This window comes from Mizuhopecten yessoensis, unplaced genomic scaffold (assembly GCF_002113885.1).
Source record: "Mizuhopecten yessoensis strain PY_sf001 unplaced genomic scaffold, ASM211388v2 scaffold10891, whole genome shotgun sequence".
Classification (NCBI taxonomy): domain Eukaryota; kingdom Metazoa; phylum Mollusca; class Bivalvia; order Pectinida; family Pectinidae; genus Mizuhopecten; species Mizuhopecten yessoensis.
In genome coordinates, this window is record NW_018408773.1 from 166,584 (window position 1) to 225,856 (window position 59,273).

Consider the following 59,273-nt stretch of genomic DNA (forward strand, 5'->3'; position numbering starts at 1 on the left):
TTCCGTATTTATAACCAGTATTGCTGTTGTAGTGCTTACCTGGGCATTCTATTTTCTGGCGTCTCACCCTGAGGTACAGGAGAAGGCATTCCGGGAAATTAAAAAAGAACTGGGAAACAAGGAGGTGGATTAAACCAACATAGACGATCTCCCGTAAGTCTGTTTAGGATGTGGATAAACCAACATAGACGATCTCCCGTAAGTCTGTTTAGGATGTGGACTACACCAACATAAACGATATCCCGTAAGTCTGTTTAGGATGTGGACTACACCAACATAGACGATATCCCGTAAGTCTGTTTAGGATGTGGATAAACCAACATAGACGATCTCCCGTAGGTCTGTTTAGGATGTGGACTACACCAACATAGACGATATCTCGTAAGTCTGGTTAGGATGTGGACTACATTAACATAGACGATCTCCCGTAAGTCTGGTAAGGATGTGGACTAAATTAACATAGACGATCTCCCGTAAGTCTGATTAGGATGTCGACTACACCAACTTAGACGATCTCCCGTAAGTCTGGTTAGGACGTGGACTACATTAACATAGACGAACTCGTTAGTCTGGTTAGGATGTGGACTACATTAACATAGACGATCTCCCGTAAGTCTGGTTAGGATGTGGACTACATTAACATAGACCATCTACCGTAAGTCTGGTTAGGATGTGGACTACATAGACGAACTCCCGTAAGTCTGGTTAGGATGTGGATTACATTAATATAGACGATCTCCCGTAAGTCTGGTAAGGATGTGAACTACATTAACATAGACAATCTCCCGTAAGTCTGGTTAGGATGTGGACTACATTAACATAGACGAACTCCCGTAAGTCTGGTTATAATGTGGATTACATTAACATAGACGATCTCCCGTAAGTCTGGTTAGGATGTGGATTACATTAACATAGACGATCTCCCGTAAGTCTGGTTAGGATGTGAACTACATTAACATAGACGATCTCCCGTAAGTCTGGTTAGGATGTGGACTACATTAACATAGACGAACTCCCGTAAGTCTGGTTAGGATGTGGATTACATTAACATAGACGATCTCCCGTAAGTCTGGTTAGGATGTGAACTACATTAACATAGACGATCTCCCGTAAGTCTGGTTAGGATGTGGACTACATTAACATAGACGAACTCCCGTAAGTCTGGTTAGGATGTGGATTACATTAACATAGACGATCTCCCGTAAGTCTGGTTAGGATGTGAACTACATTAACATAGACGATCTCCCGTAAGTCTGGTTAGGATGTGGACTACATTAACATAGACGAACTCCCGTAAGTCTGGTTAGGATGTGGATTACATTAACATAGACGATCTCCCGTAAGTCTGGTTAGGATGTGAACTACATTAACATAGACGATCTCCCGTAAGTCTGGTTAGGGTGTGGACAACATTAACATAGACAATCTCCCGTAAGTCTGGTTAGGATGTGGACTACATTAAAATAGACGATCTCCCGTAAGTCTGGTTAGGATGTGGACTACATTAACATTGACGATCTCCCGTAAGTCTGGTTAGGATGTGGACTACATTAACATAGACGATCTCCCGTAAGTCTGGTTAGGATGTGGACTACATTAACATAGACGATCTCCCGTAAGTCTGGTTAGGATGTGGACTACATTAACATAGACGATCTCCCGTAAGTCTGGTTAGGATGTGGACTACATTAACATAGACGATCTCCCGTAAGTCTGGTTAGGATGTGGACTACATTAACATAGACGATCTCCCGTAAGTCTGGTTAGGATGTGGACTACATTAACATAGACGATCTCCCGTAAGTCTGGTTAGGATGTGGACTACATTAACATAGACGATCTCCCGTAAGTCTGGTTAGGATGTGGACTACATTAACATAGACGATCTCCCGTAAGTCTGGTTAGGATGTGGACTACATTAACATAGACGATCTCCCGTAAGTCTGGTTAGGATGTGGACTACATTAACATAGACGATCTCCCGTAAGTCTGGTTAGGATGTGGACTACATTAACATAGACGATCTCCCGTAAGTCTGGTTAGGATGTGGACTACATTAACATAGACGATCTCCCGTAAGTCTGGTTAGGATGTGGACTACATTAACATAGACGATCTCCCGTAAGTCTGGTTAGGATGTGGACTACATTAACATAGACGATCTCCCGTAAGTCTGGTTAGGATGTGGACTACATTAACATAGACGATCTCCCGTAAGTCTGGTTAGGATGTGGACTACATTAACATAGACGATCTCCCGTAAGTCTGGTTAGGATGTGGACTACATTAACATAGACGATCTCCCGTAAGTCTGGTTAGGATGTGGACTACATTAACATAGACGATCTCCCGTAAGTCTGGTTAGGATGTGGACTACATTAACATAGACGATCTCCCGTAAGTCTGGTTAGGATGTGGACTACATTAACATAGACGATCTCCCGTAAGTCTGGTTAGGATGTGGACTACATTAACATAGACGATCTCCCGTAAGTCTGGTTAGGATGTGGACTACATTAACATAGACGATCTCCCGTAAGTCTGGTTAGGATGTGGACTACATTAACATAGACGATCTCCCGTAAGTCTGGTTAGGATGTGGACTACATTAACATAGACGATCTCCCGTAAGTCTGGTTAGGATGTGGACTACATTAACATAGACGATCTCCCGTAAGTCTGGTTAGGATGTGGACTACATTAACATAGACGATCTCCCGTAAGTCTGGTTAGGATGTGGACTACATTAACATAGACGATCTCCCGTAAGTCTGGTTAGGATGTGGACTACATTAACATAGACGATCTCCCGTAAGTCTGGTTAGGATGTGGACTACATTAACATAGACGATCTCCCGTAAGTCTGGTTAGGATGTGGACTACATTAACATAGACGATCTCCCGTAAGTCTGGTTAGGATGTGGACTACATTAACATAGACGATCTCCCGTAAGTCTGGTTAGGATGTGGACTACATTAACATAGACGATCTCCCGTAAGTCTGGTTAGGATGTGGACTACATTAACATAGACGATCTCCCGTAAGTCTGGTTAGGATGTGGACTACATTAACATAGACGATCTCCCGTAAGTCTGGTTAGGATGTGGACTACATTAACATAGACGATCTCCCGTAAGTCTGGTTAGGATGTGGACTACATTAACATAGACGATCTCCCGTAAGTCTGGTTAGGATGTGGACTACATTAACATAGACGATCTCCCGTAAGTCTGGTTAGGATGTGGACTACATTAACATAGACGATCTCCCGTAAGTCTGGTTAGGATGTGGACTACATTAACATAGACGATCTCCCGTAAGTCTGGTTAGGATGTGGACTACATTAACATAGACGATCTCCCGTAAGTCTGGTTAGGATGTGGACTACATTAACATAGACGATCTCCCGTAAGTCTGGTTAGGATGTGGACTACATTAACATAGACGATCTCCCGTAAGTCTGGTTAGGATGTGGACTACATTAACATAGACGATCTCCCGTAAGTCTGGTTAGGATGTGGACTACATTAACATAGACGATCTCCCGTAAGTCTGGTTAGGATGTGGACTACATTAACATAGACCATCTCCCGTTAGTCTGGTTAGGATGTGGACTACATTAACATAGACCATCTCCCGTAAGTCTGGTTAGGATGTGGACTACATTAACAAAGATGATCTTCCGTAAGTCTGGTTAGGATATGGACTGCATAAACATAGACGATCTCCCGTAAGTCTGGTTAGGATATGGACTGCATAAACATAGACAGTCTCCTGTAAGTCTGGTAAGGATGTTGACTACATTAACATAGACGATCTCCCGTAAGTCTGGTTATGGTGTGTACTACATTAACATAGACAGTCTCCTGTAAGTTTTGTTTAAATGTTGACAACATAAATATGGAAAATTATCCGTTACTCTAGTTAGAATGTGGAGCATAGAAAATATAACGCATAGGGGATAAAATACACCATGTATGCTTATATTGACTGTCAAGAAAACTTGTGATGACATAATGATAAGAAAAATATACAATGTACTTAAATATACGTATTATTTATTGATGCCATTGCTTGTTTATAGCTATCACCTGGACAAACAAAAGAAACATATTAACCCTCTAAAATAACTACTAGCGGTAAATAAAGGTTACTAGGCACATAATTTGCTTCCTCGTTGGATCATTCTCTTCAGACAGATGCCATTAGAAACGATATCTAATAAGTGTATGAGGCATTTTCTAATTTAATGTTCAGGTATGTCCGCCAGATTGTGGACGAGACACTAAGATGTGCTGTTGTCGCCCCATTCGCCGCTCGGTTTCAAGATTTTGAATCGGAACTTGGCGGGCACAAGATTACAAAGAATGTAATGTATTGTCAACTGAAATGAAATGCTTAATGAATAACTGTTCTAGTATACTTATTATAATAAGTAAGAAGGTTCCATCTATGAAGTGCTTGAGATAACAAAGTACACAGTGTAATATTCCTAGCAAATACAATGTAATGTGCGAAATTAACACTGGATTAGCCTTATTAACTCTGCTATCTTCTTTCCTTGATAACGTTTCGGGAACGAAAGGTTAATAATTGAAGAAACACATATTTATAGAAAATTGGAAACATGTTCTTGTTACGCTAGCTGTCTATATAGATGAACAATAATATTTGAAGCGGATTCATTTTCAAAGATTGATCTATTTTAAAATTGTCATTTCTGTAAATATATAATGCAATTTTTTAATCCATGTAAATCAACGTCTTTTGACAGACGCCTGTGATCCATTCCTTAGGTGTGACAATGAAAGACGAGAAGTATTGGCCACTCCCAAATAAGTAAGTGACTGCGAATGACATTAGCTAAATGACATATTTTCAGTCAAATTTAAGACATGTCTATCTATGAACAAGTTTGGCGGTAGTCATCAGGATCTCGCAGGGAAGGATGCTATTTCTTTGTGTGATATGTATGATATTTTTGATGAAACTCAGTAGCGTCTTGTGGTTTTGTTGTCACTTCCTGAGTTCTCGATGCGAGGACGTGACATTACATAGATTCGACTTAGATTTATATGGCGGTTGTCATTGATGAAGCAGCTGAAGCTTACCCTTCCAGAACACATTCCTCCTTGTAGTTTTTCAGGGCTCACCTTAGCAATCCTTCCTTTTTCATATTTTGCCTTAGTTTGGTGGATTTTGAATTCAAATTGTGGTTTTGTTGACGCTTCGGTATTCTTTTGTTTTGTTTTGTTTTTTAATTGAACGTGTTTCGTTCGAAAAGAAGAAACTGATTGCTCTATTATTTGCCTGTTCACTTTGATTTTTTTCATAATCTTGACACAATTGGTTTCAGCAATGTCTGGATATAATGGAGCTTAATCATAAGTAATGTGTTCCTTTTACAGGTGCCAAGATACAGTATCAATATTGAAATAGACTCTTCGCAATCGTAAATTCAAGTTTTTGCAAATAAAAACCTTTATCAATAGTTCACAAAATCAATTACATGTGAAAATATAGTGATTAAGTGATAGCTGACATTTAGGTGGTAGTCAGGTTTTTTAAGAGGCGCCATTAATCTCCGCCAGTTATCTCAAGAACCCATGCTTCTTCAGGTTTTGATTTTCAACTTAGTTTAACTTGGTGTATTCTGAACGTAGGCATAGCTGCCTCTATACTCAGATAATAGTCCATATTTACTTAATCATCAATTATAAAAATGTTTTTGATGTGACATCAATCTAAAGATGCTGCGCATCTCCTTGCATCACTTTCCCAAACTCTATCAATGCAGTTTTCAAAATTATTAGATTTGGTGCTTGAATCACGTTCTGATGTAGGGAATTCCAGTTGCTAATAATTTCTTGAGTAAATGAGTATTTTCTAACGAGTGAATATCCTCAAGTCTTTTTATCTTGTTCCTCCTCTATTACGTCTATAGAATAACGACGGGAGTTTAAGACGACACAATCTTTCCTCATATGAAAAATCATTCATTCCTGGGATTTATTTGGGGGTTTTTTTCAGATTATTTTTTAGGTTAATGAAGTCAGAGGTACCATAGCTGTTAGTCATGAATTACAAAACATCTGTTTCCATGTTACAGTTCCTTACACAATTTTTACATTTTCAGGTTTGACCCAGACCGTTTTAGCCCTGAAAACAAGAAGACTCGACCTCCTCTCACCTTCCAGCCGTTTGGATTTGCAGGGAAACGTGTTTGTCCAGGTTATCGCTTTGCTTATGCAGAGGCAACAGTCTGCCTGGTGACCTTGTTGGGGAATTTCAAGGTCAAATTAGTGGATGACGAGGTGATCAACCCTGTCTACGGACTAATCACTCGTCCAGAGAAGGAAATATGGATCAAAATTGAAAAGCGATAATTTGTGTGCTAAATATTTCCTTTCAAGATAACATCTTTCAGTAGTGATGGTGACAAATAATGATACCAGGATTCAAATGAAAGTAGAGGAGTTTACCTGTCGTTAATGTGTGGGCTCGTGTGGCTCGTTGGAGTTGGACATTTTCTCGGTAACTTTATTCGATCTAAAAAAGTTAATTAAATCAAGTAAGACGAGCATGATCCCCAATCATCACACGTTGAGAATCGTTTCTGTCTGTAAAGTGTAGATACTATTCTTTCTTTCTCTTTAGCTATAAAATATGTCAATAGTCAGCCCATAGACATATTCTTATCATGAACAATATTGATTTGGGTGCCAGAGGTCAAAATCACTATTAGCTAAAAATAGAATTTTGCTTCATTGCGTTTATCCCGATAAGAACATTATAATGAATCATATTGTCATACAAATTTCAAACATGCTGTATGGACAGACCTATCATGTATACTCCCCTGATCTTTGGTGTATTTTTTAAATGGATGATTATACAATGTCTGCATTTCATACATAAATATTGTAAAACAGATAATACAGATTAGTGTTCTAGTTCCTTGATCTTCTGGTTCACTTACCCATTATCGACCAATAGCAAATCCGCTGGGGGAGGGGTGGATGCTGTGTAAGCTTGGTGGTTGTTTTGTGTAATTTTACTGTGATATTAAATTTTGAATGATTAGATATTATAATAAAGCTATCATATTGCCACAAAATGTGTTGCATGGTTTGTTTTGGCAAGGTCGATTCGTTGTGGAATCTTCACTGATGTTATTGGTTAATTTACACTTTATGCATCATTGCCAAGCACCTAACGGATGGTACTTAAGTATGGTAGATCTACATTGACGAACGCTTAACGGATAGAGCTAGTAAGTTATACATTAACGGATAGTTCTACATAGACGTACACTAAACGGGTAGAGATAATTAGTTATACATTAACAACTAGTTCTACATAGACGTACACTTAACGGGTAGAGATAGTTAGTTATACATTAACGGATAGTTCTACATAGACGTACACTTAACGGGTAGAGCTAGTTAGTTATACATTAACAACTAGTTCTACATAGACGAACACTTAACGGGTAGAGATAATTAGTTATACATTAACAACTAGTTCTACATAGACGACCACTTAACGGGTAGAGATAATTAGTCATACATTAACGGATAGTTCCACATAGACGAACACTAAACGGGTAGAGAGAGTTAGTTATACATTAACAACTAGTTCTACATAGACGAACACTAAACGGGTAGAGATAGTTATACATTAACAAATGGTTCTACATAGATTTTCGTTTAACGAGATAGTTAGTCCTACATTAACGGGTAGTTATACATAGACGAACACTTAACAGATAGAGCTAGTTAGTATAGATAACAAGTAGTTCTACATAGACGTTCACTTAACGGGTAGTTATACATTAACGGATAGTTCTACCCGTTAAGTGTACGTCTATGGAGAACTAGTTGTTAATGTATAACTAGTTCTACATAGACGAACACTTAACGGGTAGAGCTAGTTTGTTATAGATAACAAGAAGTTCTACATAGACGTACACTAAACGGGTAGAGATAGTTAGTTATAGATAACACGTAGTTCTACATAGACGTTCACTTAACGGGTAGAGATAGATAGTTATGCATTAACGGATAGATTTACATAGACGTACACTTAACGGGTAGCGCTAGTTAGTTATACATTAACAACTAGTTCTACATAGACGACCACTTAACGGGTAGAGATAATTAGTCATACATTAACGGATAGTTCCACATAGACGAACACTAAACGGGTAGAGATAGTGAGTTATACATTAACAACTAGTTCTACATAGACGACCACTTAACGGGTAGAGATAATTAGTTATGCATTAACGGATAGTTCTACATAGACGAACACTTAACGAGATAGTTAGTCCTACATTAACGGGTAGTTATACATAGACGAACACTTAACAGATAGAGCTAGTTAGTATAGATAACAAGTAGTTCTACATAGACGAACACTTAACGGGTAGAGCTAGTTTGTTATAGATAACAAGTAGTTCTGCATAGACGAACACTTAACGGGTAGAGCTAGTTTGTTATAGATAACAAGTAGTTCTGCATAGACGTTAACTTAACGGGTAGAGATAATTAGTTATGCATTAACGGATAGTTCTACATAGACGTACACTAAACGGGGAGAGATAATTAGTTATACATTAACAAATAGTTCTACATAGAAGAACTCTTAACGGGTAGAGCTAGTTAGTTGTAGATAACAAGTAGTTCTGCATAGACGAACACTTAACGGGTAGAGATAGGTAGTTATAGATAACAAGTAGTTCTACATAGACGTACACTAAACGGGCAGAGATAGTTAGTTATACATTAACAAATAGTTCTACATAGACGAACACCTAACGGGTAGAGATAGTTAGTTATAGATAAAACGTAGTTCTACATAGACGTTCACTTAACGGGTAGTTATACATTAACGGATAGTTCTAAATAGACGGACACTTAACGGGTAGAGGTAGTTAGTTATACATTAACAAATAGTTCTACATAGACGAACTCTTAACGGGTAGAGCGAGTTAGTTATAGATAACAAGTAGTTCTGCATAGACGTTAACTTAATGGGTAGAGCTAGTTAGTTATAGATAACAATAGTTCTGCATAGAGTTACCCTTAACGGGTAGAGCTAGTTAGTTATCCATTAACAACTAGTTCTACATAGACGTTCACTTAACGGGTAGAGATAGTTAGTTATGCATTAACGGATAGTTCTACATAGACGGACACTTAACGGGGAGAGATAGTTAGTTATACATTAACAAATAGTTCTACATAGCCGAACACTAAACGGGTAGAGATAGTTATACATTAACAAATGGTTCTACATAGACGTCCACTTAACGGGTAGAGATAGTTAGTTATGCATTAACGGATAGTTCTACATAGACGAACACTTAACGGGTACAGATAATTAGTTATACATTAACGGATAGCTCTACATAGACGGACACTTAACGGGGAGAGATAATTAGTTATACATTAACAAATAGTTCTACATAGACGGACACTTAACGGGGAGAGATAATTAGTTATACATTAACAAATAGTTCTGCATAGACGAACTCTTAACGGGTAGAGCTAGTTAGTTATCCATTAACAACTAGTTCTACATAGACGTACACTTACCGGGTAGAGATAGTTAGTTATACATTGACAACTAGTTCTACATAGACGTACACTTACCGGGTAGAGATAGTTAGTTATACATTAACGGCTAGATCTACATAGACATACACTTAACGGGTAGAGCTAGTTAGTTATAGATAACAAGTAGTTCTGCATAGACGTTAACTTAATGGGTAGAGCTAGTTAGTTATAGATAACAATAGTTCTGCATAGAGTTACACTTAACGGGTAGAGCTAGTTAGTTATAGATAACAAGTAGTTCTACATAGACGTACACTAAACGGGTAGAGATAGTTAGTTATACATAACAAGTAGTTCTACATAGACGAACATTTAACGGGAAGAGCTATATTGTTATAGATAACAAGTAGTTCTACATAGACGTACACTAAACGGGTAGAGATAGTTAGGTATAGATAACAAGTAGTTCTACATAGACGTACACTAAACGGGTAGAGATAGTTAGTTATAGATAACAAGTAGTTCTACATAGACGAACATTTAACGGGTAGAGCTATATTGTTATAGATAACAAGTAGTTCTACATAGACGTACACTAAACGGGTAGAGATAGTTAGTTATAGATAACAAGTAGTTCTACATAGACGTTCACTTAACGGGTAGAGATAGTTAGTTATACATTAACAAATAGTTCTACATAGACGAACTCTTAACGGGTAGAGCTAGTTAGTTATAGAAAACAAGTAGTTCTGCATAGACGTTAACTTAACGGGTAGAGCTAGTTAGTTATAGATAACAATAGTTCTGCATAGAGTTACACTTAATGGGTAGAGCTAGTTAGTTATAGATAACAAGTAGTTCTACATAGACATACTCTTAACGGGTAGAGCTAGTTAGTTATAGATAACAATAGTTCTGCATAGAGTTACACTTAATGGGTAGAGCTAGTTAGTTATAGATAACAAGTAGTTCTACATAGACATACTCTTAACGGGTAGAGCTAGTTAGTTATAGAAAACAAGTAGTTCTGCATAGCCGTTAACTTAACGGGTAGAGCTAGTTAGTTATAGATAACAATAGTTCTGCATAGAGTTACACTTAACGGGTAGAGCTAGTTAGTTATAGATAACAAGTAGTTCTACACAGATATACACTAAACGGGTAGAGATAGTTAGTTATACATTAACAAATAGTTCTACATAGACGTTCACTTAACGGGTAAGGCTAGTTAGTTATAGATAACAAGTAGTTCTACACAGATATACACTTAACGGGTAGAGATAGTTAGTTATAGATAACAAGTAGTTCTACATAGACGTACACTTAACATATAGAGATATTTAGTTATAGATAACAAGTAGTTCTGCATAGACGTGCACTTAACGGGTAGAGCTAGTTAGGTATAGATAACATGTAGTTCTACATAGACGTACACCTAAAAGATAGAGATAGTTAGTTATAGATAACACGTAGTTTTACATAGACGTGCACTTAACGGTTAGAGTTAGTTAGTAATAGATAACAAGTAGTTCAACATAGACGTGCACTTAACCGGTAGCGTTGGTTTGTTATAGATAACAAGTAGTTCTGCATAGACGAACACTTAACGGGTAGAGATAGTTAGTTATAGATAACAAGTAGTTCTACATAGACGAACTCTTAACGGGTAAAGCTAGTTAGTTATAGATTATAAGTAGTTCTACATAGACGAACTGTTAACGGGTAGAGCTAGTTAGGTATAGATAACATGTAGTTCTACATAGACGAACTCTTAACGAGTAGAGCTAGTTAGTTATAGATAACAAGTAGTTCTGCATAGACGTTCACTTAACGGGTAGAGCTAGTTAGTTATAGATTATAAGTAGTTCTACATAGACGAACACTTAACGAGATAGTTAGTCCTACATTTACGGGTAGTAATTTATTCAGTCAGTTATTGGTATGGATTGTTATCCATTGTTGATTGTTTTTTCACTCAATAAAATACTTGATCTATACATGTATTATGTTTTGTTTCATTTTTGGTATTATATAATGTGTACCTTATCCCTTTACATCTTCAGTAAGCGTCTTTGCAATTAACCCTAGAGTACCTATGAAGGTAAATTTCAACAATAAAACGTCTTAAACCTAGCCCAAGATGAACTTCATGTACGGAACAAGTTCTCTACAGCAAATGGGGTTAGCTACCAAAGGATCTAAGAACACCTTTATAACGAACCCGTTATCTTGCTAACAGAATGATGTATATAGGTATATTTTTAGTATATATGTATTACTTTTTAACAAGAAGTGCATATTTTCACTTAAGTTATTTTGACATTGTTTCGAGGCCAGGACATGACATATACATTATTCAGCCACAACGACATGGCAAAGAGACGAACATTTCCGATGGTTTTAGGCAGACCATCAGTCTATTTTCAATCAAGTTCTGCTAGTTACTCACTAATTGTTGGTAATTTTATATCATAATACACAACGGAACCAGAGTTTGATAACATACCTTGATTCAGGTTTCACCCAAATTCTCTTCAAATCGTGTCTAAAAGACGAAATTCGGCGAAATATTGAGTGTATCCTTGAGCCTGAGTCGCTGGAGATATATGTATTCAAATGTACTTATAACCGTCATGTAAAACCATCATTATAGTTGCAAATACGGGTAAATTAAAGAGGATGTTTAGATAAGGCAATACAGATGTCTCAGCTGGTGGCCCTCTCGTATCAATTGATCCATTAAGGGGCGGAATGGGTAAACATATTATCCGCCACTCTGACTGTAGAATTAAAGTTCTTTACGCCGAAATGTGTCCGTATATTCTGATAGCCGAAATTACACATTGTAGCTTAGTGGTCATCTACAGTCTACACAGAAATTATACGTTGTCAAAAGCTCGCTAAATAAGTGTTTAAGTACTGATTATGTTTAAAACAACCATAGCAATTATTATCCATCCAAACTGATGAATCTCATTCCGCATGAATTATATTATTGTTAACAGTTCTGTTCAGAAAAAAACTGACCTAGATACATTTTAAATACAGTTATGAAAGTGGTAGAAAAAGACAAGGGATTAAACAGGCAAACAATCCACATTTCGCAAAATTTCATCTTTCAGGCACGATTTGAAGAATTGCTGTACCCCTATGAGGTGTTGACAATTCATCAACATTATCATATAAACTAGCGTACATGGGTGAACATTGCTACATTACAGTATATAGGTATTAGCTATTACCAAGCAACGATATCAACAAATTATAAATAAAATACCCGTACATTGTACAATATCATGATAATTATAATCTTCAAATGTTTTCTGTTCTATATATAATCCCCAGGTAAGTACTATAACAGCAATATTGATTATAACCGTTGAGTAAATTTGTCACAACTGTAATATATAGAATCCCCAGGTAAGTACTACAACAGAAATATTGGTTATAAACAATGAGTGCCTCTGTCACAACTGTAATATATATAATCCCCAGGTAAGCACTACAACAGCAATATTGATTATAAACGTTGAGTAAATTTGTCACAACTGTAATATATAGAATCCCCAGGTAAGAACAATGAGTACCTCTGTAACACCTGTAATATATAGAATCCCCAGGTAAGTACTACAACAGCAATATTGATTATCAAAAATGAGTAACTCTGTCACAACTGTAATATATAGAATCCCCAGGTAAGTACTACAACAGAAATATTGGTTATAAGCAATGAGTATATCGACAATGATAGTAAACTTTATCTCTAAAGTCAAGTCAAGAAAAAATATAAAGAAGAACTTTTTTTATCGTTACTATCGTTTTAGTTAGAATTACTCCAAAGCGCTTATCAACATATGGATAGTAGTATTAGTTATAATTGATCCACGAATGGCTAAAATCACCATTATACATTCAGCAAGAATATAATCATCTGAATGTGCACATAAATGAACAAATAGAGGGTGGTATGTACATGACGTCTGTGCAAAAAGCCTATAATGCAGACGTAAAGAGGTGGGTCTTTATATCCTTCTTGAATTTGGCCAGGGTATTTGACTTTCTAATAGCATATGGTAATTAAGCTATTCCACAACGTGGCCGATCCACGGTTTTTGACATGCGCCCTGAACTCAGCAAATTGGGATTAACTTACCTTTGGGACAGTGTTAGCAATGATAGAAATACCTATACAATCATTTTGAGCAAAGACATTTCGATGTTTACCGGCAAATATTAACAAACATCCAACCAACTCCGAAAAGTCTCCTTTATCGACATCTGATAGTTCAAAAAAATCTCTGCAATCATATCTAAGACAAAAGGCCCAAGGGCCTTAGCGGTCACCTGAGTTATATCACAGGTACTGGTAGCTTTATTTTATTGTTTAGATGGGATGTGGAAATCAACATGTAAACTAAGTGAAATACAATACTTGTCATGTCATCAAAGGAAAAGAATTTTAAAATATTGGTAAATGTTCCATTTGGGGCCCCGCCCTAGCCCCTGGGGATGGGGTAGGAATTCCAATTTTACAATTTAAAACCATTTCCTCCAAGTATAATTCTCACCAAGTAAGAATAATTTCCTGCAGACAATTGTTAAAATATACCCAAACGTGTTGTTTCCCTATATAAACTATTGTAAACTTGACCCTCTCCCCAAGGGAGAACGAATAGCTCGGGGGTCCTGAAATTTACAATTTAAATAAAGCCCCTGCTGATCTTTCCATCCATGCAGAGAAAATGACTGTAGTACCTCTGAGTCTGAATAAGAAGATTTTTGAAATATTGGTTAATTTATCCTTTGGGGCCCCCAGGGGTTGGGGTAGGAATCCAATTTTACAATTGTGTAGCCTTATCTCCCAAGGATGATTCTGACCAAGTTTGAAAAAATTATATCCACTGGTTCTTGAGAAGAAGTTTAAAATGTAAAAAGATTACGCACGACGGACGACGCACGACGGACGCCGACGGACGCCGACGAACGTAAAGTGATCGGAATAGGTCACTTGAGCAAAACTCAGGTGACCTAAAAAGAAATTAATAGCTCATATAAAAACACTACAGCTCGTTTTAGACTTAGCTCGCATAATTTAAAATTGAACAGGGAAGATATAGAAACATCCATAGAGATAAAAGGTTTTTGTAACTCAAATGACATTGAAGATGAATTTCATTTTATGTTTAAGTGTAACTTTTATAACGACTTAAGGTGCGAGTTTAGTAAGCATTAATATTACAAACGACCAAACGTTTTCAAATTAATTCAGTTATTTAATACTCAAAACATTAAGGAATTGAATAAATTAGAAAAAAATCCAGTTTTTAAGTTTAAAACGTCGTAATACCACTGTGTAATCTTTTATCCAATTTTTCATGTAAATGTACATTTCAGTATACCATATTTGTTAAGATATTTGTATTATGTGAATTGCATGAAAAAAATATTGTACCCGTTCATTAACTTTCCTATGTGATATAAATTATATGATGAAATAATCATTATTAACAAAACGTCGAAACATCGGCGAATATTTTCTATATTGTAATCTGGAGGTTAATATCACTGTCATTAACATCAGGTGTAACATCGTATACGTATTTACTACACTATGGCAGTGTATTTTATTGTTCTTTGCTGTTCTACTAGATTGTATTTATTTGTGACACACGATTCGTCTGTAAGATACAATGTATGACACTGTATTAAATCTTGTTTTCATTACCTGTAATGTACGCCATATAGTATCATTATCACTGCGATATACCATGTAGTTATGATGTCACTGTATCCTACCTTACAATTTTGGTGTATGTCACTGTAATATGATGTCGCTTATGATGCATGTCATTTTGTCGTACTGCACGTTTAATGAGTAATTCATTGTAATGTANAGAAAAATCAGTGGAATCAAACAAAAAAAGTTGCATGATTACACAATATATGAGGTACACAACGATAAATAAAGACATACACAGGACTATATCAAACAGCAAGGGAACATGTATGTAACGACAGGACTGTCAAATTGCCAGGATGAACCAGATATAATACGAATGCATATGATTTACATGTCTGGCAGACTATCGTCGTTAATTAAATGTAAGAAGGGATACTTTTTCAGCATAAATACAACAATCTCTTGCAAAAGATGCGAAAAGGCTGTCCTCATTAACAAATATGTCTTTCATGGCAGCAGATGGACTGCCGAGGAATGTCGCAATTTGCACCTCCCTACATGAGTTAGCAAGAACAACATACACATTCACCGGATAATCGTTGACTATCTTGGTGAAAAGTTCATCACGTAGAGTTAGCAATGTGGGACTACGGCAGTCTAAAATACAATGCGCAACTGCATCTTCTGCAAAGATATTGCACTGGGCACATGATAGTTCACTATTAGGTGGAATACCCCATAGCTTTGCAACGTTTTTACACGTTGTGTTGAGATAAGGGAAACATTTAGATAGGTACCATAGTGGCGAAGGGCTGATCTCACAATGTAGGTGTTTAAATCTTAAGAACTCATCACAAGCATTGAGACGTTCACTCCATTGCGAGGAGTACTCACCTAATACGACACCTTTTGTGAAGTGTTTCCAATAGTTTTTAACCGGGACAAACCCAGTTTGCAAAAATTGGTACAAAAAGTCTTGTAGATCATATTTGTGAAGTATGTTCCAGATGTCTAGAACAAAACCTTTTTCGTTACAACAAATGCCAAAATATACATGAAAAAGTCTCAGTAAGAACAATCTCTTTGCTGTAAAACGTGCATCTGTTCTGCATAAAGCAGAGAAGAATCGAAGTTTCGATAGTTCAATGTTTAGACGTATGGACGTAAGTCCAAGCATACTAAGGACAATATCTGATCTAGTGCGCCGCGGAAAACCTTGAATGAGCTTTGCACACAAATGGTGAACTGTTTCAATGCGATTCCATTCGGTCTCGGAAAGTGAATACCAGAGTTCACCGCCAAAAAGGCTACTTGGCATTACAATTGTTTTATACAGCTTAGCACCGGTCAATGGGTTGATTCCAGTACCAAATAAGTTGCAGTTAAGCAAAGCAAAACATTGACCACGTAGCTTGTGAACAATCTCATTGACATCTGGACAGCCTGGTTTGAACTTATTCAAAAAGATACCGACATGTTTACAATGAATAGATTCAGGGAGTGCTTCGCTGCCGAGACTCCATCTGCGTGTTATCTTTGAAAAGACACTTTTGCTTTCATTAAAAACAATTACGGTAGATTTTGATGCGTTGTAACTAAATCGCCACTTACAACTGTAACTGTAGCAGATGTCCATGAGACAGTCCAAGCCATGTTTACAAAAAGACAGAAGGGTAATATCATCTGCTTGAGTTGGACAAGTAACATTTACACCATGTATAAGTAAAGAGTACTGTGAAGCACATAACTCATCCAGTAAATCATTAATAAAAACTGTATACAGCCAGGGAGAAATAATGCTTCCCTGACGCGTACCTTGGCATATCTTAAACCAGTTAGAAATAAAACCTTGGTGCAATACTGCGCTGTACATATTTGAGTATAATGAAACAATGATATTGATATACTTTGAATTTAGACCTAAACTGTGAAGTTTGAAAAATAGGCCGTTATGCCAAACACAGTCAAATGCTTTGGCAGCATCAAGAAAACATGTAAAAAGTTTACTGTTATTATCACACGCATATGTGATAGATTCATGGACTAGAAATGACGTGAAAGTACTACTTACATTCTTTTGAAATCCATTCTGTAAGGGGTTAGGTATAAACAAGTTTGTATCCTCAAGTCTGATAAGTAATAATTTCTCAAAGACTTTCAGAATCACTGGCAACAGAGAGATAGCACGATAACTATTGGGGTCACTCTTTGGCTTGTTACGACCTTTGTACAGTGTACAGATCAGACCCTTTGTTAGTACAGGAGGAACATACTCCAATCTTAAAAAAGCATTAAAAAGAACATACAAACAGTTGTACACAGTGTCGTGGGCATAGAGTAAATGCTCGTACACAATTTGATCGTGCCCAGCTGCTTTACCTTGTGGTAAACTTTTACAGACCTTTTTAACATCAGACATAGAAATTTCAACAAAACATTCATTGTTTACTATATGATTGGATAGAATATTGGCAACAGATGTATTGATTTGGTCTTCAAAATAAGCATCAAAGTCATTAAGAGACGACTGGGAATATATGTCTTCAAAATGTTCACCCCAATGTATGGCTAGAAGAGCAGGGTCAGGTGTAACATCGTGTAACATCGTATACGTATTTACTACACTATGGCAGTGTATTTTATTGTTCTTTGCTGTTCTACTAGATTGTATTTATTCGTGACACACGGTTCGTCTGTAAGATACAATGTATGACACTGTATTAAATCTTGTTATCATTACCTGTAATGTACGCCATATAGTATCATTATCACTGCGATATACTATGTAGTTATGATGTCACTGTATCCTACCTTACAATTTTGGTGTATGTCACTGTAATATGATGTCGCTTATGATGCATGTCATTTTGTCGTACTCCACGTTTAATGAGTAATTCATTGTAATGTGCTGTATTATTATCACGTATGCCATTGTACAATATGCATCATATTGTATTTGACTATTATTGTATACATGTATCATTGTAAATTTGTAATACACTGTGTTATTTGTATGTCATTGTATGTCTTGTCTCCAATGTGTTTTACACACGGAATAAATTGATCTTAATCTAAACCCCTGGGTATCGAGGATGGTGCCTTGTATGTGTACACCAAAATTTTGTACTGTGACCTGTATCGTAATGATAGCCAGTGTAATTAGTATAGCACTTCGAATATGAGTAACCAGACGTGCTACAGTGTTCCGGACCCTCTGCAGACGACAAGTTAGTGTGTCAGATTTACCACAAAGCAGGCCATTACCATAATCCAACCGAGAGATAACAAGTGATGCACCAAAATATCGCATGCATCTGCAGTTATTAACTGCCGGATACAGTCGATGTCCCTGATCTGGTAGTATTTAAACTGGATTTGCCAATAGCACACACTTGTTTCTCCATGTTCAGTGAACTATCAAAGTATACCCTAGCCCTACTCCAACAATGTTAGAGATTTTACACGGCGAGATACTTTTGACAGGCGGCGTCGCAGTCGGCAAAATCATATCCGATAGAAAAAAGCCGACCAGCACCAGACATCTATCTGTCAAAATGTCTTAGTCTATTGTTAGGGCCATAGGAAACTCGGGCTAAGTATACCCCTTGGTTTTTAACAACTGGGAGGGTCTCAATAGTTCTGGCACCGACCTTGAGCTGGAGGGCCCTTGTTTGCTGACACTTTGGGGAAAAGACAGTAAGTTCCGTCTTTTCCTGATTACGCTTTAGCAATTAGCATGTTGACGTTTATGCAGGTACTGATGTCTGTCAGACAAGCTTCCAGATGATGGCCATGCAAATGTGTGTGTCATCAGGATAACAATGATAGCGAAGGCAATGGCTTCGACAAATCTCTCCGATCGGTTTGGAATAGAGACAATATGTTCGTGATACTAACACCGACCCTTGAGGAACCCCGAAATCTAGTACTTTTTCATGTGAGATAGTAGATCGGAGGCAACACTGTCGTCGTTCACTCAGATAAGACTGAGTCCACAACACAAGGTTGATATACGATATTATGGATTACGCAGAGAGAAATGATATACCAGGGATGCTATTGATTATCGATTTTGAGAAAGCTTTCGATTCTGTATCTTGGAAATTCATTGATGAAGTACTAAACTATTTTAAATTTGGGGAAGAGGTTAGAAAATGGATAAAAGTTTTACATAAAAATGCAGTTTCTTAAATAAATCAAGGGGGGAATTTATCAGAATTTTTTGAAATAAGAAAAGGCTGTCGTCAAGGAGACCCTATTGCACCATATATATTTATAATGTGTGCAGAGATTTTAGCGATAAGAATTAGAAACAATAAAAAAGTAAGGGGTATCAATATAAATGACTGTCCTATTTTAGTATCACAGTATGCTGATGATACCTCGTTGATTTTAGATGGTACAAACATTTCCCTAAAAGAAGCAGTTGGTGAATTAAATAATTTTGCAAAAATTTCTGGGTTGAAAATAAATAAATCAAAATCTCAGGTAATATGGATAGGAAGTAAAAAGCATAGTGAGGAAGTTCTTTATCCAGAATGGAAATTACAGTGGGGAAATAAAACTTTTAATCTTTTGGGGATAGAATTTCATGTAGACTTGCATAAAATTACTAGGCTGAATTATGATAAAAAGTTAGTAAAAATAAAGGCACTTATAAATACATGGAATAGGAGAATAATTACACCAATTGGTAGAATTTTTATCATCAAATCAATACTCATCTCACAACTCAATCACTTATTTATTGCATTACCAAACCCAAATGAATGTTTTATTAAAAAATTAAACACCGAACTATTTAACTTCTTATGGAAAAGCAAAGTTGACAAAACCAAAAGAGACATTGTTATAAGAGACTATATTGATGGTGGATTGAAAATGATGCATGTGATGTCTTTTATAGAATCCTTAAAATTAACATGGATAAGGAGACTATTTACAACATCAAGTAAATGGCAGGAGATTTTAAAAACTTATATTGATTTAAATATTTTAGCAAACTGTGGGACGGAATACATTGTTAAATGTGAAATGACGAGTAAAAATCTTTTTTGGAAAGACGTGTTTAACGCATGGAAAAAGTTAGTAATAGTACGAGATAATCAATGCAAGGGAGATAACTCCTTTTCCAAAATGCCTATCTGGTATAATAAATTGTTTAAAATAAATAATGAGAGTATTTTTTATAGGAAGTGGTTCAGTAAAGGTGTAGTTATAGTTAATGACCTACTTAAGGATAATAATTCAAAATTGTTTTATACTCTACAAGAAGTTCGACAAATTTTTAAAATTGAAACAAATTTTCTTCAGTACCAAGGTCTGCTATCTACAATTAAAAGACATCTCTCTCAACAACATGAAATAAAATGTATAAGCTATCCTTATATACCTAGTAATATACAAATATTTCTAAGAAATAGGAAAGGTACAAAAGACTTTTATAGTTTGCTTTGTAAAAATGATACACTGTCAACTGGTAGAAAGAAATGGAGTAATCATTTTGATTATAATGATAATACATGGAGAAATATCTACAAAACACCATTTCAAGTAACCAAAAATACAAAACTGCAATGGTTTCAGTATAGAGTTAATCAACACATCTTAACCACAAACTTATATCTGTACAGGGCTGGAATAGTAGATAATCCTCATTGTTATTTTTGTAAATCAGACATTGAAACAATAGAGCATGCACTATGGGAGTGCAATCAAGTTCAGAATTTATTAACAAATTTTGAGTTTTTATTAGATGTTCTGTTTATTCCTTTTGCTTTTAATAAGGAAACATTTATCTTCGGTATATGTGATCAAACCAGAATTCGATACATGGTAGATAACCAAATTATTCTTATTATAAAATATTATGTTTATAAAGCAAGATGCCTAGAAAAAGCTCTATCAGTAAATGGCCTTATAAACTGTATAAAAGAGACTTATGAGATACAGAAATATATTGTGAATGGGAAAGATGAAAAACATAGACATACCTTCCAAAAAGACTGGGAAAAGTGGCAAAACCTTCTTGATATTCCATAAACCCCTCAATTTCATGATTTATATATAGAAAACCAATTAAGTGGTAACAGTAATAGATAGGAATATTCTAAGTATATTGAGCTGATATAATACAACTGCTACTGTATGATAGACAGGTTAATGTGACAAATTGTTCTTCTGTTACCAATCTTGTTCCTCTCAACCTTCCCCCCCTCTCTCTCTCTCTCTCTCTCTCTCTTTTCTTTTTTCTTTTCATATTTCTTAATTCAAATGACTATCATTTATGTACTGTGTGTGTGTGTGTATGGGGGAGTGTAAGTTTGAGCGAATGCCTGAGTATATTTTTTATTGGTAATTTGATTAAGGACATGGAATAACTCACTTTGAAGCTGTGTATGTACATGTGAATTGATGTATACAACAACTAAGTGAGTGATTTTAAATTTGAAAAATGTTTGTAAATCAGGAATGATGATGATGATATTATGAATTAATGATGATGATGATAATAATATTTTGATGAAGATACATATAGAATGATGGGTGAAGATTATAATTGAAGATGATGATTGTATAATGATAGTGATGATTGTATGATGATGGTGATGATTGTATGATGATGGTGATGATTGTATGATGATGGTGATGATTGTATGATGATGATGATATGATAATGATAATAATTATATGTTGATGATGATATATATGAAATGATGATTGAAGATTTTGGATGATGATGGATTATGGCAATGTTGATGATTGAATAAGTATATATGAAAGAGGATGAAGAAGATGATAAAGATAATGATGATGATGATATGTTGATGATGATAGAATGATGACAATGAAATTGATTGTGATAATGCTTAATCCATGTCCGTGTGTGTATATGTGATATATGTGAGAATACGTGAATGTCCTGTTTATGTATATGTAATGAAAAACTTAGAAAAATAAAACCATTACAAAAAAAGACTGGGTCCAGCATAGTGTGGTATCAGTCCCTCCATAAGAGTACTCCAGACTTTCGTAAAGTATGTTCTGGTCGATGATAATGTGGTGGCAGAAAATAGATCAAGACCTGTGTATTAATTAAATTGTAAATAGTGACTTTTTGAGGCAACACAGTGATAAATTCCTGTATCTCCTTGAATAAGAAAATATATAGACTAGCTTATAATGAATTTTATATGAGATATCAACTATATTTTATAGATGAAATATCTTTTACAAGATAAAAAGTCCACCTAAGACCAGGCATAAATGCGGCCATCCTCGATCCCAAGGAGAAATCGCAAGCGCGGTTATATGTTCATCTTTAGTTAACTAGTAACTTGAAGGCAAATATTCACAGAAGTCAGGCCCACTCTCCTCAGTTCAAGCACAGAACCGATTTCCCCAATCGGACGTGAAAAGGTATGGGGTCACCTGCCCGACCACATTGGTTTTCTCCGGGTTCTCCGGTTTCCTACCACACTAAGACCCCCTGCGCGCTAACATCCGGGCAAGCCAGAGTGATTAATATAAGTTGACATAACTTGTTTCATAATTGATGTTGTAAAATAAATCAAGTTTATATTTTTCAAGCACAGAGTTCGTTACAAATGTCTGAAATACACTGTTTATGTGTGCTGTGACCAATATTAGTATAGCATATGTGTATTTCAGACATTTGTAACGAACCCCTGTGGTTCAAGTGACTATTTTATGAATATTGCCAGCAGATAAAATTTGTATTAAAGTATTTGTGTTAAGCATCGAATCATTTTGAATACATTTGTTTAGGTAGTAATTTCTCAGTTGTGCATTATAACCACACCTGAAGAAGAAATATCGTTTCACATACTCGATCGATCTAGGGGTTCGCTATATAGATCTATATACTGGGTGCGTCTAGCTGTGGAATTACCGGTTACCAGATAATTCGAAACACTTGATATCTGTTTTATTTTTCAAAGTATTGTCCCTGTATACCGAGTATAGTGTATAAGATCACGGACTTGGATAGCAGGGTCTGATCTAATTCCGTGATAAGACGAGAAACAGCGGGACATAAGCTTTCAAAGTATTGTGTGTACTACGTACACGTATGGTACTCATTTAACGACGCATGAACTATCAAAGTATTGTGCATGTGTACCCAGCTAAAGATGAGTTAAAATGTGGCGTTAACTTTTACAGTGCGTGCCTGTATAATCAGTAATATCTACCTATCTGGTGATGACGAAGGTTCAGTAAAATTACAGTAATTGTAAGTCTATTGAAGATGAAGTAACACTGAGGCATGAACAATCAAGTTGACCAGACATTGACGACTAGACTCGACGTAAAATATGAAATTTGTGTTTTCATCGGTGTCGACCCAATTTACAGCCCTTCTTCAATTGCCCGATACACAGTTTCGGAAGTAATCTGTGCTGGTGTATTACGTATAGGGTCTATTGTCCTATTAAAACACTTCTTGTCATAGCGGCTAAAGATTCAAACAGAAAGTTAGACATATAAGGAAGCAAGACAGCTGTAACAGGTGAGTGAACATGTTTATAAGTTCGCGTTTTGTGAGATTTTATAGATTATAAACAGCCTTAACGGGACGCATGTACCGTTATCTATATCAGCCTTAAACTGAGACACAGATAATGCTTCCTGGTCCGCGGCGTATTAGAAACAGCTCAACGGTAATGACATTTATTTAGGTTGAAACTCACAAACAAAACAGTTGATTTCAATATTAGAATACAAAGTTGGAAATTAGTACCCATCTTGATAAATGATTATGAATTTATGTATTTGGCCTATTAAAAATTATGAAGGCCACATGCTTTTAGCCTCTGTATTCATACCAATCAATACATTTACCATATACAATGTGTTACTTCAGGTAATACAATGGTGAAGTAATACAATGCTGTATTACTTCAGGTAATACAATGTTCCTTACATATAATACACAATGTAAAATGTATTGTTAATATATATTACAATCATATTTCCAGTATTTGAAAGTTACCGAGTAGACCAGTATCAAGTTTTTGATATTGAAACTAAAGGAGTACAAACTACCACACACTTAGATAACAATTAATCTAATTCCGTGAAACTACCTGATCATAAAACGAATATCAGACAGTCCCGTTAAAATTAGACTCTGCTCCCTTACTGTGATACGTACAGAGAGAAAATGAAGATTATATTTCCATTAGATTGGATATCACAGTAATGGACAAAATTTGAACAGGCTTTAACCATTATGGCACTATACATTAGAGACTGGTTAAAAATTAAATCATAAATAAAATAATAAAAATCCCTTTCAATAGACGACTGTTCCTATGTCTGGTAATAAGGGAAGACACACTTTACACATTTCTGAGTGTAAAGGGACTATTTCAAAATATGGACATGTTGGTTATTTGAAGAAAAGTACTAAACTGAGTTAGCTAACTTTGTTTTTATCCCACCTCGCAGGAAGGGCCATGTGAGATTATAGTGTATGTCGTGGCACCTTGTCTATTATCAGTCGTCCGTCCATCAATAATTTCTTTTGAAAACATACACTGCTACAACAGCTGATTTGGATTCAACCATTGTAAATTTCACATTAATCCTGGGGTCATTCTTTATTCTCTACCTCCCTCCCCATCCCACCCCCCCAAACCTAAGTTGGTTTAAGTAATTCAAACTTGATTGGAATTATGATTATGTGATGGCAGTGCAATATGGTACAAAACATAAGACCCTAACAACAAGAAGTTGATCAAAAATAACTTTTATCACAATGATCATAAAGATTTAGTGCATGTTGCGTTTCTATTTATAGGAACATTCTATGATTGGTATATAGGAGATTGTTAAATACATAGGCTTTCTTTGTATTTTCTTTCAGCTACCAGCTATTACGTATATGATACAATTTGGTAAGATTCTCAACCAATTTGCTTGGTAAATCTGCTGTTAAATCTCAGGACCCTCCAAACTCGGCTCTAACCATTGATTGAGTTACCTGGTCGCTGACAATCGGAACACCATGGCAACTAGACCCAGTAGTGAAATGAGACAACGCCATTTGAAGCTTCTGAATGCCCTAGCAGACTATTTTGATCCAAAGTTGAACCAGCAAGATTATGACAAGCTAATGAACTCTTGCCGTGCCTTCCTCTCACCTATGGCTGTGAAAAATTCCCCTAAACTACTAGACGCATTACAGAATTTAGAAAAAAAGGGCACAATAGCAGTAGGAAAATATGAGGAACTGAAGAAAATTGTAAAAGAACTTGATGTCACTCTTGTAGACATAATAAATGAGGCAGAGGAAGACATTACCAGCTTAAAACAACAAGCTGCAGCCTCTGTATCTGTTCCGCAGCTAAAGGATGATGCTGGACCACCTAGCAGCCATGTCACCAACCTTAACGTACCTAGCATGTCAGGTATGAAAAAAATCGCTTTGATTTGTTAAAAGTGACATTTTTCTTATACTGGTTAATTTAACTCTAGTTTCATATTGACCATCAACCAAGCTGAATTATATATTTCAGGGTTAGCATTCCTGCATTTCACTCAATGTTTCAATTCCAGAAATGATTTCTAAACATATTTTCATTGCTATTTTACTATTTGAATTGATATAAACATTTGAGGAGATACAGCCCTTATATCTACTTTTATTTATTTGTTTTTTGTTGAGAATTGAGGGTCAGGTCATTATGGTTAAGTATTACTGCTGATCAATGATATTGCACGCTTTGTAACAAAATAACCTTTCAATTTTGTAAAAGATCAAGTTTTAATATGTCAACAAGTTCAAGTTGGAATGGAGAGTGAGCATTTCTTTCTTTACAAATGGTGACTTTAACCGATCATACCAAAAAAAGACTATTTAGACCAGCAGCTGTAATCATATGTTTGTATATCAATCTGTGTACCAAACTATAATATACAATTATAGCATGGTGATCAGGTCGATAAAACCATGTATCGACCGAAATCACCATGCTACAATAGTTTTATTATTTCAATAGATTTTTTCAAAATTGAAGAAAAAAATGTAAAAAAATATAGTTTTCCATTTTTTTTTCCATTTTATTTCCAAAATCTATTTATAGCTGGTTAATAACACTTTTTCTACCAACTTTTTTACAAAAATTCCAGAATCTGTTTATAGCAGGTCAATAACACTTTTTCTACCAACTTTTTTGAACACCTGTTCCAGAATCTATTTATAGCAGGTTAATAACACTTGTTCTACCAACTTTTTTGAACACCTGCAAACCACTCGGGTTTATAACTACTTTTACAGGTGGTCACAGGATGTTGTTTCAGCCAATCAGAGTCAGCTCAAAATCAATTAAAATAATAATGTGTATTATTATTTTTATTGATTTTTAGCTGGATAAAAAATGGAGAAAAAAAATGGAAAACTATATTTTTTTACATTTTTTTCTTCAATTTTGAAAAAATCAATTAAAATAATAAAACTATTGTAGCATGGTGATTTCGGTCGATACATGGTTTTATCGACCTAGGTTAGCAATATTGACCTCGGACTGCGGCCTCGGTCAATATTGCTAACCTAGGTCGCGTCCTCGGTCAATATTCCTAACCTAGGTCGCGTCCTCGGTCAATATTGCTGACCTAGGTCGATAAAACCATGTATCGACCTCATCACCATGCTATAATTGTATAATATTTACCTGTATGTAGGTCAGTATCACTTGCTTTAATTGCTTAAATATTTTGCAGCTCAGTCAGGTTTACAACATCAATCGGTAGGAAGTACAGACATGCCAAGTTCTCCTAAACGCAGACGAGGTAAGTATTACTAAAACCATGGAGTAGTAAATAGGATCGTCTTACCTTTGACTTAATATTGCATCATATCACACCATTTTGTAAAATTTGGTTAATTCTGTAACGATACTTTTGGGCCACTGGCAACCAAGTAGTGCTGTTTTATAGAGTGTCCAGCATTTGGATTTTGGAGGTTTCTGGTTCAAATCCAGGCCTGGCTGTGTATTTTTCCTCTCTTGATATAGTGATGCCTGTGTCAAATCCATGTTTTAAGAACATGCAGGTACTAGCCTCGTCTGTCAATACACTCATAGTATAAACCCTTATATTATGGGTGTATTGACAGATGAGGCTAGTACCTGTGTTTCAAGTGCTGTGTGTAGCTAGATTATAGCAATGGGATATCTGAACATGAGTAGGTGTAAATAGTTTTCAGGGACAAAGAACAAGAAATAGCTGGGAGAATTACAGTGGAACTAGATTCAATCCTAGCTAGCTTTGTATGTTTGCTCTACTGCTTCAGTTCATTGATACAATTAAGTCATGTATTGACCCTTAAAACCAATTAGGGGTCAGTATTCTTCAGAGGTCAAGTACATAATTAATGTTAAGATATGCTCTTCCATTAAGTTAGTTAGGTATAAGGGTGGTCTATGTGACAGTTTTGTTGTTCAGTATGATGCAATGACCCTTAACCTGGAATATATGGGGGCAGTAAGACATGACATGATGGGCCTGACTAATTTTACATAAATGGATCTCCTAGTGTCTCATATCTTCCTCATGCTGTATATGTTATAAACTGGAAATCATCACAATGCTGAAATGAAGAAGGAATAACGTTATACACTTTGACCACTGTTTTATGTGACAGAGGAATATTATTATACACTTTGACCACTGTTTTATGTGACAGAGGAATAACATTATACACTTTGACCTCTGTTTTATGTGACAAAGGAATAACATTATATACTTTGACCACTGTTTTATGTGACAGAGGAATAACATTATACACTTTGACCTCTGTTTTATGTGACAGAGGAATAACATAATATCCTTTGACCTCTGTTTTATATGTATGAGGAATAACATTATACATTTTGACCTCTGTTTTATGTGACAGAGAAATAACATAATATCCTTTGACCTCTGTTTTATATGTCAGAGGAATAACATTATACACTTTGACCTCTGTTTTATATGTATGAGGAATAACATTATACACTTTGACCTCTGTTTTATATGTATGAGGAATAACATTATACACTTTGACCTCTGTTTTATATGTATGAGGAATAACATTATACACTTTGACCTCTATTGTAGATGACACAAAGGATGATTACACTTACAAGGATGACAATAAAAGAGGACTCCTGGTGATCCTCAACTTCACACAAAAAAGAGCAGGTGAGTTGGGGTCCACTTTGTTTGTAATATGGTTGTAATATATCTTAGAAAGTTGAATTTAGGGTGCATCTATGTTCAAAATAATTTTGTATGTACTACTAATATATACCGTATATATATAGAGTGATTTCGTTAACCTCTCCCTAAGGTAAAGGGTGCCAACAAGTTTAACTATGATATTACCATGGTAACTATTCTGAAGTATTTGTTTAAATCCCTTTCAAAACAAGAATTCTATAAAAATCACGTCGCCAAGCATTTTACAAAATTGTAGTTATGCGAAATTTAAATGTTTGAAAAAAGAAATTAAAAAGCAAACAAAAATGCAGGGGTTGAATTTTGTTCCTATCTGTAATGCAAAGCCCACAGGTAGATGTTGCCATGCAGGATTATGCTAGCATAGCATCAAAATGAGTGTCCAATTTATGGGACACAAAAACTTGACAGGGGAAGTTACTCTAGGCCAGAAAAACTCCTTTTGGTTGCTTTATCTTCTATATAGAAGGGGGAATAACTCTTGAGTGTAACTCTTCTTTACAGTTATAATTAATGCAGTGGTACTTTTTACCTTAATAACAGTATAAGGATGTTTAAGACATTTATCAAGAAGGAACTAAATGACCTAAACACAGTATATAAGACAATTCCTTGAGGAAGAATAACTGACGCTATAATAGAGAACCTTACAGAGGCCATTGGAGAATATTTCAGGAGTACCTGAGGCCACATACCATTATAAATATAGAACTGTTATGAAATATACATAATTTTTGTACATCATAGAAACTTTGGTGTATATTTTATTTCAAGTGAAATGGATGTGTAGAGTTCCACTTTTATTTCAAATGAACTCAATATGAAAAGTATCACTTTAAGAAAAAAGTGATTTTAGATGTTTTTGTGTTTGTTAAGATAATATAAGCACAGGTAACATGAATAGCAATGCTTTACAGGTACGCAGTCAGATGAGGACGAATTAAAGAAGTTTTTTGAAGGCTCTTTGCATTGGGAGGTGGATATACGACAAGACCTAACCTACACCAAACTGGATCGGTACTTGAATGGCTTACAGGAGCGTCTTGGTGACCGTTCCTACGCTAGCAAGTTTTACTGCCTCATGGTGGCCATCATGAGTCATGGAACAGAGGTTGGACTTCTACGTTACTTACTTACTCTATAACATGACACTTCTGTTGTGTATTTTATTTACTTCATGTGTAACTGCCATGTTGTCTTGGCATCATTTAAAGAGTTATGGCCCTTGATGGAAAATACTGTCACATAAATGTGCATCATTTTGCATAATTTAATTTAAATGAAATGACATAACTGTCATGAAAATTATCCATTAATGCCCTCTGAAAACAAACTTCAATATTAACTTTGAAAAGTGATAATGTCATGCGAGGGCAGTCACCCATCCAGCCATCAATCACACTCAATGTGTGAGATCATCCCAGTGATACGCCTTACACTGGAAAAGCTAACTTTCCAGTATTTTGACCTCAAATTGCTTGGCTGTTACACTTTTTCCCCCTCCAAGAATTCTCATTCTTATACTTGGCCTTGGAATTCTGATGACCAAATTGACAAATTAATTTGGATACGGTTTAATACCTGGTCATAGACATGTGAAAGTCTATGAGCCCCATCTCCTCAATTCAAAGTTGGCCTCGCCTGCTCTGATGTATCCAGATGCCTTCCCAAACTACATTGTAATAATATAAATCAAAACTACATTGTCATAGGAACTAAGACTACATTGTCATAGAAACCAAGACTTCATTGTCGTAGGAACCAAGATTTCATTGTCGTAGAAACCAAGACTTCATTGTCATAGAAACCAAGACTACATTGTTGTAGGAACCAAGACTGCATTGTCATAGAAACCAAGACTTCATTGTCGTAGAAACCAAGACTTCATTGTCATAGAAACCAAGACTTCATTGTTGTAGAAACCAAGACTTCATTGTCATAGAAACCAAGACTACATTGTTGTAGGAACCAAGACTGCATTGTCATAGAAACCAAGACTTCATTGTCGTAGAAACCAAGACTTCATCGTCGTAGAAACCAAGACTTCATTGTCGTAGAAACAAAGACTTCATTGTCGTAGAAACCAAGACTTCATTGTCGTAGAAACCAATACTTCAATGTTGTAGAAACCAAGAATACATTGTCATAGAAACCAAGAATACGTTGTCATAAAAACTGGAACTCCATTGTCATAGAAACTAAGACTTCATTGTCATAAAAACTGGAACTCTATTGTCATAGAAACCAAGACTACATTGTCAAATTTGTCATAGAAACCAAGACTTCATTGTCGTAGAAACCAATACTTCAATGTCGTAGAAACCAAGAATACATTGTCATAGAAAACAAGAATACAATGTCATAAAAACTGGAACTCCATTGTCATAGAAACCAAGACTACAAAAATAACCTTCCTAACCAGCAGATCTGTCTTGTGTGTTGTAGGATGGAATCTATCCACATGATAGCAAAAAAGAAGTGAAGGAAAGGCAGGTTTATGAATATGACAGAATTTTCAACGCTTTCAAAAATGATGAGATAAAGGCATTTGCAGGTGAATATAAGAGTACATTTGTAAGAAGAAATTGAATAGAAAGTGAGTTTACCTTTAGGGAGGTAAGTTTAAGTTTAAATTGGTGAGTTTTAATAGTAGGCAATTTTAAGATTAATTTAAGAGTGAATTTTACTTGTGAGTTTAGATTAAGAAGTTTAGCAGCTAGTTGGTGGTTGTAAGTAAGATATTTATAAGAAGTTTACCAGCTGGTTGGTGGTTGTAAGTAAGATATTTATAAGAAGTTTACCAGCTAGTTGGTGGTTGTAAGTAAGATATTTATAAGAAGTTTAGCAGCTGGTTGGTGGTTGTAAGTAAGATATTTATAAGAAGTTTACCAGCTAGTTGGTGGTTGTAAGTAAGATATTTATAAACATACAGTGAAAGCAATGAGAACCATCATTGTGAAAAAGACCCATGCAAGTATTGGTATTTGTGAAAATGTGAAATTTCAAATTTTAGTATCTAGTTTGTTTTCTGGGGTTTTAACCTTAAATTGATATTTAACTGAAAAAGGTATGCTGGTGAACTAGATACTACATTATGTATTATTGCTGTTTTGGCATCATTAATTAGTTGTTCTCTGCATACTAACAGAAAAGCACTATCTCAACTTTTGGGCAAGCTAATGAAAACTTCAGGGGGAGACTTTGATGTCATATTTAAATTTCCTTTCCATGCTGGGAAATTAAATCTAAAATATTTGAGTCACATTCTACTCACACAATGAAGAAAACGATGTGCATTGTATGTATTTTGTCATAACAAGAATATTATTTTTTCTTATAAAAAGACAATTTACATACGGGTACCAGGTATCAATGGTGGTATGTCAGCTTTACAAGAGTTTGTAATAGGAGCAAGTTGTTAGTTCTGGAATTGACATCAAATATTTGTGTAAAGACACCCCTGTACTGTCTGTTGTCAGGGAAACCAAAGGTGTTTCTAGTACAGGCCTGTAGAGGGAGCCAGACCCAGAGGGAGGTAACTCAGGATGATCACGAACCTATGGAAGATGAGACAACAGAACTGCCAAGGGTCCCAGCTGCTGTTCGTATCGCTATCCCTGTTGATGCCGACATGCTCATCATGTGGGCAACTACACCAGGTTAGTTCCTGATGATGGATGAGGCTGATCCCACCACTGACATCAATGTGTTATTTATCTAAAATATGGATTTCCCAGAGGGGTCTGTACTGAATTAACAAATAAAACATTTTTTTAATTGTCAAAAATGGTTTCTCAAGTTTGCCTCACAGTTTTCATTTTATAAAAAAAAATCAATAAAGAAACTATTCCTATGTCCGAGTAGGCTAGAGCAAAATGGCTCCAACTGGCACTGTTTTCATTATTAAGATTTCAGGGAACATTATTTTATTGCAAAAGTAGGCAAAAAATTCAATAAGCAAATGGCAAAGAGGTATAGACTCGATCCCTTGGGATGAAACATGGGGAAAAAATCTTAATAAATCTCAGGTTCAATTTCAACAAACTTTATTGATAAGCATAACCAGTTGGATTGAACATCAGGCTTAAAGCCCATATTAGGTTCTCCCCATATTACAATACATTTTATTCAAATAAAATACGGTAATTGATAGAATTGGAAATTATGTAACATACAGAGAAAGATAAAGTTTATCATATATTTAAACATTTTACTTAAAATACTTCTCTGTTATTTGATTGTAAATTCTACAATGGTATAAAAATGTAATACATGCTGCTATATACAAATGCAGCTGAGTGATAAGTGCCGAATCAACCCCCGAGTTTCTGACTGTAAAGTCCATGGGTCCTTCACCCTATAGTCTTCCACTCAGGAATTGATTGCACACATAGCTCACAGCCGAAAATGTGAAAAATTCAGTGTTATTTCTTCAAAGTTTTCAAAAGATGAAATCCAAACAATATAAAGGAAATGAGATTTTATATGTATATCAATTGACTATACTTCTCACAAGTCATCAAAATGTACAATGCCACAGTAAATAAAGAGGAAATTTAATGTTGTCTTCAGGAATAACAAATATATTTCACGAGTGTGGCTAATATTTTGATATTTAGTCCATCAAAATATTAGCCACACCTGTGAAATATATTTGTTATAACTGAAGACACCATTAAATTATCTATCTATCACATTTTTATAGCATAACATATGAAAAATGGAATGAATTAAAAAAAGGGCTGGAATCAGAAGCGTAATAATTAGCGTCATTTTCTAATGATGTCAGGCTTGACAACAAGGCTACATGCCATTTTGAATGGGATACTCAACGCAATTCCGACGTTTTCTGCTTTTTCTGGTATGATTACTTATAAAAATGTTATTAACTGTATATTTCTGTAAATACTTAAGTGTGTGTACCAAACATTTAACATAACAACCACTTATTCTACCGTCACTTCATTAGAATCTGAGAAAAAAATCGTTACCTATGAATACAGCGAATAGAAGATACTGTTATGATTGATCAATATTAAAAATTGATATTTACTTTTGGTATTTGTCAAGCTGATATAATCCTATATATTTCACTGGCAAAAATGTAATAAATTATCTTATTTAATACCAGTGCATGTATACATACCAATTGACATAACAATTATTGAAAAATTACTTCAAAAATATAATCATTCATCATCCATGTATGTGCACATATGTACCACCTTGGCATATATAAGTATATAATCGTAAGTGTAAAAACAGTACAAATATTATTAGTCATTACGTGTGCATGCCCATTTACTTTATCGGCATAATTAATTAATTAGTGGAAAAATATTACGCTGACAACAAGCATAACGTATATCACAAATAGTTCAAATCTATAAAGATTTCATCAAGCAGGTGTGAATCACCATCACACAGCTGTACTTCACCCATGGGAGCAAATTTGTTATTTTATCTAAAATCATAATTGATTCTCCAACTTCGTAAGAAATCTTACAGATGAATAAATACTGTATCTTGTAAAGTTTAAAGTGTCCTCAACAAGAACAATTTGTGTTACTCCCTTTACAGGTTTTAAGGCTTTCAGAGACGTGTTTTCTGGTTCACACTTTTTACAAGAAGTGGTGGATCAATTCAAGCAGAATTATGGCACGGACCACGTAGAAACCATGCTGATGAAGGTCAGACACACTTTCGCACGCACAGATAAGTATCGACGGGAGGGACAAGCAGAAAACGAGGAAGGCAAGTGGGTAGCCAATGTACAGATGCCCTGTTCATGGACAACTTTGACTAAAATGTTATACCTCACCCAGTATAGAATTTGAATTAATGGCAATAAAGGTTTAGAAAGTTCAGTTCACTAGGCAGCTAATTTCAACAAATGTCATACAATCTAATAATATCATACATTTATTGTTCATGCAAGAAATCTTTTACCATTCTTTCAGAATTTTTCTACCTTCCCATATAAATACACATTGACCCAGTGTTAATTTTTCACCCTTCCCCAGGAAATACACATTACCAAGTGTTAATTTTTCACCCTTCCTTAGTAAAATACACATTGACCCAGTGTTATTTTTTCATCCTTCCTTAGTAAAATACACATTGACCCAGTGTTATTTTTTCACCCTTCCCTTAGTAAAATACACATTGACCCAGTGTTAATTTTTCACCCTTCCCCAGGAAATACACATTACCAAGTGTTATTTTTTCACCCTTCCCTAGTAATACACACATTTACCAAGTGTTATTTTTCCACCCTTCCCTAGTAATACACACATTTACCAAGTGTTATTTTTTCACCCTTCCCTAGTAAAATACACATTTATCAAGTGTTAATTTTTCACCCTTCCCCAGTAAATACACATTTACCCAGTGTTATTTTTTCACCCTTCCCTAGTAAAACACACATTTACCAAGTGTTATTTTTTCACCCTTCCCTAGTAAAACACACATTTACCAAGTGTTATTTTTTCACCCTGCCCTAGTAAAACACACATTTACCAAGTGTTATTTTTTCACCCTTCCTTAGTAAAATATACATTGACCCAGCGTTATTTTTTCACCCTTCCCCAGTATATACACATTTACCCAGTGTTATTTTTTCACCGTTCCCCAGTATATACACATTTACCCAGTGTTAATATTTCACCAGAAGCATTCTGGCAATAAAGGGCTATGAAGTATAATCAAACAAATGACCATCACACATATTCAAGGTCACAGGGTCAAGGGGGTTGTGAAATGAGTTGAAACCTTAAAACATTTTATCAAGGTCATGATATTTGGTCAGTAGCATGCTGGAATGAAGGGCTGGCTATAATCCTGTTCAATCTGCTTTAGAGGTCACAATGGTCATCCATGTTAAAACATTTCAACAACTTCTTCCGAGTAACCCAGAGTCCTAGGGTAAACATTTAAAACAGCTTCTTCTGAGTAACCCAAGGTCCTAGGGTAAACATTTAAACAGCTTCTTCCGAGTAACCCAGAGTCTTAGGGTAAACATTTAAACAGCTTCCTCCGAGTAACCCTGAGTCCTAGGGTAAACATTAAACAGCTTCTTCTGAGTAACCCAGAGTCCTAGGGTAAACATTAAACAGCTTCTTCCGAGTAACCCAGAGTCCTAGGGTAAACATTTAAACAGCTTCTTCTGAGTAACCCAGAGTCCTAGGGTAAACATTTAAACAGCTTCTTCCGAGTAACCCAGAGTCCTAGTGTAAACATTTAAACAGCTTCTTCCGAGTAACCCAGAGTAAAATAAGTGAAAAGGAAGTAAAGAGTGTTTACAATGTTTTCATTAATAGCCAGTTCCCGGCAAAAGTGGTCTGCTATTTTTGACTTTGAATCGGCTATATTTTTAAGAACATGTATCGGTCAACATTATAGCATGTTGAACGTTTAACTGGTTATTCTTTCCATGTCAACAACCTATTTCAAAACTTTGTGAGAACACTGGTATAGTGCGGATATTTTATCATAAAAACGTGTCATTATTATGGACTTTATGGTTGTAATTTTGTGTATGATATGGCGGAGACTCGCCGTAGAGCTTTGTATACATCATGTGTGACGTGATTATACATATGTATAAAGAGTAGATTCTCGTTTTTGTAAAAACTCTACTGTACAAGTTGTTGGGAAATTGTCTCATTACATACTTATAAACTGACACTAAAAGTTTGGTTTTAATAGTTTTGAAAACAACATAGGATTTTTACTGTCACCACAGACTTGGATATAATCTAATTCCGTGCTGTCACACATTATAGATATATATTTTTATTAGAAAAAACTCACTTTAATTAATACAATTATTTTGGATTTTTTCATGTGCCATATATTTTTAAATACATGTTTTATTTTTTTAATTAGTATTTTAGGTAGTTTTTAAAACAAGTGATGCTTTGTTGAATGTTTGCCAGCTTTTGTTGTTAACGTTGAATTTTTTATTAAAGATTATTGTGTTAAGTCAGGGACGTATAGTATATATACTGTCCCTGGTAAAGGGTGCCACGATATTTAGTAGGTAACATGCCAAGACAAAGGACTATAAAGTTTGCACAAAGGTATGACCTTGACCCACTTTCAAGGTCACAAGGTGTCAGAAATGTTCAAAATCTCCAAACAACTTTGACCTAGTGGCCAGCAATAAAGAGATTAGGGCTATGGTATGCTGGCGTAAAGGGCTATCAAACTTGTTCAAATGAGTGATTTTTGCCTGCTTTCAAGGCCAAATAGATAAAAGTGTGTCTAAGTCCTTTGAACATCTTCATATGAATAACCTAGAATTGAATGATACTTCAATTTAACCTGTAGCTGCATAGCCTGAAGAACTATTAAGTGTGGGAGCTAAATGAAGGACCTAGATCAACTTTGAAGGTCTTCAAACGAAGATTAATAGAATGTAGAGTTATCTAATATTCTACCAAAGAACAAGGTGAATATGGGTGAGCGAAACAGGCCTTTTCCACCTCTTGTAAGGACTTGTTAAAGGTTTATACCTCCCTGAAAATGTTATTTTGGTGTTAAATTTTGGTAAAAAAGTAGTTTTAGAAATATAAAAGGAGGCAGCATTTTTATGTATGAAAACATTCAATGAATATTTGGAATAGGATTCATCAGTTTGAGTTGGTATGAATAATAAAGGCTAAATTTGTTTTCAACACAAACAGGAATTAAAACTTATTTTGCGAGTTTTCAAAGGTTGTTTCGTTTATCAAGCAGAGTGCATATAACCAGAATCTCGACTCTAAGCAGCTGAAAACAACTCGCTAAGTAACAGTGTTATCAAGCAGAGTGCATATAAACGGAGTCTCTACTCTAAGCCGCGGAAAACAACTCGCTAAGCAAGCAGAGTGCATATATCCGGAGTCTCGACTCTAAACCGCGGAAAGCAACTCGCTAAGCAAGCAGAGTGCATATAACCGTAGTCTCGACTCAAAGCCGCGGAAAACAACTCGCTAAGCAAGCAGAGTGCATATAACCGGAGTCTCAACTATAAGCCGCTGAAAACAACTCACTAAGCAAGCAGAGTGCATATAACCGGAGTCTCGACTCTAAGCCGCTGAAAACAATTCGCTAAGCAAGCAGAGTGCATATAACCAGAGTCTCGACTCTAAGCCGCTGAAAACAACTCGCTAAGTAACGGTGTTATCAAGCAGAGTGCATATAACCAGAGTCTCGACTCTAAGCCGCTGATAACAACTCGCTAAGCAACAGTGTAATCAAGCAGAGTGCATATAACCGGAGTCTCGACTCTAAGCCGCGGAAAACAACTCGCTAAGCAAGCAGAGTGCATATAACCAGAGTCTCGACTCTAAACCGCTGAAAACAACTCGCTAAGTAACAGTGTTATCAAGCAGAGTGCATATAATCGGAGTCTCGACTCTAAGCCGCTGATAACAACTCGCTAATTAAAAGTGTTATCAAGCAGAGTGCATATAACCGGAGTCTCGACTCTAAGACGCGGAAAACAACTCGCTAAGCAACAGTGTGTTAAATTTGCACTTTTTGCTTGACAAAGGAAACAGACATTTCCGAAAGCTTGCAAATGAGTTTTTAATTCCCATTTGTGTTTATAACAAACTTAGCCTTTTTTTAACATTCAATGAAGCGAGATCATACCTAAGAATAGAAAATAGAAATACAAGGACTCGTTTATGGAGATATTTGACTGGAAGGGATAGATTAGAGGTTTAGGAATAAATGTTGATTGATTTTTTTAAAGAGGTTTTATATAAAGTATGTATATATGACACTGCAAGTACAAAAGACAAACAATTGTATTATTTGTGATGGATATGTTGTGTTGTGAATAAAGTGTAAAGCGTGTACTCTACATGTTTGTTATATTTAAATATATTTGTTTCAGGTAACATAGCTGAAATAGGATACGTTGTGTTGGGTTGAGAATAAAGTGTAGCGTACAGTGGCACTGGATACCAAGAAGACAAAAGTGTCATTCAAATAATTTCAATAGAGTTTAAAGTTATAATTTGAGAAGAAAACATAGGTAAAAAAAATATGTGTTTCGGGTAACATGACTGAAATAGAGTTTAGATGTATATCCTTTTCATTCTTTTTTTGAGGGGGGCTAATAATTAAGAAATTACAAAAATCACCAAACACTTTTTTAGGCCTTTTAGATTAAAGCAAAAATATGGAATTTAAATTTGGTTTCGATACCTGCCTATGAAGTAGAGAGGGTATAAATATAGTTGCCGTGTTTGTTCACACACACCAATTTCAACGACCGTTTGGTATATTTTCGTCAAACATGGTTGCTAAAATGTATCAAATGTGGTCGTTTAAATTAATCGTTGGGGTCAGTATTGGGTGGTTGCTGGTCGAGTTAGACAGATGGTCGCTAAAGACAGTTAAATTACATAGTAAAACGGGTTGGGAGGAATAACAAGAGGCCCAAGGGCCTTAGCGGTCACCTGAGTTATATCATAGGTACTGTTAGCTTTATTTTATTGTTTTGATGTGATGTGGAAATCAGCATGTAAACTAAGTGAAATACAATACTTGTCATGTCATCAAAGGATAAGAATTTTAAAATATTTGTAAATGTTCCCTTTGGGGCCCCGCTCTAACCCCTGGGGATGGGGCAGGAATTCCAAGTTTACAATGTGATACCGACCTCCACCAAAGATGATTCTGACCAAGTAAAAATAATTTCCAACAGAAAATTGTCAAAATATACCCAAAAGTGTTGTTTCCCTATATAAACTATAGTAAACTTTACCCCCTCCCCAAGGGAGAACGGATAGCTCGGGGGTCCTGAAATTTACAATTTAAATAAAGCCCCTGATGATCTTTCCATCCATGCAGAGAAAATGACTGTAATACCTCTGAGTCTGGAGAAGAAGATTTTTGAAATATTGGTTAATTTTCCCTTTGGGGCCCCGCCCTGGCCCCTAGGGTTGGGGTAGGAATTCCAATTTTACAATTTAAAACCAACCTCCTTCAAGGATAATTCTCATTAAGTAAGAATAATTTCCAACAGAAAATTGTCAAAATATACCCAAAAGTGTTGTTTCCCTATATAAACTATGGTAAACTTTACCCCCTCCCCAAGGGAGAACGGATGGCTCGGGTTCCTGAAATTTACAATTTAAATAAAGCCCCTGATGATCTTTCCATCCATGCAGAGAAAATGACTGTTATACCTCCGAGTCTGGAGAAGAAGATTTTTGAAATATTGGTTAATTTTCCCTTTTGGGCCCCGCCCTGGCCCCTAGGATTGGGGGAGGAAGCCCAATTTTACAATTTAGTAGCCTCATCTACCAAGGATGATTCTGACCAAGTTTGAAAAAATTCCATCCATTTGTTCTTGAGAAGAAGTTGATAATGTAAAAAGTGGACGCACAACGCACGACAGACGATGGACGACGGACGACGATGGAAGACGACGGACGGAAAGTGATTGGAATAGGTCACTTGAGCAAAGCTCAGGTGACCTAAAAAGTTGTCGCATAAAGCAGATAGCTGGTTGAGCAGATTTGACTATATATTTTTTGTCCGGACTTGCTGGTACGTACATCAATTCCTATTCTGACTGGAGTGTTGAAACCCTCGTGGGAGAGCCTGCTGATTTGTATCTGTAGCCTGCTTTTGATGTTGTCTGTTTTAGCAGTCACCAGACACTGAACGAGCATTCCGATTCTACACTGCTCCCAATGTGAAGGAATATTTTCTTGTCTAAAAAACCTACACCCTTGATACAAGTTTGTATTGTTACGGTACTTTATAAACTGATAAAGCCATGAAGATTTCGGTGAGGTCACCAGGCCCAAGGATCATCCCTGCTCCAAAAAGACCCTACTAGTCTAAATTGGAACATTGTTTTCTTTCTTAGTGCTGTGACAAAGTTAAGATTTTATATACATATATATATTGTAAATTGAGATATTTTTCGCTAAAATATATGTTCACTACATATTTAGTTTTCTAAAAGATATCTTCACACACACAGTATATCAGTGGTCAACGATGCCATCGGTGTAAATGCTGCCTTCGGCTAACGCTAGCAGAGGGGCTTATTGTTTTCAAAATATTTAAGCTGTATCCTATTATATTTTCAATATAGTTTTATGTAATGTATTGTAATCACTAAACAAGCATACTAAAGCAATACATGTCCCCTACCACCCCCGCTTTGTATAACACTGTAATGATTTATAAAAATGGTGCCCTTTGGGGTTAATTTGGGAAAATGAAAAGTATACAATTAGCTTGTAACTGATTTTAATGTAATAATAATACAAGAAATTGTAATGTTAGTAATATGATAGAGGAACTAGAACACTGACAGGTCAGTAAGGGCCCCGTCTTGTGGCAATATATCCCCCATAATCATCAAGAAGCAATCTGCCCATATAGCTGAGCTTGACGTTTGATATTTGTACTTCAAAAAAAATCGCAAGGAAGCAAAATATACATTTTACATTTACTATGATGCGAGTCTTGTTTCCTTCCACCTCCATATTTGCTGGGCTAACAGAATTGTAAATACCGGTGCAATACTCATTTGATAGCTTTGATTTGGTTTTTTTCACCTTATATGAGGTACCTCCTCCATCAAGAGCCAGGGTCCAAGTCAGAGATCCACTTTGTCTTTGACCTTTGGACCCAAATGACCTTGACCATTTACCAAGTGACCCTGATCTTTGCTCAGTTGACTTATTCTTTAATTCCGACCAACTTTGCTTCTTAATATCATAACAAAATGTTCATCAGTGAAAATACAAAACTTGACCTTGACCCTTTGGACCCCGTAACCTGGACCTAAGGTCATTTGACTCTGTGTTAAGTTCTGAACAACATTGCTTCATAATGTCAGAACAAAATGTTCACCAAGGAAAAAGTACAAAATTTAACCTTGACCTTTGGTCATGTTCATCAGTGAAAAGGTGCAAAATTTGACCTTGACCTATGAATATAATGACCTTGACCTTTGACCTCGACTTTTTACCTCAGTGCGTCTCTTTTGTTGAATTCCGAACAACTTTGCTCCATAATGTCATAGCGAAATGTTCACCAGTGAAAAGATGTAAAATTTGACCTTGACCTTTGAACCTAATGACCTTGACCTTTGACCTCGACTTTTTATCTCAATGTGTATATTTGTGAACTGAAAATCTTGACCAAGTTTCATGTACATCGGTCAATAAATACCAAAGTTATCAGCCAGGAACAAAATTTGTGGACGGAAAGACAGACAGACAGAGTGATTACTATAGGGCACCCATATCTCTGATACGGGGCCCTAATTATATAAAATAAAATGATTGACAACCCTGAAACTCGAAATTGTCCGAAATATTATTGTCCTTTGTAATTGTGTGAAGTTTGATCAAAATCCCTGAAGGAATGAAGCCGCTAGAGTGCTGACAATGAATTTTCTAAAAATAGTAACGGTGACCTTGACCTAACAACCCTGAAACTCAAACATGTCCGAGATATTATGGTCCTTTGTAATTGTGTGCAGTTTGATCAAAATCCCTCAAGGAATGAAGCCGCTAGAGCCTAGACAAGGATTTCCTAAAAATAGTTATGATGACCTTGACCTTTACCAAACAACCCTGAAACTCGAACTTGTCCGAGATATTATGGTCTTTCGTAATTGTGTGAAGTTTGATAAAAATCCATCAAGAAATAAATCCGCTAGAGCGCTGATAAAGAATTTTCTAAAAATAGTAACATTGACTTGACCCAACAGTCCTTAAACTTTAACTCAGAGATGTTATGGTCCTTTGTAATTGTGTGTAGGTTGATCCAAATCCCTCAAGGAATGAAGCCGCTAGAGCGCTGACAAACATTGTTGTTATGTACGTACGTACACAGACGAACGGTGAGGAAACCTATAGTTTCACCGGTAGGGGACTAATAAGGACTGTTTTCCAGGAGACATGTATGCTTGATCAATGTCTTAATTAAACTGTTTCAGGATTTCAGAGAAAACAAAACATTTTTATTATCTACATTTTATTACAATTTTGATAAAAAGTATGTTACAAGTTAATACATTGCACTGACGACAAATACAATGACCCAAGCATAGGATATGCTCACAAGTTTGACTTTAACCTTCGCTACTCATGTTTACCACAACTGTGACTTTGTTTTAAATTTAGTAGATCTATTTGACATGTTTAATGATGATGGAACTTGCTCGATATTCTTCAAAATAAAGTTATGGAATACATGCTTCAGCACTTTTCAAGAAATGCTGAACCTGTGACAGTTTCAAAATTTTGCATTAAAATTAATATATCACAAAAAAGTTCTTTCAATATTTCAAATCTGTTGTGATTTTTTTTAATTACATGCTGTATAGCAATACCTGTATAAAATATCAATCACATTTTCATAATTCATGATTTTGAAATGCCAACAGCAAACCAAAAGTTAAATGCATTTTGTCCACAATATTTTTGCATGTTTTAAAACAGTATCTACCTATTTTTTTTACAATAATGCAGTTATGATAACACCATCACTGAACCCTTAAATGATGATTTTTGCAAAGTCTGAATGAATTCAATATATATACTAACACTTATTCCTAAGAAGCCAAAAATTTGAAGAGTAGAGAAATAATGAATCAAGGAAACAATGGTTTATAATAGAACAGATCACCTTTGGCTAAAGTGACCATAAAATGTAACTGGCGTCAACTTGATTGCAGAACAAAATTGATTAGATCTGACGAATGCCAGGTATCAACAAGAAATGTATTTCAATGTAACAAGGCAGACAGACCTCCAAACAGATAAAACCCACAACCAATCAGGAATGTCCCAACAAATTACTGTAACCAATCAACAATCATCACACAACAAGGTCAATTAACAACTCGGATTATCATCAGTCATACAATTAATATACTTCATGTTAACCAATAATATCAACCAATCAGCAAGCTTCACTAATGTTAACCAATAATATCAACCAATCAGCAAGCTTCACTAATGTTAACCAATAATATCAACCAATCAGCAAGCTTCACTAATGTTAACCAATAATATCAACCAATCAGCAAGCTTCACTAATGTTAACCAATAATATCAACCAATCAGCAAGCTTCACTAATGTTAACCAATAATATCAACCAATCAGCAAGCTTCACTAATGTTAACCAATAATATCAACCAATCAGCAAGCTTCACTAATGTTAACCAATAATATCAACCAATCAGCAAGCTTCATTAATAGTGACAAATAATATCAACCAATCAGCAAGCTTCACTAATTTTAACCAATAATATAAACCAATCAGCATGCCTCACTGCCTTCAAATCACAAAATTCTTTCTACAATGATATCTTGCAGACCTCAGTCTGAACCTGTTAATTTACCAATTGCTCGGAGTCTTTTTAAAGTCAAACTACATTATTGACATTTGTAACAATCGATGCCATTAAAATCTTGACTAGAAAATTGGCTTTCAACAACGAAGTATTCAATACAATTCTTGACCAAAAATAAACAGTTAAAATTATCAAAAATATCTTAATAAAAAGAACATGTATGTTAATGTCAGGAATTCCTTTGACAAAAAAATATAAATTTCTACATTATGTAAAAACTGTTTCTATAAAAGTGTAGCAAAGGAGATCTATCAAAATAATGTTGTGACCAAATGATCAATATTTAAATGGAAGATATTTTTTTTATACAGAAATGATTTTAGGAAATTTTCATATTACAATAATTAAATTAAATTTCAATGTAAATGTACATACTGTAAATTACAAACTACAGTCCCAATATTTTTAATTTTACAACCGAAATCTATGATCACCTCACTGAGAATACTTGGTTCATGTAGAAATAGTATGAACAGTTCTCAAAAGCTTGTTAAAAATCTGTTAATCACATGCAAGCTAGCTATTATATCAGGTTAACTACCTTGGATTATTTAATGAGAAAATTTAAGGCTCTTCATGCCAAAACTTGTGGATGATTCACATAGAGTAGTCTCATATCTGAAGGAGTATAACCGTGAAGTTCAACAGGCAACAAGCCTTGTGATAAGTCAGGTTTTGAAACCAATCAAAAAGCTTACTGCGAACCTTCAATTTTGACATTTTACACGGATGCAGAGAAGAAAAAATACATTGGAAGTGGAACCCTTGGATTTCTAATATAATGTAAGGATAATACGTATTTATGTCAATTTCTACACGTCTGGTGTTAGATTAAAACTGGACCTCAAACAGTGCGTCCCCCTAAAAATAGGATATTAATTTTTGTCACGGTAATAGTAAAATCATGTTACATTGTAAATGACAGAAAAATCATAATTAAAACATTCTGATTTAACAACCTTATAGTAAAACCCTGTGTGACACAACTTCATAAATAGTTCGGTTTTTAAAATTCAGATTAAACAATACATGAAAAACAAGATTGCTATTCTTTAGGCAAAATAAAAATAAAATTGGTGTAGATATAAAATGAATATATCGTTATTGAACACATGGTGTAATAGATATGAATAGAGCAGATACTTCATGCACAATAAAAATAACCCTGTATTAATGAGTATATATGAAGTCCCAGCCTCCGTAACATTTACTGACTCCTTATATCACTGTGTGGTAGTCTACAATCACCTTCTTAACAAAGGTCTATAAAAAAAAATATTCTGATTATTTCTCAACTGTAGTTATTTAACTTTATCCAAACCTAAAACTGCAGCATGCAGTCCAGCCAGATGCAAAGCTGCATCTCACCCAAAACCTAACCTCTGTATAGTTGTATTTCGTGGGGCTAATATTTTGCAGTTGTATTGATCAGAATTAGTTTGTAGGGATTAAATTCTGTACAACATTGCCAGGGGAAAATATTGTGCTCACTGTTATATTTGGGTGATGGGATTTATGTTAGAAGTGTTTTATCAAAATAACTAAAAATAAATATTTGTGTCTTATCTCTGTTGGCAGTAAAGGAGCAAACATATCTTTTCTTTTATCGTATTAATATTTGCACGATATTTGAATTTACGCGCTATCTTTGATGACCATAAACATAGCAAAATTGAATCCCTGTGAAAATAACTAACTATAAAGTATATGGTAGACCTGGACAGTCCTGTGGCCGTATCTAGATCAACAACAAATCCTGTGATCCGACTGATCAACAAATCCTGACTTTTTAAATCAAATATCTATGTGGTCTTGTGGCCGTATCTAAACCAATAATAACCATGCGGAGTGAACACCAGTAAATTATTATGAAAGGCAGGACGTACAAAAATAATACTGTACAACTTTGGTAAATTTAACAATTAATGATTAAGATGGTAAAACAACAGCTACATCTAATGGGTGAATACTGCCTTGGTAAACCAAAGTTTGAAATTCCTACCTAACAATCAAACTGACCTGATAAAATCTCCACATTTATCTAGGTGATCAAGTTTAAATATACCTATTTAGGAAATGTAGGTTAAAGTTCACATAATTTATCATTTCATTTCTCATGTTTAAGAATTATTTAAATATGGTTTCAACAAAAAGGAATAAATATGATTTACGAAAATGGCACAATGAACTGTTTCTTTTATATGCCTAGAAAAAACATGAATGACACATAAAAAATGTTTTTGATTTGCTAGCCTTGGTTTACCAGTGCAGTCTGGTGAAATGGCAGGATGAAAGATGACATTACATGTAAAGTGTTATCCATTACATGGTGAAAGAGGGAAAAAATAAAATATCCCATTAATATAATACATTATGCATTGTAAAATAATGGTAGACTTCAATAAAATACCATGAGTATAAAAGTAAATTGTTGATTTTAATATACCATAAATAAATACAGGTACAAATGAAAGTGGAATATAACTTGTGAATAAAATATGTGTATAACAAGATGAGATTTCATTAAATGCCTTTTTTATACTTCATTGAAATCAAAATATTTCCACCACAAGTTACCTCGGCATAAAAGCATGACGGACAAGTCAACTTTGCGTAGCATAATCTCATTTACAACATTTGAAAATAAAGAAATGTTGGTACATGTAGTAGATGTATTATTTCCCCTACACTTTGTATGTGGACCTAACCACTGTTGTATACTTGTATTTACAGACTAAAGGTCAATTACAACATTTCCACAACTGTGTACAGGCACCATACAACATCATATATAATATACAGATATATGAATCTTAAAATACTTATAGCAAAAGTAATATTACATTACAAAATAAAATTGTATAAAAACTTTGCAAATTGTACTTTCAGACAAAAAGAGGAGTGTTTTAGTCTGATGTATCTGAACACATTAGCCAAAAAAAAATAGGATCTTGTAGATTCAAACACTTGCCTTAGTTTGTTCACAACAAAATACCAAAGCCGTATATAACGTTAACATATTGTGACCACCTAGAAGTAACTCAAACATTTAATTAAACAGTGACCAATCAGAGCACAAAAAATAATTTCTGAAAGTTAAATTGCATTTACTGTTATCATCCCTTTTTTTTTCTTTCTTACTTTATTTCTTTTTTACAAAAAGAATATTAATAACTAATAGAAGTCCTAATAAAGAATATCTCAGCATTTCCCTACCAGAACACATCATGTTGGCAATTTTGCAAAAAATGGCTGAAACCAGTCATCAAAAAAACAATTATCAGGAATAATGCTCAGCTTATACAGGATAAGGCACTCAACCTCCTTATGATGTATTTCTAGGTTGAATTTCTGTGTTTTATTTACACCAGGTGGTGAGCGCTGGAGAAACCAAACATAGAACTGTCATGGAATCTAAAGTTTATTTTTAGGACAAATCCTTCTTCTATTGACAGTGTGACTTTAATGAATGTTGAAATATCTAGCATGGACCGAGCAAGCTAGCACCATCCTAGAAACTACTTACTTGAATATGTCTGAGCACATTATTGTTAATAAAATCTGAAACATTATGATAAGTCATAGTTTCACTTCATGACAATATCTAAAATGATGAGAACTAATTTCATGAAAATTAATACAAAAATAAATTTAATGATGTACAAAAGCAGGATTTGTCCAGTGAAGCCGAGTTCACACATATATATTGCTAATAATGAACATCAACATCAACATCACATATAACATTGCATTAGATGTCTTCAATGCAAACATTAGTGGAGTACTAAAAGTTTTTTTCAGTTGAAAGCAGCAATAATATTTGCTAACAGTGACATTTTTGGTAAACTGTATAAAGTATTGCACAACATTATAACCTACATCTCTGTGAACCTGTTATCTATGGTGACCTCTGAATGCACAGTGACCACGGTACCTGGTGACACCTAGGCTACAGTGATTTCAGCTGTGATAGCTGGAGCTGTTTCCTCTATCTTTTTTCCCTCTTCCACAGATTCTACCTCCTTTGTGCTCTCCACTTCTTTTACTTCTTCTTTCCCAGAATCCTTCACTTCGTCCTCTTTCCCAGAATCCTTCACTTCATCCTCTTTCCCAGAATCTTTCACTTCTTCATCCTTCTCCCCAGAATCCTTTACTTCATCCTCCTTCTCCGAGTCCTTTACCTCTTCTTCCTTTTCAGTTTCCTTTGGTGCTTCCTCAATCCCAGAATCCTTCACTTCTTTCTCTGATTCTTCTATCTTAACAACTGCTGTCTCCTCTGGTTTATCGTCCTCATCAGCAAATTTAATTTCATCATCAGTTTTGTCTGCAGTTTCTAAAAAAATAATATGATAATGAGTATTAGAATATCATTGAGATTTTTCTTAGAAAAATTGAGTGAGTTGTGCTGTAGCTTGAAAAAGATTCTGTCTATTAATGACATAAAAAGGAAATGAGCAAGCCTAGGCTAACAAAGTTTAACCCCCCCCCCACACACACACACACACACACACAACCTAATTATGACCTTGACCTTTCATTTACAAGTCTGAGAGTGTTACATTGATAAAACACTAGTGAAGTTGAATGAGAAAATATTTTAAGTTGAGATGTTATGTTTTGAAAATTACATAGTACTTTGACCTCTGGCCATGACCTTGACCTGAGAGTATTGCACAGCACACTGCATGTTTATAGTTAACATACCTGTGAAGTTACATTTGAAAAGTTTTAACCATTTAGAAGATATGGTCCATGAAAACATTACAAACATTTGACGTTTGACCCCATTGCCCTGACTTCGACCTTTAGAAAAATCTAGTGTTAGAGAACACACGTTCTGGACATAACCTAGAAGAAGAAGAAGAAATTTACCTTAAGTTTAAAAAGCAATGCATCTGCCATTTCAAAATTCATTTTACAGGCAAACATTTGAAAATCATTGGACCCCTTACCCTGACCTGGACCTTTGAGGTAGGGACCAAGGAGAGTGTTATGCAAATTCCCAATACGCCATTTGGTCAAGATAAATATATATGTGAAGTTTCATTTAGATATGTCCATCTATATTACCTTTAAAGGATTAACTGATTTTATCGACTTTAGACCTTTCATAGACCAACCTAAAAAGGTGTACAACATTGCAACCTTTACCTTTGACCTTTACTATGCCTTACCTTTGTCATCTTCTTTTGTAGCAGCTTCGTCACCACTGGGACCTGCTGTTTCTTCAGCCACTGCAGCTTTTTTAACCTTCTTTGACTTTTTAGGGCTCAGTGTTGGCTCCTCAGGGGGAGGGATGGGTGCATCTAGGGGTTCGTAACCCTCTAGGTGAATGTACCGGGCGCTCAGCTCATAAACAGCTGTCTGCAGCTCTTCCTTCTTTGACTCCTCTGATGACTCAGTCTCCACCAGGTCCTTGTAATATTTACCAGTCACACCTGTAATTACCTCTACACCTATAGTTACCTGTATCACTAGTTTTTATCATAATTCACGCCATGCCTCGTCTCAAAATTTTCTAAAATAAATTAAGTTGATAAAAGATTTATGATCATCATACAATTTGTTTGTGTTCCACATTTTTTTAAGTTTCTGGCATAACCTTCTTTATTAAAAAGAAATTTTATTTATATTTCTGTCAACCTTACCTTTAAATTTCTCATTTACAACCAAATCCATAATAGCTTTGGCACCGTCCTCCAGGGTTTTGACGGGCTTCATGACTGGACGCAGCATTCCACCGAGGATGTACCGCAGGAAGAACTTCTGACCACCTCCTGCATGGCGGCACAACTCTGTACTCGGTATGAAACCTGAAATCACAAATCATTACTTTTACATGATTTATAAGTGGAAAAGTCTTCTTATTTAAACCAGACTGTATCTCAAGACAGCTTTCTGCAGACCTTTGAGAGTATGATTTTGACTTTTCCAAATGAGCTAAGATTTTTAGGTTGAAAGGACATGTCTATTTGACAAGACATCTGTTTGAACCCTCCCAGAGAAAATTATATACACTGCCCTACCCTCCATCCTTAGGCTTTTATCCTGTAAGGAGGCTCCCATCGTTTTTACCCTTATGATGGCACTGCATTCTACTCCAGTCAAAAGAGTCTTGGCCCTACTTGTCTCTACATCTATGGAAGCATGTCATTTGGATAAACAGATTTCCTGAGTTTTGGGTTGAAGACTGTAACATTGATTGAACATTAACATGACAACTTACCTGGACAGAGCGTGTTCACAGTTACACCTGTGTCCTGGAGACGTTTAGACAACTCGTATGTGGTCAGAACCATTGCCAACTTGGAGTTTTTGTAGCCAAGTTGGTTGTTGTATGTGCCCTCCTTCTCAAGGAAAAAATTCTCCACATCCAATGGTTTCCCTAATCAGCAAAATGACAAAAAAATCATTTATAACTATGAATCTTTATGTACAACAGATTCTGGTGATATATCTTACAAACAATGTCATATATTCATGTGAATTATGTTTAACAGCAAATCATTATATTAGATACACTGGTACATACTTTTCTGCAGCAGCAAAAATAGGCCAGAGCTTTCAAATACTGCGGATAGGAAGGATCATGCAAATTTATACCCCTGTCCACCATTGGTGAAGAGTGAACTGTGTTCTGTAATTGGGTCAATGTGACTTTTATTGATCTCGGACCTATTTTTCAAAAAGATCATTTTAGACCAATCCCCCATAAACATATAAAAAAGAACTATGCATGGTTTGGGCCTTTTTTGGCCCCTAAATCCATAAAAATCAAAAATCTGCAATAGAACTTTCAAACGAATGTTTCTTTAATTTGTAATACTTCCCCAGTACTATTATGTAAACATTTATTTGTGTTTTCAATTTTGGCTGCCATGGTCACCAGGTCTTATTTGCATAAATTATTGAAATTTGATTATTCAGTCAATTTTGACAGGTTTTCACCTAGTTTTTCTCTTAGCTACCATAGAACGCACTCTTGAACAAACTTTATATTTCTCCTGAAGATGTATTACAGGTGCCTACACATTATCCTTTGATATTAAGTTTGTTCAAGCATGCGCTCTATAGTTACAAGGAGAAAAACTATGCAAAATATCACAATATTCACTGAATATTCAATTTTTTCTAATTTTTGCAAATTTGAACTTGTAACCATGGCAACAATAATTAGAAATATAAATAAATGTTTTCATAATAGTATTTGGGAAGTATTCGAAATTAAAGAAACAGTCATTTCAAAGTTCATTTAAAGGTTTTGAATTTTGATGCATTTGGGGGCCAAAACAGGCCCAAACCATACATAGTCCTTAGCATGATTTTTAATCTAGGTTTGGTTTGTGACAATTTATCTTCCCTAAATGTATCCCCATCCGCTTTCTTGCATGCAAGGAATCCAGAGTGTTGCTTACCAAAACTAGGTCACTGCAACTTACATAAATTTTGACCTCTGACTTCAATGAAGGACTACATACATTTTACCTCTGACTTCAATGAAGGAAAGGTTATTTCCAAAAGTGTTTCTTGCAATACGTATAAGCAAAATACAGGCCATATTTCTATTACATGACTGTAGCTTTTTAAAACATTAACATTATTTCGGGTGGTCGCTAGATGATATATCAGAACTTTCTCTATACTTTGTGCACTTACTCCTCGCAGCATTATTTGGGGGCGATGCTGAGTCATGGAGAGACGATGTCACATTGATGATACGACAATCTGCTTCCCCATCGGCTGCTGTCTTTTTCAGGTCATCCAGTAATAGATGAGTAAGCAAGAATGGCCCTATAGGACAATGAGAATACATATACATAATAGTTGTTTGGAATTCTAAGTAACTTTTGACACAAAATCCATCATATATATAACTCAATTGTATCTTATTAACCACTACATACAAATTCGAACTTTTATAGCAAATGCAAAGGTCAATACAGTGTATACGTATTACCCTTCAGAATTCCCAATACAGAGGGTATTAATTTCAAATTTTGAAATATTTAAAACAAAATATTCTTGAAACTCTTCAATAATTTTTCTCAAACCAAGTTAGGCTTCACCTAAAGAATGTTCCCTTTATAACAGACATAAAAGTTTAAGCTACAAGTCATACCGAGGTGGTTAGTTCCCATGGTGAGCTCAAAATTATCTGCGGAGAACTGTCGACGATTTTCTTTGGACAGATACACTCCAGCGTTGTTCACCAGGACATGCAGTTTCTTCCCGGTGGCGTGAAAGTCCTCCACAAACTTTCTCACAGAAGACAGGTCAGCAACATCACACTAGGGACAAACATGACAACAATCAAAGGAAGAATGAACAGTTAAGAGTTAACCAAACAACTGGAAATGGGGAGTCTTGGCAACTTTCATCTATTTAACATGTTCTGGTCCACTTTAAAAGCGAAACATGTTAACTGGATTAAAGTTGACGAGACTCTATATTTTATGTTGTCTGATCATCTCTTCTTTTGAATTTTGATTACTTATACTCTTATGGCTAGACTAGTGATTCCAATTAAGGAATCCATCAACTGGGCATGGGGTATGCTGAACTTCACAGAACTGGTGCATGTTGAATCTCATTCTCTCGTGTATTAGTTAACAGTTAAGATTTTCACTCATTGTTCCTGATCGGTGATGAAGATAACATAATGTCTAGCTATAGGTTATACTGATGATACAATGTATTAAAATTTCAGATGTGTACCTGTATATAAAATACTGAGGCTTAATTACCTGTATATAAAATACTGAGGCTTAATTACCTGCATGAATGTGGCCAATGCATTAGGCGACCGCTTCAAGATTTTCTCAATGGCTGACTTTGCACGTTCTTCACTGCGACAAGCCAGAATGACATCATTTCCTGCCTCACACAGCTGTTCTGCTGCACGGAAACCAATGCCCGAGTTTGCTCCAGTTATTATAATGACACGCCCCGTCATGACTATGGTAGCAGTGTTGTCACAAGGCTGTTGGAGGAATGGTAACTGAGATCATTAGTAGTCAAAATAGCATAGCTATACAGAACTGGGATTACTTACCAAGTAAATTTTATAAATTATCTGCAGTTCATGGAATATGCGTTCAATATCCTCTACATACACTTTCTAACTATCGAAAACAACAGTTCTGTAACAGTATAATTATGTTTGTTCATTTGGTTGCCATGCTCAGATTTGTTCCTCAAAAAAACCCATTGTGGATGTTTGTTTGATGATTGCTTCAAACTTTAATGGTAAATGTTCCAGACCAAATGTATGTGTGAAACAAGTTATAATCCAAGAACCATTGGATAATAGTTTTCATGTGACCAAGGATCGTTTTTACTTTGTTTTCAATAGAAGTAGTGATCTAAAACTTCATTTTTAATTAATGAATTTATTTTATTTAATTATAATTGTTTTAATATGTTCTTTCCTTAACCTAGCATGTCTGAATTTTATTCTGCTTATTATATAATGTTATCTAAACACATGATGGAATTTATTCATAAAGATTAAAATGTAGCTAGTATCAAATAGTAATGATCACTAAGTACGGAATGTGTCGACTATATACATTTCCCAGCAGCGGAACGCATGCCTTATATTGTTAGGGTTTATTTGTTTAAACATATTTTATTGCCAAAAAATGCAAGAGGATTGGGCACAAGTTATTGTTAGGGTTATCTTATCTCTGCCATAGAATATAAACGGCAACAAAACACCAAACAAGGCCCCGCCCATCTGTAGACCCGATTCTGCGATTTCGTGTAATCCATACATTCCTCGCAAATAAGCTATAATACACGATAAATGCACATATAGAAAGTAAAGAAACTGTGCATTATTAATTAATTTTGCGACAATTTACAAGATTAAGAAAGCAAAACCGAATTAATCGCTGTATGTCTTTCGACACTCATGGTGAACGTGATCAGAAGAACGAAAAAGGTGAAATCTTTATCTTGCGATTGTGCAACCAAATAGTAACGTTCTGTTGATGACAGACTACGCGTGTCGACTGTACTTAGCCGATCAACGAAGCGTGAAAAGACGGTCGATCCTGTTATGATAATGCAATGAACATGTGTAACATTGTAATCATAATTTTATGCATCGTTACCTGATGAAATACTCCGTGCTTTTTTCTGCAGCAGTTTTGGCGCGACACAGGAAGTGAAAACAATGATGCTTGACCCACGACGATTACCCCGCGAACATATGCGCATTCATTTTGAAGTCAGTCCAATTTAAAACTATTCGTGTTCAGCACAAAAGTATTTAAATATTTATTTTGTAACTTTGTTGAAAATTTATTAATAATGCATGACTCCTTAGCAACGAATATATAGTGCGAATGGATCTATATTCTATGGACTTATAGTCGTGGTTAGGCACTTCCGGGTTTCGAGCACAAAGTTTTGTTAGAGTTGCCTCCCATGTTCTACACGCCGTGACACAAAGCTGATTTTTATCAATTGATGAAATCATAGGTTATCTAAATCCGTGATGAAATGAACTAACTAGGGCCACAGAATTAGATTCTTTTAAAATAAACAAATTCTGTATTAAAACATTGATTTAGAATTTCATTACATATCGTGTATCTCCAATATCGTTAAAATCAAAGTTTTGAGGCGCGCTAAAACGACTTGAAAAAGTTCTTACTTATTGCATAAGTTTTTGTTATTGAGATTTAAAGGTAACGGGTCATTACAAGAAGTCTTGTGTAAATATTGATATGGATTTTTGGATTTATAGATATAAATATAATTTACTCTATTTTTTTTATTAGCTACCATTTTAGCGTTTACTTTCCTCAATTTTTATAGAAAAACTGAGTAGTTTTTAGCCATAAAAGTTTCCTTATTTTTGTTAAGTTTACGGTTCAAACATTCAAATAGTTAAGAAGGGACATAACTTATAAGACGGTCCGCCTTCCTTGTAAATGATTTACAACGGTTTCATCGTGGCAGCAGATACAAAATTAATATACAAATATTTTGAAATGAAATCCGAAGAAAATATCATATCTACGATGTAGATGATAGATTTCATGTTGTATTTCCCTAAAAATAGACTATAAATAGATTATGCTAGCAGAGACGTATATTACATATCGGTAATGATTCTGGCTTCAGGAGAACACGAACTTCGTTTTTGTTCTTTAGACAATTTGAAAAAGGTTTTCAGAAATTAATTATTAGTTAATATTTCTAACCAGGAAATTAAAATGAGGTTGTTACAATACTTGCAAAGTTTGATAATTGAACCCTGAAAAAAACGGCGGCTGTGATGTGCGATGGAATTCCTTTCATAACACCGGCACTCCTCTCTCGTTCGTTAATTTATTTCAAAAACGTATTCAGATATTACATTATATTTCTAACAAGCTTCTTTATATGAGTCATATATCTAGGATATGTGACATGTTGACACGAACTAACGAATACACGATCGAATTATCATAGGTAACTCACTGACCAGACTATCGTCACCAGGATCGATAAGCTGTCAAAACAAACACTCATGCCGCAACCCAAGTCTCGCAGCGTTTCTCAGGGATGCGTGTTTTTGCGAGATCTGCGTGAGTTGCCAATCTCTGTATTCCGTCTTTGCGTATTGCAGAGTTATCCTCTCTTGGGGGCAGGGATTGATTGTTACGTCATTGGTCTGTGGGAGAAAATTACGTCGTTTTCTCAAAAAATGATGACGGTTCTCTCACAAACAAGTGACGTAACAATAAATACCTGCTCCCAAGAGAAGATAACTCTGCAATACGCAAAGACGGAATTATACGTCTCTGATGCTAGTAAACAATATTATTGAACTAATATACTTATAAGAACAATGTGATTAAATTTGATAATACTATAACTTACTTTTTACAGTCACAAAATGCAATCTACATATGCAATTTAATGTAAATAATGAAATCAGATAGCTTAGTTAATATTTATTCTAGAGGATAAACAGTTTTTTAATAAACATCTTTTCCATGCTGTGAAGATAATGATAAACACTTGTCATGAAAAAAGTATTTATGCCTTTGACCTACAAACAACAGCGACCTATTATTGTGTAGAGATTGCAAACTAACCATACTTTTTATATGGTTTTCCGGTTACTATTTTTAGCTTTAGTACTTAGGGATGCTGGTTAGAAACGTGACCTTGATGTTAAAGATAATAGATTACATAGACATGGAGGTTAATGGTCATATATATACCAGGCGCAAATTCAATTCGATTTATCGTGTTTACATTTAGTTCCTCGGATGATTAAAAAAAAATCAAAATATCAGAAACCCATAATAAAAAACGTCCATTTCATATAATAATAATATTCGTAGGTCGTCTCAAAGCGGTTCACAAATTATTATCCGTGGTTATAGGACCTTTGCAACCAGCCAATACATTTCTCAACTCCCTGGGGAGCATCCTGCCGGAGCTGCCATTTCGGCGCTAACAGCTAGCATTCAATAATTATAGCATTGCCCAACCACGTACTCATTTACAGCTGAGTAGACTGGAACAAGCGGAGCAAAGTATCTTGCTCAAGGATACAACACATTGCCGTGCCGTGGCGCGCCGGCATCCTAACACTGGACTACCGTGCCCCCATAGGAGGCACCTGAGATACAGCAACCTGAGATTTTTTTTTAAATTTAATTTATTATTTTTACAATTTAAGTTCAAATATATGATGGCTACAAATTAAGACTAGTTAGAAAAAAACGTGGATCCAACCAATTTTGTTCAAATTCAATGGCCCGTCGTCTTTAATATATGTGAAATAAAATGACGACAGTTACCAGTACAGTAATTCAGTATTTTTTAGTAATGATTACTCATGGGGTGAATCCGGGACAGGACAGGTGTAACCAGCAGATCCGGAATCCTCAACCTTTATGTCACCGCAACATAATGGATGAGGCAATTTATTAGCACGAATTACGCTATTTCAAAACATAAACTGGTTGAATTTTTATTTTGGAATGAAGATCTGTCCGTAGATACCAATACAGAAGTATTCAGACACGTGTAACTTTTCATCAAATCCAGCAACAGGTTTTAAGTAAAATACAATAATTGTAAAATATTGTATGTATGCTTTGTTAAATGCTATCATGTAAATATCAATATGTACTGTATTAGAGGTGTTTCAGTGATATAAGACAGCTCGAGCGTTCGATATCGATATGTGAAAAGAAATAAAATATACAAATGTTAAACTCTATGATGTACATTAAAGTTGGTACTTTAACAGATAACATATCGATAGGTTTAAATCCTCTAAGGTTAAACAGTATATATTTAGATATGACCGAGTTCACCTGTACACTTCATTACAGGTAGAATTCGCCATACACCTTTAACCTAAGTAGCTTAACTAGATATCAGTAATTAACGCCCGTTTTCAAGTTTCTACTATAAATTTATGATTGCCAGTTCTAAACTTACAATTGTATGTTTAAGGATCCTGTATATTTTCCAAATAAAAAATCACTTTCATGTTATCTAGAATATATTATATGCCAAACAAGTTCAAGTTCTTTATTACTTTAAGTCGGTTGACTTATCAGTTATAACATATATACAAAACAATACAGAGACAACATACAATATGATACACACACACACACACACATACACACACACACACCGTGGAGAGTGAACACTAACCAGCAATCAGCTCAGATCTCCTTTTGTTTGCTTGTATTAAAAATTTGCCCAGATTTCTAATGTCAGATACATTCTCACAAGTAAGCAGTTGAATTAATTTATACATGCTTGTATGTCTTACATAATATTTCTTAATTAATTTCAGCCTTATATCAATATAGCAAGGACATTTTAAAATAAAATGGAACTCATCCTCGATATCATTCAGGTCACATACTGTACACAACCTGTTTTGTCTTTCAGTTCTATTATATCTGCCACACTCAATATTTAACTTATGTGCAGACATTCGAATTTTACATATTTGTTTTAAATAATTTATATTTACAGGTTTTGATAAATAGTACTGGTGACCAAAATCACACACATATTGATACAATGCTCCTTTAGGAGAAGATTGAATTTTTTCAAAACATTCTTGTCTGAATATGTCACAAAGACGTTCTTTTATAATATGAAAAGTGCTATTATTTAAACTGGAGGATTCCCACACATTTCCAAGACCAATTCTGTATAATTCTTGTTTTACACTCATTAACCAAATGTCATTATTACAAAGCATATCATCATAGCATGACCTTAGAATACAATTTCCTACATTTCTCAGTTTTATCCAATATTTGAATATTCGTAATTTTCTAACTATTTTCATGGGATATCTTCCAAGTTCATAATACACCATAACATTACTAGTTTTTTTTATGTAATCCTAATATTTGTTTGCAGAATCTCACATGCAATTTTTCGATGTCTGGTGCGGCATGGAAGCCCCATACTTCTGCTCCGTAACTTAAAACACTATTTACATAAGTATCAAAAACAGACAATTGAGTTTCTATATTAAAATAATTTTTCTTACAGACATTTAATAATGCAAACAAAGCTTTTCTCCCCTGGTCAGCGACTTGCTTTTGAGTATGTCTAAATTTTCCGTTATAATTCAATAGTACACCAAGGTAATTGAATTGATCGACAACATCCAATTTATTTCCTTCGTAAAACCATATTTCATTTCCCCTTAATATACCTCCATTTCTAAACACGACATTTTTTGTTTTCCCAGTATTTACGGTCAAATCCCATTTTTTGGTATAATTTGCAAGAGAGGCTAACATTGTTTGCAAACCATCTGGTGTTTCAGATATGATCACCATATCATCTGCATACATAAGTAAAAACATATTGATATCCTGTATTTCAATAGATAGACAATTATCTGATAAAAACTGCATTTCACAATCATTTACATATATAGCAAACAAAAGGGGTGATAATATTTCCCCCTGAAATAATCCGTTTTCAATATCAAAAAATTCGGAGAGTGTACCATTATATTTAACACAACATTTCACTCTTTTATATAATGATCTGATCACTTTCAGATGTTTACCTTCTACACCTTCTTTGATCATTTTTTATGTCTATTAATAAAATCAAACGCTTTTGTATAATCTATAAAACAACAATAGAGACGTGGTGTTTTTTTTAGAGTACGATTAATTAAAGATTGTAAAGCGAAAATGGCGTCTACAGTAGAAGTGTTTTTTCTAAATCCAAACTGGGCGTCTGTTACTTTATTATATTTCATTTCAAACGATACAAGTCTTTCATTTATGATAGCAGTAAAAAGTTTACCAGCACAACTTAACAAGGTGATACCTCTATAGTTGTCCGTGTTATTAATGTCACCTTTTTTAAAAACAGGAACTATATTACCAAGTGAC

General features: G+C 35.1%; 3 protein-coding genes across 4 annotated transcripts; 2 read left to right on the top strand and 1 right to left on the bottom strand.

The window, feature by feature from the left end:
* The first annotated feature begins 4,250 nt into the window (after positions 1-4,250).
* On the top strand, positions 4,251-6,387 carry LOC110463361 (cytochrome P450 20A1-like). Its single transcript, XM_021517887.1, has 3 exons — positions 4,251-4,370; positions 4,776-4,840; positions 6,138-6,387. The coding sequence occupies exons 1-3, from the start codon at positions 4,251-4,253 to the stop codon at positions 6,385-6,387; spliced, it is 435 nt and encodes a 144-aa protein (XP_021373562.1).
* A 17,220-nt stretch (positions 6,388-23,607) lies between these two features.
* LOC110463353 (caspase-7-like) lies at positions 23,608-36,311 on the top strand. Of its 2 annotated transcripts, none has more exons than XM_021517872.1 (8): positions 23,608-23,771; positions 25,131-25,674; positions 26,987-27,055; positions 28,364-28,447; positions 29,401-29,594; positions 30,929-31,037; positions 31,963-32,142; positions 34,064-36,311. In XM_021517872.1, exons 2-8 carry the CDS (start codon positions 25,272-25,274, stop codon positions 34,318-34,320), a joined length of 1,296 nt encoding a protein of 431 aa, XP_021373547.1. In that variant the 5' UTR covers positions 23,608-23,771; positions 25,131-25,271; the 3' UTR covers positions 34,321-36,311. The 2 variants fall into 2 exon arrangements, with proteins under 2 accessions (XP_021373547.1, XP_021373548.1); XM_021517873.1 differs by having other exon boundaries at positions 25,210-25,674.
* Positions 36,312-42,470: 6,159 nt separating this feature from the next.
* LOC110463352 (retinol dehydrogenase 12-like) lies at positions 42,471-54,062 on the bottom strand. Its single transcript, XM_021517871.1, has 8 exons — positions 53,988-54,062; positions 52,646-52,852; positions 51,992-52,160; positions 51,529-51,663; positions 50,099-50,257; positions 49,521-49,685; positions 49,047-49,310; positions 42,471-48,205 (listed from the first exon to the last, which is right to left on the bottom strand). The coding sequence occupies exons 2-8, from the start codon at positions 52,823-52,825 to the stop codon at positions 47,817-47,819; spliced, it is 1,461 nt and encodes a 486-aa protein (XP_021373546.1). The 5' UTR covers positions 52,826-52,852; positions 53,988-54,062; the 3' UTR covers positions 42,471-47,816.
* Between the last annotated feature and the right edge of the window lie 5,211 nt (positions 54,063-59,273).

What these genes read in the sequence shown, in the direction of transcription:
- LOC110463361 (XM_021517887.1), top strand. Translation starts at nt 4,251, where the DNA reads ATGTTCAGGTATGTCCGCCAGATTGTGGACGAGACACTAAGATGTGCT. An exon ending in GGCACAAGATTACAAAGAAT is followed by an intron (nt 4,371 to 4,775) that starts GTAATGTATTGT and finishes GTCTTTTGACAG; the next exon opens with ACGCCTGTGATCCATTCCTT. An exon ending in TATTGGCCACTCCCAAATAA is followed by an intron (nt 4,841 to 6,137) that starts GTAAGTGACTGC and finishes TTACATTTTCAG; the next exon opens with GTTTGACCCAGACCGTTTTA.
- LOC110463353 (XM_021517872.1), top strand. Translation starts at nt 25,272, where the DNA reads ATGGCAACTAGACCCAGTAGTGAAATGAGACAACGCCATTTGAAGCTT. An exon ending in TTCTCCTAAACGCAGACGAG is followed by an intron (nt 27,056 to 28,363) that starts GTAAGTATTACT and finishes CCTCTATTGTAG; the next exon opens with ATGACACAAAGGATGATTAC. An exon ending in TGAGATAAAGGCATTTGCAG is followed by an intron (nt 31,038 to 31,962) that starts GTGAATATAAGA and finishes GTCTGTTGTCAG; the next exon opens with GGAAACCAAAGGTGTTTCTA.
- LOC110463352 (XM_021517871.1), bottom strand. Translation starts at nt 52,825, where the DNA reads ATGACGGGGCGTGTCATTATAATAACTGGAGCAAACTCGGGCATTGGT. An exon ending in CATGGGAACTAACCACCTCG is followed by an intron (nt 51,664 to 51,991) that starts GTATGACTTGTA and finishes ATTGTCCTATAG; the next exon opens with GGCCATTCTTGCTTACTCAT. An exon ending in TGTGAACACGCTCTGTCCAG is followed by an intron (nt 49,686 to 50,098) that starts GTAAGTTGTCAT and finishes TTGTGATTTCAG; the next exon opens with GTTTCATACCGAGTACAGAG.